This window comes from Monodelphis domestica, chromosome 4, assembly GCF_027887165.1.
Source record: "Monodelphis domestica isolate mMonDom1 chromosome 4, mMonDom1.pri, whole genome shotgun sequence".
NCBI classification, from domain to species: Eukaryota; Metazoa; Chordata; class Mammalia; order Didelphimorphia; family Didelphidae; genus Monodelphis; species Monodelphis domestica.
Genome location: NC_077230.1, coordinates 353,724,977 through 353,786,421, shown reverse-complemented (window position 1 = coordinate 353,786,421; position 61,445 = coordinate 353,724,977). Strand labels below are relative to the sequence as shown.

Genomic DNA, 61,445 nt, shown 5'->3' with positions numbered 1-61,445 from the left:
CATCCATGTAAAACACTTGTACACCTTACTTGCAAGCACGAAGATGTACAAATGCAAAAGGTTACCCCCATACATGAAGAAAATCACATGTAATCCTTACATGTAGACATGAAGAAAGATTGATAAATTCTGGTATTCATGAAGATTCCATCTTACTTCCATGCAAAAGTAATTTTCACTCTGACTTGCACACACACATACATTGTTCATGTGTTCTGGGTTCCTGACTGATTTTACCAGTGGATCCTGATTGGAAGAACACATCTTCAATCAAGACTGGACGATGGCGACTGGCATTTGGACCAGACAAAAGACCATAGAAGAAGAAAGAGTTTCTACAAGCAGCATAAAGGGACATGGAAGGACTTTGGAACTTTGAAATTTTGGAACATTTGACCATGAGGATGTGTAAGAATGTGTTGTACATGTGAATATCACATATATATGCATGCACATTCTACATAGCAAAGAGAGATATCTCATGGATCGGGTAAGTATACAACATGAATAGTTGCATAACAGACACACTGATGAAATTTTCTGTGGGAAATTCAAACAGTTAAAGATATTTTTTTATGAGTTTTGCACAGAGATTTGGAATGATGTACATATGTAAATTTGTATGGATCCTATGTACAAATGTAAGTACTAATAACTAACATGTGAACTATATTAGTTTGTTAATATATTCTAATGACTCACATTAGTGACAGTCTAGTATCTTTGTTTAAGTCTTAAGAAAGTAGAGACATAGAAGTTCTGAAGTATAGAAGTTAGATTGCATCATAATGATAGATTAGCATTTGTTAGTATTAGATTTACTTAGTATATTTATAGACTTTAGGAAATAGGACATTTGCATATTCTTAATGTTAGTGGAATTGTTGAGATGATTTGAATGTTGTTAATTGACTTGTGATGTAAAAAAACTGTTCATGTGAATTCTCTTACCTAAGCCATTTTCCTATAACCCATTCTTAGCTTAGCATCTAGATAGATAGAATGGCTGAGATGAGTTAGGATTTTGTTATTTTGGAGGGTAAGAGAATATTTAAGATAGCAAAGGGTTAGAAAATAGATAGATAGAATTATTAAGAAGGTAAGTATCATTGAAAAATGCATGTTGCATTTTTTGAAGAATAAAAGGGAGGGATTGTGATAGAGGCAAGCCAGAAAGAGAGAACTTCAGGCTTGCAAACCAAGCTGGGGACCTGATCTGCAAAATCAAGGAGAAGTTTCAAAATGGAATGTTCCCAGGAAAAGACAGTTGGAGGAAAGCCAGGCTGAAGGGAGAGTTTCTTGGTGGCTGGCTGAAGGAGAGAAGCCCTGAACTGATCTTGTTAGCTTTTGTCCCAGGCTGAAGGACCCTTGGGGGGGGGGCTTCTGAAATTAGGCTGAGAGACCTTGGTGGCTTTGTGGAGAAGAAAAGAAGAATAACAGTTATCCTCCATCTCTCTGACTGTCCCTCTGTCACAGCTGTGACTGGACTGATTTCCCAAACCCTCAAATTCTCCTTATAGTTCAGGGAAACCCTCATCCCTCTTTCCTCAGTTCTCTTTCCTGTTGTTTCCCAATAAACCCCTTACCTGAGAAAGAAAAACAAAGAGTATCTTCATAGTCCACTCAAGGGGAAGGGAGAGGATGGAAGAAGGCGGGGGGGGGGGGCAAGGGAGTATGTGGGATCTGGGAGTGAAGGGAGGAGGTTAGGAGACACATTGATTTCTCAGCCATCAATAGAGGTTATAGGCAAACCCCAGAGCATTCCCCTGTAGCAGTATCTCTCAGTGTCTCTCAAGTACATCTATCCCCATTGCAAATAGACAGCTCCCAGAGGTGTCCCCTTAGTAGCAGCCCTCTAGTCACAAGCCAGAGTACATCAGTCACTGCAACAAGACATAGTTCACAACAGATTACCATATCTATTTCAGCCTGCACCATTGCACAAGTCAAGCACATCACCCCTCATGTTACTAGTTTGTAAAACAGTGAGATAAGTGGAAAGTGTCCCTTCCAGGGCTCCTACAGGAATATCCCATGACTTAAATTTCTCCTAAGCTTTGCTTTCCCATGAGGTGCCTCTACTCCCCTGTCTTAGGCAAAAAAGACATGAGTAAAGCTCCACGGTCCCAGGAGGGCACTGCTACTTTACCCTCCTGAGGGGAATAAAGCTTTTCAAAGCCAGAAAAAGACAAATTTCTTGTGCATGAGAGCAACATCCTGCTGGTGGTAGCAAGTTAGTTAAGTGGATAGAACACGGAACCCAGAGCCTGGGGAAAATCTCAATTCAAATCTGACCCCAGATACTAGCTGTGTGACTGTGGGAAAGTCATTTAGGCACTCCCTGCCTCAGTTTCCTCAATGGGAAAAATGGGGATAATAATAGCATAGGGTTGTGAAGATTGGTAAAATACTGGCACTAAATATTTGTTTTAGGCATTAGTATATTTGTTCTCATTCTCATTTCTTTCCATCCTCTTCCTTCATATGCTATCATCTTCAAGGGGGTAGGCAGCAACCATGATTGATCACACAAAGACAGCTGCTGTTAAGCCCTCCCACTTTCGTTGATGCACCTGTTGGCTGCCTGAATAACCCTGCAAACACTGGCAATAAATCTATGTCATCCACGAGTATAATTGCTCTTTATGTTGTTAAAAGGAAAGAAAGGGGGAACTAAACATGTAAAGCCAAAGGAACAAACAAATGTAACTGATTCACAAACACCGTGGCATTCCAATGTAGCTGATCTGAGAGCTAAGGCAGATCTATACGCCCTTTGCTAGAATTCATAATGATAGATGAAAAGTGCATCAGAGAAATGCAGAAGAAAGCCTTCACAGGAGGTGCTTGGGGACTGAAGTCACCACAGAGCACCCAGGAGCTTAGAACAGGACACCCTGAGCTTGAATATATGTTTCCTGCTTAGTTTCCAATGGACTGACCATTGAAGGTGACTAGGCAATTCACGATAGCAGTCTTGCAGGAGAAGGTGAGACTTAGGCAGGATGCAGGTGAACTGGAAGGCAGGGTAGAGTTGGACATTCCAAGTAGTATGAATGATGATGATGAGTATAATGGACATTTATATAATACTTCAAGATTTTCAAAGACATTGAATTTGCTATCTCATTTGATCATTACATTAACCGGAGAAAGGAGGTGCTATTACTATTGTCCAGTTTTACTGATGAGGAAATAGGAAGAAAGGAATGAAGGGGCTTGTCCAGGGTCACACAGCTAAGAGGTGTCTGATGGCACACTGAATAAAGTGCTGGTCCTGGAATTAGGAAGACTCCTCTTTCTGAGTTCAAATCTGGCCTCAGTCACTTAGTGTGAACCTGAACAAGTCATTTTAATCCAGTTTGTTCTTCTGTTTTCCCAACTGTAAAATGAGCTGGAAAAGGAAATGACAAACTTCTTTGTATCTTGGCCAAAAAAAAAAAAAAAACAAAACAACTGACCCCAAATGGGGTCCCAAAGTGTTGGATATGTCTAAAAAATGAATAACAAATCAACCGAATTTCCTGAATCCAGGTCCACTCTATCAGCTGCTTAATCATGAATACTATGAATGAAATCACATCACAACAAATATATATGTGTTTATAAACACATATCTGTATCTATAGATAAACATATTTGTAGATACCTACACATAAACACATTTCCCATTATGTAGAGTAGAGAGGAATATTCTGGTTGCAAAATAAAATTCATGAGAGTTGTGAATTTTGAGCAAGATTATTTCACATTCTCTTAGTACTTTCAAATTTTCAAAATGTTTTCTTTATAGCAATTCCCAGAGTTAAATATAACAATTATTATTATCTTCATTTTGCAGAACAGGGAACTGAGACTTAGAGAAAATGAATTATCCAAGGTGTCAGAGCTGGAAAAGTTGAAGCCATAATTCGAATTCAGTTGTCCTAAATCCATATCCAAGACTGTCTTATAATGGTGTCTCTCTCTTCTAGAGAAGTTAATCTTACAGCTGAGTGACAATGACTACTCTAATCTTACCCCTTCCCCACAGGGATGAGACTTGGAGATTCTTCATATATGTCTCAAGGGGCCCAGATCCTTATAGAGGATGAAAAAGGAGACACGAGGAGAGAAGTCAAGGAGAGACTGCCCAAGATCCATGTGTCTTGGAAAGGTCTCTAGGGAGCCAATCTACAGCACAAATACCCGGATATCAGATGGGATTCTGGGCAGAATCAGAGACAATAGCCTGCAAACTGAAAGCTCAACCAGGTCCCAGTGATCTCCCACTCCAGTCCCAGTATTTCTGCAGAGCTTTTGGTGAGTTGGGGGCAATGGGACTTCAGAAGAAGTGAAGGAGTTTCAGGGTGATTAGCTTTATTTTCCTGAAGTCCAAAAAAGCAGGTGGCATGAATTAGAGAAGTCCTTTATCTGGTAATAAAGACTTTGCTGCAGTAAGTACCCAAACTAGAGGGTCACAGACCAATGGTTATGCGTTCCTTTCCTTCTCCTTGACTCAGTTTTCTCACCCCTGTAATTTGGAATTAGGATATATTGATTTTTAAGTTTCCTTCAAATTTAAATTTCTCTTGCAAATCTTAAAATTTTCTGACTTGGAGGAATTTATGAGCCAAATAACTACCAAGAGAATCCATGGAATTCCATATTCAAGAATATGCTGCCTTGGATAAATGAAGAAGGTTTATCTCAGTCACTGCTTCTTGCATGAGGCTAAGAAGCTATGTTTCTTATAGGAAGGTTGGTTGAAAACCAAGGTTTTGTGAGAGAATGGATGGAAGGGTGAGGTTGCTATAATCTATGAAGGCAATATCCATTTTACTAAATTTTGTTCTCATCTCCCCATTTCTCTTTCTTAGTGTCATCTCTGGATTCACCTCTTATCTCTCCTATATCTCCTAGTGAGTGTCTCTACAGACACCCCAAGGCATTGCCCATTACCAAATTAAGAGTCCGACATATAATAAGATTGGGGCACAGCAGCAATGCTCAGTTTTTGACAGTTTGCCTCACTCTGTCTATGAATCAGCCAGCGTGATAAGTTTGATGATAATATTTATATGATAACCAAAGGTATTAGATCTGTCAATAGCAGCTTGGAGAGGTGACAGAATGGATCACTGCTCTTCTTTGATATCCAAGTTGGATTTATGGTAAGGGGCAGCATCCCAAGAAGTTATGACTAAATAGCCTTGGTTGAGTCCTTTTCCTTTTCTGTGCCTTGGTTTCCCAATTTAAAAATCTTTATTTAAAAATTAAAAATTTAAATTAAAAATAATTAAAAATTTAAATTAAAAAATAAAAAAAATCTTTAAAAAATAAATGAAGTGTAATATTTATGAATGTTCTGGTGGTCTTTTAAGCTTTCTTTGCCTGAGGAGTAAGAAGGTAGGTATCAGTTGAGACCTTGTATTAGAGTCCAAATACCTGGTTCAAGTCCCTAATCCTTCACTTAGTTCCTTTGTCATTTTAGGCATATACTTCTCTTGAGTTTCAAGTTTCTGTTCTATATAAATGACATGATACATATACCACTTTCCACAAAGGGATATTGTAAATCTTATGTTGAAAAACAAAATGTTATTGGTGAGATCATATCTTGTATCAAGTCTTAAACAACTGAGTGAGTGATTCTCAGCCGAGCTCTTGCTGTTCCACATTGGGGATGGGTGGGAGAAAGAGACAGCAAGGAGACTGAGATGAAGGAGGAAAGTGGGAGGCAAAAGATCTAGGGTTCATGGTGAGAAGAAATCATTGTGATAATACAGAAAAGGAATATAAAAAAGTTTTCCTACACATCTCTATCTTTAGAGTGAAAGATACTAAGGTTTACAAAGCACCTTATAAATATTATTTTAACCTCAAGACAACCCTAGAATGTAGGCATTACTGTCACCTACTTTATAGAAGAGGAAACATAAGAAAAGGATTGAATGACTTACCCAGGTTCTCCCAGCAATCTGTAACTGAATTTCAAGTCATATTTTCTTGACTCTAGGTCTAATGTTCTACCTATTGAACCACCTTGCTGCTTCTCACTATCAATGAAGGGTCAATTTTATTGTCTGCTGCCTAGGCTCTCCATAACTGAAAGCAAACACTGTGGCTAGAACATTGGAAAAGATGAAATTTAATGGGGAGAAATTTAATGTCTTGCAATTGGGCTCACTGAATCAATTTTACAAGGTAAAATGGGAAGGGTATATCTAAAAACAATTTCATCTGAAAGAAACATATTTGAGTTTTGAAGGATGTCCAGCTAAGTATGTGCCTACACTAGTGTGTGGTAATCAAGATAGCTAATATGATCCTAAGAGAGAAACAAGGAGATGAAGGTGTCTACGTCCACTGCCTGTGTCAAACCACCTATGGAGCACTACGTCCAGTTCTAGGCACTCCACTTTAGAAACGGCATTGATTACTCATAGAGCTTTCAAAGGAGGGCAGCTGTGATGCTGAAAGGTCTTGAGTGCATTTCACATGAGAATGAGTCAGAGTTTTTGGATATGTTTATCTTAGAGAAGAGAAAAATTAGAGGAGAAAAGAGCTATCTAGAAACCACTGAAGAGCTAGGACAGAGAAGAGGGATCAGACTTGTTTTATTTGATCATAAATAGTAGAAACAGCAGCAATATGTTGTCCATGTGAACATGCATACTGGAAATTTTATGCAAGGGAAAGATAAAAGAATAAAATAAAATGAGCTTCCTATTACAATGAATTCACAGGATCATTAAATGAGAGTTAAAAGTTATTTCAAAACCACCAACTGGGGAAAGGAGAAAATCCTTTCTACAAAATCCAATCTGGTTTTGAGATACCTTTTAATTCTCATTTAATGATCCTGTGAATTCATTGTAATAGGTAACAGGTGTATTTTCTTTGAGGTCTATTAGGGTCTGATTGTTAAAGGCCTGTTATGCTGAAGAGGTAGGTGACCTACATTTTCCTGAGATGACAGTAATGATTCACAGGTGTCTATGTACCTAGATGGAACTTGGGCAATCAGAAGGGATTAAGGCTGAAAGGGTTCACCTCTGCCTTAATACCAGGGACACAGATTTTCATCCAAGAAATGATAAAACCCATCCAGCAACAGAGAAACAGAAGTAGCATTTATGAAGTGGGAAGAAGCCTGAAAGAGAACTATGAGAGAGGCAGAATCTCTAGTTAAGAAACAGAAGGTGAGAGTTTTGAAGGAGGGAGGGGAGATGACAGACTGAATGAGAGGTATGAAGTTGTGAAGACATCAGTTGTGAGGATGGAGGTATAGACATTTATGTAGCCTAAAAGTTCTTAACTTGAGGTCTATGTATTTCAAAAATATTTTGATAACTTAATCAGACTTCAGAGAAGGATTCATATTACACAAATATTTAAGAACATCCCTTTAGACTGAATTGTCCCTCACATCGGACATGTTTATCTATTTGAGGTTCAGAACCTGTGACCTTCTCTCGAATACTTACAATCTGGACAATTTTGAACAAGTCACTCAAACTTACTGGCTCAATGTATCCTTAAATCTTTGTTCTTTTTCTTCTACAAGCTTAAACATCTTTGACCAAGGTAGGGCTGACACCTGTGTATTCCTAGACGGGACACACTGACTCTTGTTTATTAAATAACTCTCAGTTTCCTTATTTGTAGGATATGTAGGTTGGGTTAATTATGCCTAAAGTTATAAGCTATTGATCCTATGATCTCTTAGCCTAACTGGTAAATTGGGTATAAATGTTATGGTTTGTAGTAACTTAACAGTTTCTCTCACCATTGCAGGTCTGAGAGTATGCTATTAACTTGATGACTTACCAGGAGAAAATGAAAAAAGAAAAGGAATGACCTATGTTCCTGAAATATTAGTTATGACTGGATAAATATATTGGGAGCCATGGATTACAACTAATCAGAAAGGCAAGTCAATGCATTAGCACAGACACTGCAAAGAACAGACAGTGAAGAGATGAGATGATGTGAGAAATGGTACCTATCAAAATCTGAAGCTGAGGAATTCTGCTCAAGTTAGGAAGCCAAAGTACAGAAAGAATCATGGTATTATTCCTTTTACTTCTAAGTTTTATCCTGATATCTTAGCTCTTTTTCTTCTGAAAGCTTAAATATCCCCACCTAGGTAGGACTGACACCTGTGTATTCCTAGCCAGGAAGCACTGATTTTTGTTTATTAAGTAGCCCTCACTAAATCTGAGTGGTTATGTGGCCTAATAACAGTTTATCTCCCTTCCTTCTGACTGGATTTCCAGGACTGGAGGCAGTTCATCACTGGATCTCCATCCCTTTCTTTTTTGTGTATTTCTCTGTGATACTTGGCAATGGAACCCTCCTCTTTCTCATCAAAGATGACCACAGCCTCCATGAGCCCATGTACTACTTCCTAGCAATGCTGGCAACCACAGATCTTTTGGTGACTCTGAACACAATGCCCACAGTGCTAGGTGTCCTGTGGCTTGATCAGAGGGAGATTCAACTTGAACTCTGCTTCTCCCAGGCCTACTTTGTCCACTCTCTTTCTATAGTAGAGTCAGGGGTCTTGCTAGCCATGGCCTATGACCGTTTCATTGCCATTCGCAACCCACTGAGATACAGGTCTATCCTCACTAACTCCAGAGTGGTGAAAATTGGGGTTGGGGTATTGCTGAGGGGCTGCATGTCTGTGGTACCCCCAATTGTCCCATTACATTTTTTCCCTTACTGTCATTCCCATGTCCTTTCTCATGCCTTTTGCCTCCACCAGGATGTCATCAAATTGGCCTGTGCAGACATTACTTTTAATCGTATCTATCCAATGGTTCTGGTTTCATTTACCTTCTTCCTAGACTTTTTGGTCATTCTTTTCTCCTATATACTAATTTTGAAAACAGTTATGAGCATTGCCTCTGGAGAAGAGCGGAACAAAGCCCTAAACACCTGCATCTCTCACATTTGTTGTGTCTTAGTTTTCTACGTCACAGTGATTGGTCTGTCCCTCATCCACCGCTTTGGGAAACATGCCCCCCATGTGATTCATATCACTATGAGTTATATCCATTTCCTCTTTCCTCCATTTATGAACCCAGTCATCTATAGTGTTAAGACCAAACAGATCAGGAATGGCATCCTCCGCAAGTTCTCTCTACACAGATTCAGAGCTTAGTCTTTGTTCTGTGATACAACTCTTTCCATATGGATTTCAAGGAATTAAATGTTATAAAATCTCAGTTATCGATTCATCTGTGAAATCATATAATCCCTGAAATGACTCTCCTGGCATCATCTCAAACTTAATTTAGGAATCATGAAGTACATTCCCATATTCTGAATGCATGAAATAAAATATGCCATTTGTGGACCTAGGACCCTAATGTCTTCAATCAATTGTTGTCTGCGAGGAAAGAGGGAATAGAGGTCCCAAATGTAAATACTTTGGAAAATGGGGCAATTTGGGTGACAATTAGAAGATAAGACTCTCCCATTCACCCAAATTTTCTTTCTTATACATCTCCACCCCTCTTCAAAACATTTACACAGTACAAAACAACATTTCCTTATATCCACATGAGAAGTGGAATGGACACGGATGATTACAATTAATGGATTTTATGCATAGGTTAAAGGAAGATCATATAATCTCCTTTCCTGGGCAGGGCAGATTTTTATTCCTCTGTGTCTTAAGCCTCAATAACCCATGTACCAATCCAAGACACTGACTCCTTACTTCCACAGCCCAGCAAACCTTAATGTGGGAAGAATATTGACTTCCAGAATATGGGTTGGAGCCTGGATCCTGACCACTATTCTTTGCTTCTTTGTCCAGTTTTATTCTCTTCCCATCTCCCTCAATTCCTAGTATTAATGTCCAAAGTCTACAGTAATAGGAATTCAAATCTATGTAGCACTTAGGAAAGTGGACATATGTATTATGTCTTTCTCATTGTACCAGGAGTTCCAAAGAGGGAGGGCTCTTCTCTTTCTGGGGCAGGACCCTCAGAGCAATGACATTATCACCCATCTCTGTCCAGTCTCTCCAAAGTGCTTGATAGGAGATTTTATATACTGAAGATACACAATTATTCTTTTTTCCTTACCATTTCCAAATTTCTCTGAGTCTATGACCCATCTCACATTAATTTGAAAATTTGGAGGGGATGGATATAGATTCCAACTCTCCTTTAATAAACCCACAATTTTAAAAATCCTCCAAGCTGATACAAGATTTAATTATTGTACTTAGTTGCAACAGCAATTAAAATTCATTTTAAGTCCTTAAAATTAAGAGATTCCAAGTACATTATCTCATTCCAATTATAAATAATGTTTGTTAAATTCCTATTCTGTACATTGTTCTGAGTTTGATGCTAAATTGGAAATAACTAATATCTGAATCTAAGAAACTCAGTCTAGTGAAGGAGAAGAGACATACACATACACATACATAGAGGGTATCGAAACATGAATATATGAAGGCACAGAATAATATGAGAATTCTGTTTAGAAGAGCTCCTGAACACATAGTAAACATGAAATAAATGGTTACTGATGGAATAAAATAATATCAGATAAACTCATTAATTAATTATAAGAATGCTATCCCAGGAGATCAGAGCTATCTCTTAGATTTGATATATTATTTTATTATTTATTATTTTATTATTGATATATTATTTTTAATAACTAATAGTTCACACCTTTATTTTATATTAATATATTAATATTTATAGAAGGCTTTTCTTACATCAAACTTATGAAAATAGTTATTATTTTCATTTTTTCCTATGAAGAAACTGAGGCAGATTAAATAACTTTCCAATGATCACACATACACAGTAATAATTCTCGGTTGGTATCTAAACCCAGGACTTATGGATACAAGTCTAGCATTCTATCTATTATGTTTTGATACATTTCATATAGCTAAACAAAGCATTTGACTATTTCTTGCTATTAGTGTGACAATAAGGAGAACAATTAGGTGGACCTGAGTAATAAAATAACTGGTCCATCAGTAGAGTGGAAAAAGAATAGAATTTCAGATTTAAAAGTGACCTTTTCCAACATCTACTCCAGGGTCTTTAAACCCCCCCTTTTTTTGACCCATGTGATAGCCTGGTGAAGGTTTTATTCCCTTTCACACAATTATGAATTTTTAAAAATGAGTAATTTGAAGAAATGCCAACTATCAATTTGGAATAATAAAGATAAAAATTTTTCCTATCCAAATTCTCAGACCTCCTGAAATCTGCTCCCAAAATCAGGGCTTTACGCGAAGTGGTTTTGTGGCTCTTAGGTTAGGAATCTTGATCTAATGAGGATAATATTTACCTCTCAGGGTTATTGTGTGGGTCAAATGAGATAATTTTAATATACTTCGCACAGTGTCTGATCTGTTATTGGCTGTGACTAACTATAAGATATAAGCTAGTTGTCCTCCAATGTTCTTTTCAACTCATTTTCTATGAAGTTATTAGAGTAGTCTAGGTGAATAGTTCTGTGAGTCTGAAACTACCATCTTCCAGTCCCTATTCAGTGCTTACTAAAAACAACATCTTAGATCCTTCTTTAGGAAATCTTTCTACATTATCATTTCTATATTCTACTTTTCTACATTGGAAGACAGTGATTTTACCCTACTTGGACATGGCCCACCAACAACTTTTATCTCCTGGGACTCCAATTCATAGCTTCTGAATTATTCTTGCATACTGTTGCAGGCTATATTTTTTTGTTTGTTTTTTGTTTTTCAACAAGTATGACCCCATCCTTAACTGGAGTCTCCAGATACTTCACCACATGACCTGTGTCCTGGGGATATACTCAAGCTATTACACAATACCCCCTCCACTGCCAATTAGCAGTTCCTATGGTTCTGCTCCCTTAGCTAGAGATCTCAGGACTGAAGAATTTAGGGGCTTCATACCATCCCATGGTAATCCAGAGGAGGACTATATAAGTAATCTTGCTTTTCCTATCTTTTCAACAGACCATGGAAATCTACATAGGACAAAAAGGTATGTGGATATTGGGCAGGTGCACACAGGCTAGGGAGATGAGGAAGGAAGCAATAATATATGCAGGGATGATGGGTCTTGGGGATAGAAGCAAACACAGCTAGATATAAAGAATGTGGACTAGGTTTGAGGCAAAAAATGAGCCTGAATCTGTTCAGAGATTCCCCACAATCCTAGCTATGAGCTCAATAAGTGCTCATGAATAGTGACTAGGTCATTGTTCAATCTTCTCTCTCCTTGCACTGATGGAAGCTAAAGCCAAAAGATTTCAGACAAAGTGAACAAGTTGAGTTAAAAAAAATATACTCAATAAAAAGGCCACATTATGTTGTCCTATAAGGTTTTTCCTTAACTTTCCTTCCTGTCCCTTCCCTTCTTTTCTGCTCCACTGATCACAGTACCACATTCAGAGATATACAAACTGATTCTCAAGAGCACTTGGTAAGATTTAACATGGCATATAGCAGTGGTAGTAATGCTGGATTAGTGGGGTTAGGCAGTGAGGTGACAAAGGTCAATTGCCCATGTTTCAATATTTAACAGTTAGGTCTATTTCTGAGGCCATGTCATGGTGATAATATCAGAGAGGAATCTAACATTAAAAATCAAAGTAAATCATCAGAAGCATGATAAAAGAAATATTATAAATCAAGAGTGTCCCAAAATTTTTAGTTCTGTTTTAAGCTTTAATAATTTTGGAAGTATAAAAGTTACAAACTTATAAAAAAAGCATTTGAAGGATCAATTGCTGAACTTTTGAAAATACTGTTATTTCCTATTTAAATTCAATATAACCACTTGTGTGTTATATATGAATGATATGAATGAAAATTAATGCTAAGTATTGCTAATTTTCAAACTATAAAAATGTTAATCAGTTGCAGCTCAGTGACCAAAAGGATTGCATTTGTAATTTCAGACTTAATATCATTCAGAGAGCAAAGTTTTGATGCATAGGAGAGATTTCTGTTGTGCCTACATAAGAAAAACATCTAATGAAGCTAAATCAAATAACTAAGGTAGAAGACCTTCTCTACTGCTCCAGTGATCTGAGAAAAGCTCATCCAGACACTGTCACATACAGAATAAGTAATGAGAACATATTCTATCTTGTTGAAATTAATATAGAAAATTTACTTTCAAAATACACAAAGGGAAATAAGTATAATCAATCATCTGAATAATGATTTTGTCAGTTTGTAGTACTTTTATTTTCAAAGTTACAAAAGCTTAAAAGTGCACCAAGACTTTTGGAGAGGAGGAGGAGGAGGAGGAGGAGGAGGAGGAGGAGGAGAGAGAGAGAGAGAGAGAGAGAGAGAGAGAGAGAGAGAGAGAGAGAGAGAGAGAGAGAGAGAGAGAGAGAGATCGTTGCCCTATACCTCTACTATCATTGTGACTTTGCAAACCCAAACCATTCTCCCAAGTCACTACTTTTCTGTACATGATGTAAGCTCCTTCCAAGCAGAGATTGTCTTGTATTTATCTATTTGCATCTCAAGCATTTAGCACAATTTCTGGTACCTGGTAAGTGATTAATATTATTTTTTTCATTCATTCATTTAGAGGTAAGCTACATTTGATAAAGTATATCTGTTATCTATTGACTATATCATCTATCCATTTATTTCTCTTTTGATCTCCACTGTCGTCTAGGTATGTATTATGCCATGTCATATTATGCCATGTCATATCATGCCATATCTGTATCTATCATTTCCTCCTCAAAACTGCAAGTATCCATGACTGCACTGAAGTAATTTTGTTTTCATGCATTTGCCGTGGATAAAAAAATAAATCATCACTTGGTGGCCAGTTGTTTGCTGATGGGACTCACTAAGCTTACTTTGGCCCATATTATAGAATATCCTCAGGGTCAAACTGAAGCTTTTCCAGTGTTACAGGACCTGCCATGACTGTTGTCCTTCTAGCAGAGATATCAAGAGCACAGAGACGTCTCCATGTCCTAAGGAGACACCAGAAGAATATTTTATGGAGGATACACACATACCTGCTAAAACACACATACACACACACACACACACACACACACTTGTAAACATAGTGATCCTATGGTAGAACATAGATACAGGATGAGAATTTTTTTGATTTCAGGATATTCGCAAAGTCATGAAGAAAGAAATCCAAACCTCTGATATTTATACCAGATCGAGTTAATCTTTAGTCATCACTTGACTTGATTCTGAATTATCTCTTCAAGAAAAAAATGGAGCAGAAGGCCGTGAATATAGACCCATGTACAATTTGCAGAATTTTTTTTTTTGGTCACATGTAACTCAAATCTAACTAGAGTCTTCTTTGTATATATTTTGCATAGAGCTATATATGTCCATATTATTTCTCCCATTAGAATGTCAAGTCATTGAGAACAGGGACTATTTTATCTTTGCCTTTGCTTTTGTAATTCTAAGGTAATTTTTTTGAGTAATGACTTTTTTTTTTTGAGTAAAGACTTCTTATCAGTAGGTGCTTATATGTGTACACATGTGTGCTTGTGATGGTTGAAATTAGTTTAAAATGTATGTATATTTGTACACTGTGGTTTTATATATGTATAAATATAAATTTTAATTAATTTCTTTATATTATATCAATATCTAATGTGTTCATATAATTTATAACTTTTAATTTCAATTTTCAAATAGTTCAAGTTATTTGAACTTGAGACTATTGGAGGGATATTGGAGGCATTTTGTAAGCAAAACGAATACTAGAGTAGTGTGTGTAGGAAGAATAGCAGAGGTTTCAAAGTGCACTACTAGTAACTGGAACACAAGGTGGGACATTAGTCTCTGAACTACCCATGATTTCAGTTGTTTATTTATGGATTTGGGATATAATTTACCCACTGTGTTGAGTTGGGTAATTGATTTATGCAATGTGAGAACCAAGGGTTTTCAGTAGACTCTTGGGCATTCCACTATTAGAATTTACCTCTTTCTTTGCTATATTTTACTTACTGTTTTTGACTTCTTGGAAGACCCTTTGATGAGCACTGCTTTCCTCAGATGTATTTTGCTTTGTGCATGTAGCTCTCTATGAAACGTATTCAAGAATTGGTCATTAAGGCTGACTTTTGTTCTTGACTTCTCAAACTAGAGTTCTAAGAGTAAATTTTAATTTAATCTTTCCACTGATCACATAGCCTTGATGGAGCCTGCGTATACCTTCTGAGCACCCTTCAAGTGGCAAAACGCTTAGTCTCTTTCTGTTTCAAAATCTATGACATCAACTACATTATTCAGACCTATCTGAGTAATGTATCCAGCTTTCTATTCATTTCAGTTGATGAAAGAGTGCAATACTTTGAGTTCAATAGATGGTTAATATTTTCAGGCTCAAGTTTTCATTACTAATCTTTTCTCTAGGGTTCCTTTGATGTTTTGTTTCACAGGTATTTGGGACAAGAGAAGGAAGATATTGAAATCTTCCCAAAGTCTTGGAATTCTACTCCTAAGATAGATTATTTACAAAATAATAAAGTCATAGAGCAAATTATAAATTTGATAACAAATTATAAACAATATTAAGTAAATAATAAAACCATAAACAAATTATTCTCATAAAAATTAAGATAAATATTATGTCATTGTAGAAAGAAATTGAACCTGGCGGTTAATCCATTTATCATGCCAGTCATCACTAACATCTCTGAAGAACCCTTCTACTTCATCCTTACGGGCATCCCGGGTTTGGAGGCCATGCATATTTGGGTCTCCATCCCCTTCTGCTGCCTATACATGATCTCCATCTTGGGTAACACCACCATCCTGGCTGTCATTCAGACAGAGTCCTCGCTCCACCAACCCATGTACCTGTTCCTCTCCATGCTGGCACTAACTGACCTGGGCCTCACCCTCACCACTCTGCCCACAGTCATGCAACTCCTCTGGTTCAATGTCCAGGAAATTAGCTTTGAGGCCTGCTTTGCCCAGTTTTTCTTCCTTCATGGTTTCTCCTTTATGGAGTCTTCAGTATTGTTGGCCATGGCTTATGACCGTTTTGTTGCTATCTGCCGCCCACTCCACTATGCCTCTATTCTCACAGAGACTGTCATTGGCAGAATTGGGATAGCCATCGTTATCCGATGTGTTTTGGCTGTCCTGCCCTCACTCTTCCTGCTCAAACGTCTGCCCTTTTGTCACTCTCATCTCCTCTCCCACTCCTACTGCCTTCATCAGGACATGATCCGCTTGGTATGTGCTGACACTCGGATCAATAGTTGGTATGGTTTTGTACTGGTATTGCTCATCATCGTGCTTGACCCTCTCCTCATTCTGGTCTCCTATGGTTTGATCTTGCACAGTGTCCTTGGCACTGCCTCCCACGCTGAGAGAATTAAGGCGCTCAACAACTGCCTATCCCACATTCTAGCTGTACTCATCCTTTACGTGCCCATGGTGGGGTTGTCAATGGTCCACCGCTTTGCCCGGCATGCACCACCACTGGTTCATGTGGTCATGGCCAATGTCTACTTGCTATCACCCCCTGTGATGAACCCCATTATCTACAGTGTGAAAACTAAGCAGATTCGCCAGGGTATCCACCGACTCCTTTTTCAAGGAAAAGTGCACTAGAGATTAGGGAGAGTGAAGTATTGAACTACTTGTGATATATTATGACAGGGTAGAGCAGAAGGTATAGCCAGCGTCAATAGTAGGTAACCTAAGTTCTGGAGTTATGGGGAAAATCCATGACAATAGAAACCACATTGTAGTTGGAAAAATAATTTTGTGAAATGACAGAATAGATAAATATCAGGGACAATCTTTCCTTTCTAACAGAAAACTCTAGCAATATTTCTGAAGAGTATTCAATGACACGGAAAACTCCTAGGATTATGATTTTGATCAGTGTAGAAGCCTCCCTGAGACAGGCCATGGTTATACATTTCATACCACAGCATTATAAATGTAAAGTTAGAAGAGTTTTGAAACGTTGGCAAGCCTAATATCATATTTTTACAGCTGAGGAAACTAAGGTCAGGGAGGTTAAGCAAGTTCTTTGTCTGGGCTCAGCAACTGGTTCATATATGAGATGTCATACAAGAATTTAGCTACTGGGTGTTGAGCAACATGTAGGAACAAATAAGGAAATTCGAATGTATAGGTTCAAGTACAAGTTACTATAGGTCTTAAACTGAGAGAGATCTATTCAATCTGTATTTATGTACATAAATTATTCTTCAAAGGTCCTTTTTGGTTCCAAGCTGTCCTCTTGCATAAAGGGATCTGATAAGTCCCATTTTTCCCAGGACAGATCATCAGGCTTTTACCAATAACATATAGACAGATATCTACTAGTAAAAATAAATGGAAATAAAACCAGAATTTTTTTTTCCTTTTTCTCCTAACTCTTGAAACCTTATTACCATGGAATCAGAGCTTCATTGTAATAGTAATGCTATGATTCATTGCAAAATATTTGAGTTTCTCCTGCCCTCAGTGATAGGAATTTTCTTTGAATGAAGGAAGAGGAACAAGTTGAAATCATATTAGAAATGCTTTATCAGACCTGGGTTTGGCCCATCATAGATATGATGAAACAAGATTACCTCAGTTTTATTTGATCTCAGGAATATTTCTTTGGAATGGGCCAATTAATTGAACAAAATGTCATATCATTCTATAGATAACATAATGAGATTCTTTCTCTGATAATTGGCAAACTTTCTAATTCAATGGATAAAAGAAAATGGAGAAACTTATTAAGGAAGGTGCTAGAATTTACTTTCATAACACCATTATCATTGTTTCCAGTAACAGACATCTACCTGGAACTAATATTTGGAGGTTCTTACCAGCATTCCATGTGGGCATCTGGTGACATCTTAATTTTTACTCTATATTTGACTGAGTAACCCATATCCTTGCTATGAAATTTTATCAAATTTAAATGGTAGTTTCAAACAGTTCTATTTCACACACCAAATTGCATTTTTAAAACTTAGGTCAGGGTACAGGTGAATCTCAAATTAGTATTAGTTTATACATTTGTATTTGTAATATAATACATGACAGTTATGAGTTGTCATCTTTAATATTCATTAAGCTTATTCAAAGTATTCTCTAGAGTTTCCCACTCCTTCAATTCTTATTTAATACATTCCCAAACAAAAAAATTAAATTATTAATTAAAAACACTTTTTCTGAGATTTTTCAAAGAAAAGAATATATGAACACATAATGTCTAACAAATATAAGTCACCAGGGCCTGGAGAGGCATTTCTTGAAGTTATGAAAGTAACTTAATATATCTTTGAGGTGACAGTGAACCTTTCACTGCATTTTAAATTAAGATCTGTTGATCCAGAGTTGAAGGTATTGATATTTATCAGGAACAATATGGGGTCCCTGATGAGGTCCTGAAAACTTTATGGTGGCCTCTCTCTTTGGTAGCTGGGAATAGAAATCCTTAGCCTAGGAAATAAAGCATTTATATATATCATCAGTATCTTAGAGAAAGTGAAAACTTAATTATATAATAAGATGTGAAGGCAGCTTGCTACTACATTGTCTGGCCAAATTTCCTATCAGGCTATATAGCCAGTTGATAAGACGAGTGAGAGATTTTGTAGCATACCAACCATTTGGTAATAATTATCAATTTCAGGTGTATGAATTTTTGTAATAATAAAAGATGCATAATCAATAGTCAAATATTCACTCATCATTTTCTAGCTGGGAAGAAGGCAGGTTGGGGAGTGCTATGAGTAAGAATGAGATATCCCTCCTTCCATAAGTTTTCTGTATAAAGACAAAATATTCAGCCAGGCTCACTTTAAAACACAACATTGTATAAATTTAATTTAACCTTTCATAATATAATAATACATCTAAAACTTTTTAAAATTAAAAAATCAAATTTTCTCATTATTTTGCCCTAAAATAAAAAAATAGTAAAAGTTTCTTGTTCCCACATACACATATTTTTGCAGAAATTGATATTTTCCTTTCTTTGAAAAATCAGATAATAGACTCAGCTGAAGATTTTGGAGAGGGTAACATGTTTTCACAAAACTTGCAAACAATAAGACTTTCCAAAATCACTTGTACTTTTCCAAGAACCAAGTTATAACACAAGGTTGGAATTATACCTGTAAGATTCATAAATAAATAAAAAAAAATCATGTCTCCCCAAACCTCTACCCAGTCATTTAGTCAACAACCATTCATAATCCAAGTCTGAGACTTGGAGGGACATATTTAGTAAAAGTATAGTGGAATAAGGGACTTGAGAGAAGAAGATAGCATAGAGTTGAACTAGTTTAGCTAGTGATCCAGATATTGAAGGAAAGGGTGAAGAGAGTACTCAGGTGATGGCTTAGGGAAAAACTGAAGGTTTGAGGGATTGAAGTTCATAGAGAAGATGAAGAGCAGGATTTGAGCTTTCACAGCATAGGAATGGGTGGAATGATTATAGATTGTTATAAGACTAGTGAATGCCAGAGCACATTGATTTAAAATTTTGTGGGTGATGACATGATCAGAGGTATGACCATTTCTTTTTAGCTGTGGTACTTTGGTAGAGTAGGTAATATGAGTAAGTTAATGAATGGTAGTTTAGGGGGTTTGAGAAAGTACTGTACAATGATTTCTCTTGGTATGAGGGCAAGATTTGGGGAATTAAACTGATTGAGGAAAGGTGAATGTTATGGAGGTAGGTTCACAAGCAACATTATTCATGATAAATAGAATTGGATAAATATCAAAGGAATAGAGGGGACTGAGAGATGGAATTATTGGAAGAACCTCGAGTGACTGTGGGAAGCAAAGAGAATCCAATTTCTTCTACCTGAACCAGTGTTTCTGGAATATGACAGAAAGTGCAACCAATGCTGGAAAAAGTGGCCAGAGAAGCAAAGTCATCAGGAGGTCTCAATGCAAGAAAAGTAAAGGCATCGAAGAGGGGAAAAAAAATTTAAATGAAAACTAGTTTGTTTCATATGGACCACACATCACTGGGAATACACCAAAAGGGGGAGTTAGCTTTCACAGAATGTTAAATGGAGGAAAGAAGAACAGGTTGAGGAGGAATGGGAATAAGGGAGCAGGCAGTGAAGGAACAGAGAATGGGGTTTAAATAATTGGGAGTCAGGGTTCAGAATCACTAAGAGGGTGTGGTAGGGTGGAATCTTGTTAATACTTTGGCCTCAACGTGAAAACCTCTCAGGACATCAAGCAGCTATGTGTAGTTGTAAATCTAGAAAGGGTTTATAACTTGGGGAGGGGAGGAAGAAGGATGGAATGACATTTTCCTGGCAGGTTTCAGTAGAAATCATTTTAGAAGGAGGTAATCTGTGGGAAGACAATATTTTTGATCACCTTAATAGTTAATACAATAAAATCCTTTTCCATTATTGACTCATGGTATAGAGTTCAACATTAATGATGTGAATGCTTTTCTGTAGCACAGGACTTAAGGTCAAGTCATTAAAAAATCCTTTTATGCCACAAACTTTATTCATGCTAAAGTAGGTAGTTCTGTGGGAGAAGACAGAGGAATGGAAATGAATAGTAGAATAAATAATTTCTTTGACCCAGGTGCATTAATACATAAATTCCACAAAATCTCTACTTTAACAGTCTGGGGTAGGGGAGATACATCAATGTAATAGGATATTTTAATACATAAAGAATAGTCAAAACTCATTCACAGTCAAGGAAACTTAAGGAATTAGGATATTCCAGTATGAAATATTAACTGAAATATAAAGAATGGAGGTAGAGAGTATTAATGGTAATAACAATGATAACTTTTACATTTCATTCAACAATTTACTTAGTACTTTTCTCAGAATCTATAAAGTTTTGTGAAAACTAGTCAGATTCGTCAAAAAATAAAACCCAGTACATAGAAAATTAGACAAGTCAAATTCATAGGAATCCAGTGGCAATCTCAGTTCAATCAAAAAATTCATGGAGCATATTCAGAGGTGGCACAAATGAATGGATTTAAAGATGGGAGTCTACTGAATAAAAAAATAGTCATGAATGGCTAAGGGTGTTTTCCCCCTTGGATATAGTACTTCCTTTAGGATTCCTTGTGATTTTATTCATAGTCTTTAGCCCTCCTCTTACTCCTATTTAGTGTCCCAAACTCCAGTTATCTGGCAGTTTACAAGCTCCCTCAGGTGCAGTTGCCCAGCTCCACCCCAGGGAAGCAGGTCTGGAGAACAGGTTCCTCTATAAATATCTAAATACAGTTAGGGACTCCATTCAGACTCTGACACAAGACCAGTATATCCTGAACTAAACTGTCCTAGAGATGTTAAACACTTAAATTCTCTTCTGTGATTTATTGGATCTGCCAGTGGTTTGGGGGTTGAAGAATGAAACTATACAACAGCAAGGTGGCTGAAACGATTGTGTCACAGGAAAAAGAAGATTTAAAAAAAGGCATCAGTTATTGAAGAAGTAAAGACCATTGATAGTAAGAATGAGGGGGATTCATCATACTTTGCCATGGATAGAAGTATGTTAATTGTTAGACCTATTGGTGTTAGACTATTGGTGAGAAGCACAAATCTAGATCAAGCACTTGGAAAAGTACCAACAAAACCTCAGAAATCCCCACTTTTTAAATGTGGCTTTGGATTATGAACCTAGATAATAAGAATTTATAGGAAATCAGTGTATTTCAGACATCCTGCTTTCCCACACCTTTCAGAAGAGATAAGATGAACACAGAGTAGGTTTTTATAGAGCTGAGCCCTCTATAATCTTGGGGCAACACAGTGTTGAGGTGATGCATTCTAAAGAGTCATGAATAAGAGGGGGAAACTTTTAAGATATTATTCAATGACCTAAGTTGGTGAGCCAGTATTCTCATCTCCAAGAACCTGTCGGTGTTAAATTAAAAAGAGAAGGGGGTTTAGTCTGAACTGTCCTGTGAAGAAAAGGGATTAATTTCCAGAAAAAAAAGCAAAAATAAAAGTCCTTGGAAGATAATGACTGAATGGGAGAGAGTGGGATATTCCTTATTTTGAGATTCGAAGAGTTTTATAAATGGAATGTATTCCCCTAAGAAAGAATATCGTCATGAGATAAACTATCTTTCATTTTTTCCTATTCAATTTCTCTTTGAATATTTTTCTCTGTCAGGAACCCTCTATTCTAGGAAGGGAATAGAGAGAAGGAAGAAAAGGAGGAGACAGAACAGAAACTTAAATATGGGTAAAAAAAGAATTTAGTATGAAGAAATCATGGAAAGGAACAAAAGATGGAGAGGAAAGAGAGGAAAGCAGGAAGGGAAGCTATTTTGTTTGTCATGAGTAGGAAGAGAAAGGAGTACTGAATGTAAGATTTTTAGAGACATTTAGGCTTGATAAAGAGGTAAAATAAATAAATTTCCCATTTTAAGTGTACATAGTGACAATCTACTGCAAACTTCTCATTTCATAGATGAGACAATTTAGACCCATGCTTTGCCAGAATCTCAAGAAACAATAAATGTATGAACCCAGGTCTCTGCACAGAGATGAAGAGGGAAAGTATTCCAGGCATGAGAACAGGCAGTGAAAATATCCTGAGTTTGGAAATGGAGTGTCATTCAAGGAGCAACAGAGAAACCAGTGTTATTGGCTTTCAAATGACATGGTGGTGGTGGTGAATGTAAGGTATAAGAAAATTAGAAAGGTAGGGAGGTGCTAGGTTATGAAGGGATTTGAATGCCAAATAGGATTTTATATTTGCTTCTAAAAGTAATAGGAAACCACTGACATTTATTGAGTAGAAGGATAATATAATCATATCTATGGTAGAAGAAAAGCACTTTGACAGCTGAGTGGAAGACAGATTGGTACTGAGAGAGACGTGAAAAAGAGATATCAGTTAGTAAAATATTTTGATATTTTAGGCATGAAGCAATAAGGACCAGCATCAGGGTAGTGGCAGTGTCAGAATACAGAAGGGGACAGACTCAAGATGTTATGAAGATAAAATGGAGATAAGATCTTGGCCACAGATTGGATGTGCAATGTGAAATAGATTGATGACACTTACGTTTGGAGCCTGGTGATTGGGATATGGTGACCTTGAACTCATATCTTCCTGATCTGGAGCTCTATCTACTTAGGCTTCTATATGTTTAATCAATCAGCTCCTATAATTTATTTTTCTATCAAGAAGAATAATTTTATAGTGGGTAAGCCAGATAAAAATGGTTAATAGCTAATATTCAATAGAAGTGTGAGGTAGTTTAAAAAAACACAATAGTCAGCTGCTCTTAATAAGTTCAAATCACCAGGTCCAGATTAAACATTCACCAGAATGAGGAAAGACAGATATGATTTCTAAATTAGCCAGATTGTGAAGAATTGGAAAGAGGTCAGAAGAATAGAGAAAGGAAAATATACTAATTTTCCAAAAAAAAAAAGAGAAAGAGAATTAACTTTATTCTATTTCTGGGCAAAATCCTAAAATGCATCATCAAAGGAATCATTAAGTGAATATACAGAAGAGGGTTATGATCAAAATAAATTAGTATATCTATATGGAGAAAACCCCCCTGCAGACTAAATTTGTGTCTTTTTAAATAGGATTACTAAAAGGTCAAATTGGGGAAAATCTGTATATAAAGTCTGACTGGATTTCAATGAAGCATTTGAAATAATCTCTCATATTTTTCTCCTAGATAGGATGTAGACTACAAAAATATTGTTCTTAAATTGAAGTTTAACTGATGGACTTTTGGGAAACCCTGTATGTCAGCTTTTTATTATTTTACTGAGTGGAAGAAGCAGAAAAATGGGAAATTCTACATAGAGAATGGAATGACACAATTTCTCTTTCATGGAAAGGATACCATTTCATGACATGGTGGGATCTAAGTTGTGACTCTGCAAGTGTGTCACCAAAACGTTGGCAAACACAGAGAGTTAAAGAGGTTGAAGAACTGTGTGTAGTTGGAGTAGCAGGGGCATTGTAAATTTGAATATTGAGGTTCCTGAGAATGATGAAAATGAGTATAGAATGGAGAAAACTGATCCAGAAACTGAATAATTAGTAAATGACAATAATATGCATAGGGAGAAGGTGGCATAAGTGGAGTGTCTCATCTCAAAAGAGGAAAATCCACTGAGATATAGTGAAAAGAAAACTAATTGTCTGAAAGCAGCAGTGGGGAACAAAGAGGAGCTCCCTACCTAACATCCCACATTATCCTAGCAACAAGGGGAGTGTTCAGGGAAGAGGCTGAGTTCTCTTTAAATGAGGTGATAGAAGACATGTTGGTCATAAATATCAAGGCTATAAGTTTATTGACATAAAAACCAAAATTCCAAAGGTCACAATAGAACAGGTCATGAAATAAGTGAACTTCATTAGATTGGGGATGAGGGAGAAGTGTTGGCATATCATTTTACCCAAGGCTGGTAAGACCAGATGACTGATGTTGGGTGGTCAATAGACCAGGAGTTGTTTAGTTGTGGCATGCTCCACCGATGTAGGTCTTTTGCTATGTGTCACCATGAGGTTTCTTCCTTTCATGTAGTTTCCTCTAGGATAAAGGAGATGAATAGTTTCTAGACTTGGGATTGGTGCATCCCTCAGTCTAATTATGATAGATTATAATTTATTAATGAATATCTATAGAATGTACTTCTCTGCTTCTTGTATTAAGGTATCAGCTTTACCCACTTTCATGTTTTTTAATGTCAAATCACTCAAATATTCTAGTGTTGAATAGTTATTAAACTCCTCTCAAAGTTCTAAAGTACTTACTTGCCTAAAATTCCTCAATTTAGAAAAAATGAACACTATAAAAGCATAATTTCTCACTAATGTAAATTGAAAGCCATTTTGTTACAGGTATTCACCAGTCATGTCAGAAGTCACTAACATCACAGAACTGCCATTCTACTTCATTCTTACGGGCATCCCGGGTTTGGAGGCCATGCACATTTGGATCTCCATCCCCTTCTGCTGCTTATACACGATCTCCATTATGGGCAACACCACCATCCTGGCTGTCATTTGGACAGAGTCCTCGCTTCACCAACCCATGTACCTGTTCCTCTCCATGCTGGCACTAACTGACCTGGGCCTCACCCTCACCACTCTGCCCACAGTCATGCAACTCCTCTGGTTCAATGTCCGGGAAATTAGCTTTGAGGGCTGTTTTGCCCAAGTCTTCTTCATTCATACCTTCTCTTTCATGGAATCTTCAGTGTTATTGGCCATGGCTTATGACCGCTTTGTGGCCATCTGCCGCCCACTCCACTATGCCTCTATTCTCACAGAGACTGTCATTGGCAGAATTGGGATAGCCATCGTTATCCGATGTGTTTTGGCCGTCCTGCCCTCTCTCTTCCTGCTCAAACGTCTGCCCTTTTGTCACTCTCATCTCCTCTCCCACTCCTATTGCCTTCATCAGGACATGATCCGCTTGGTATGTGCTGACACTCGGATCAATAGCTGGTATGGTTTTGTACTGGTATTGCTCATCATTGTGCTTGACCCTTTCCTCATTCTTATCTCCTATGGGCTGATACTACATAGTGTCCTTGGCACTGCCTCCCGGGCAGAGCGATTTAGGGCTCTCAACAATTGCCTGTCCCATATCTTAGCAGTGCTTGTCCTTTATGTACCGATGGTGGGAATATCCATGGCCCACCGCTTTGCCCGGCATGCCCCTCCTCTGGTTCATGTGGTCATGGCAAATATCTATTTGCTTTCACCCCCTGTGATGAATCCTATCATTTATACTGTGAAAACCAAGCAGATCCGACAGGGAATCTACCGTCTCCTCTCCCAAGGGAAAGCAAATTAATGATAGGAATAAAGGACTATTAAATCACCAGGGATAAAGATAGGGGTGATCAGAGAAGTTGTAGCCAGTTTGGTCTCAGAATAGGCCAAATCTCTCCCCATTCTATCATCCTCTCAGCTGCCAAAATGATTTTTTTTCCTAAAATGCAAGATTGATCATGTCATTTGCCTACTTGGTTAAGTTCAGTGACTTTCTATTGTTTTAGGATCAATAGTAGAATTTAAAATCCTCCATAACATTCCCCTTTTGTATCTTTCCAGTTCTCTATTCATTCTTTGATCCAGGTACACTGACCTTTTTAGTGTTCCTTGTATACAATATATCTCCTTACTCTGAACCTTTTGGTTGCTCCTCATTCCTACAATGCTCTCCCTCCATATCTCCACATCCTGGCTTTCATGCCTTCCTTCAGGATTTATTTTAAACTGAACCTTCTAATGTAAGTCTTTCTTGTTCCTTATTTGCTAGAGCATCCTTCTGAAATTTGCTTTCCATGTGTGTATATCTCGTATACATAGTTATTTGCATATAGTGTTGCTAGCTCCTTTGAGACAGGGATACTTGTTTTGCCTTCCTTTATTTCCCTACTACTTAACATATGGCCTGGTAATTAGTAAGCATTTAATAAATATTTGTTGAGTGGAGTTGTGAACTGATCTAACCATTCTGGAGGGCAATTTCGAGCTATCCCTAGTGGGCTAAAAATTATTAATTCCCTTTGATCCTGTAATATGCTAATAGGTCTGTATACCAAAAAGATAGTAAAAAGGGGGAAAGGACCTACTTGTACAAAAATATTTATAACAGCTCTTTTTTGTGGTGGCAAAGAATTGGGAATTGAGGAAAGTCCATCAATTTGGAAATGGATGAACAAATTGTGGTATATGATGGTGATTGTGCTATGAGAAATGATAAGCAGGATGACGTCAGGAAAATCTGCAAAGATCTACATGAACTGATAAAGAGTGAAATGAGCAGAACTGGGAGAACATTGTATACAATAATAGCAATATTATAAGGTGATCACCTCTGAAAGACAGTTATTCTTAGCAATACAGTGATCTGTGGAAATTCTGAAGGATTTAGGACAAAGTATACTCTCCACCTCCAAAGAAAGAACTGGTGGAATCAGATGCAGATGACTAGATAAATGTGAAATTATTGTAAGCTATAAATACAAGCCTAACATAATAATTAGAAGATACTATCCTTCACATTAGTTTATTTATGGTTTTATTTTATGGTTTTAGTTTTACATAAATAATATCTTACAATGATTACCAATATAGAAGTATATTTAGCATCACAATAAATGTATAGTCCAGTTCAAATTACTTACCATCTCCAAAAAGGGGGAGGAAAGGGAGAGAGGGAGACAATTTGGATTTTTAATTCCAAAAAATGTACATTGAAAATTATTACATGTATCTGGGATAATAAAGTCTCTCTGAATAAAATAAATATATAAATAAATATTTATTGGCAGAGTGACAGTGACTAGGATCTCATTTCCTTTTCTTGCTCCACTATTTGCATGTTTAGTCTATACTCTGTTCTCAGCTCTTTTTATAACTTGACAGCACTTTCATGATGAGATCTTAAAACTGTGGTTCCTATACCACCAGCGCTGGTCCAGGAAACCCTTGCTGACTAATCATATATTTTCATTATCCACTTAGATTTCTCTTTCCCATGGCTGCCATAACCCTGAGAGCTCTGTCCAACTTACTCATAAGTCTTCTTCCTTGGAAACCCCTCTCTATTGTACTGGCAGAAGTAAGAGAAACAAATAGCTCATTCTTTATATAGTGACTCATGTCCTCTTTTGGCCAATCTAATTGGGAGCAAAGTACTTTCTTAATGATTCTTTATGAAAATGAAGACCATTTCTGTATTCTTCCCTCAATTAAAATAAAAGCTTTTGGTTATGAATTGCAATGAGTAGATATGTACAATCTGTGGGTGCCCATTATATATGATAGATCAAATTGGGCATAGAATAGTTATTTTCAAAATACCCCCAGCTGCATATGAACCATGAGGATTCACAACACAATTACACACAGTTCAGAAGACATATAGGTCACATGAAGTCCATGTTGTACATCATATAGCAGAGCAAATACTTCATATATGCTATTACTTGATTCTTCTCCTTACATCAAGAAGCACCTCTGGAGTACTTAAGGATATAATGAGATAATGAGTCATTGTAGATACTGAATAAATGCCTGTTGATTGACTAGATAAATGTGAAATTATTGTAAGCTATAAATACAAGCCTAACATAATTATTAAAATGATGAAAAATAATAATGCCAATCACAGAAGCTGACATATAAATAGTTCTTTAAGGTTATCAAAATAATTAGAATTAGTTATCTTATTTGATCCTGATTTGCCTCATGAGTAAAAAAAAAAAAAGATGGGCTGGTAAAGTGTCATGGATAAGGACTAATTGATGGGCAGCTCATGTGCTCCTCTGATATCCTTGAGATATCAGAAAAAAATCCCAAGAAGCTCCTAGAACATTGGGTAAAAATTATGAGTGGACATTGACAATAGCCATACAAGAAGGGCTGGTCTGCATGGGATGTAATCATTGGAGGAAGTCAGTAAAATTTTATAGATAGATATTTGTGTATATATACATACATATATATACATATTAATACATACTTATATAATACACTGATTATTAAGATATGGGTAAAGATTATATATAAATATATGCATATATACACAGATATTACTGATGTATATTAAGCTGCCTTATATCTCAGTGCCCTAGGCAACTCTCAAGACAATAATTTGTAGAACAAGTGTTACTCTTCACTGGTAGGAGTTCTTTATACCACTGAAATTATAATTCTAGTTCTCTATCCCACCATATGCTTTTTCATCACTAACACTATTACTATTATCATCATCATTAACATGAGATTACATAAGATGTATATTTAACCATCATCCCTGGAATGTCATATGTCAATTTAGTCACTATGTAAATTTGTCAGGTGTTGTAACTTCTGAATACACAGCTTTTCCTTTCTGGGTGGTATAGCACATGTTCACAGACCCACTGATCTCTGATACCAATTCTGGGTCCAAGGACAACGTAAGATGAATTATTGTATATAGTCTCTAAGTTATGTAGTTCAGCAGAGTAAGGATCTCCATAGTTAGAATTAATAGAAGGAAAAGTGTGGCCACTGGATTTAGGCCCTTTAGCCTCTTTCAGTTGGAGGTTCCTCTAAGTCTGAGTCACTCTTAGAATTTCTTCCTAATTTCCAAGGGGGTACTGAAACAATCATTTTGTCAGATTTTTGAACCATATACTCCCTAAACAGGTGATTTTGATTCATTGGCTACCCTTTTACTGGACATATATTATAAACTAGCACATTGCCATCATTCCACTACTTGACATGGTGTACTCCATAAATCTATTATCCTCTATTTTTTCTAATACAACAAGATATAATAGCAGTACTCTATGTTCTGGATGAGGTAACAGCAGAAATCGACTTAAAAAAGATAAGAAAGGAAATTAAATTTTGCTGAAAGGTACCATAGAGATAATTTCAATTCTTAGAATGTATATATATATATATATATATATATATATATATATACACACACTTAATGGCATAACTTCTAAATAGTTAAAGAAAAAATTAGATGAATTACAAGGAGAAATAGATAATAAAATATATGCACTTTACCCTATCAGTCATAGATAAATCTAACAAAAAAATGGGAAAGAGAAATTAAGTACCTGAATATAATTTCAGGTCAGTGGATTTTTATCTTTCTATATTTGAAATTAATTTACATATATTTAATATTATGGGCAGCTAGATGCTAATGATTAGAGTACTGGGCCTGGAGTCAGGAAGATTTATCTTCCTGAATTCAAATATGGCTTCAGTTGGTTACTTGCTATGTGACTATGGGTAAGTCACTGAACCCTGCTTGCCTCAGTTTCCTCATCTGTAAAATGAGTTGGAGAAGAAAATGGCAAACTATACTAGTATCTGTGGCAAGAAAGCCTCAAATGGGATCATGGAAAGTCAGATATGACAAACAATTAAACGACAAACAAATACATAATGCTGAAATTTTTGGTGAAAGTCTACTAAAAGGCACAATGTTTAGTTTATAGATAGAACAAGTCTCAGCATGAGTAATTTAATATAATTGTTATCCATTTCTTATTATGAAAGCTATAAGATAATGAGAAGCAGGTAGACTTCATGCATAAGGAGGAAAGATTAAATTTGTTAGTTTGGTCTTTGAAGGCAGAACCAAGTACAATAAGTGGAAGTTTAAAAAAATGCTAATTTAACCTGAATACAGAAACATCTTCATAAGGTTATCTAAAAGAAGAGCTGCCTTGATAAATCCTGAGTTCTTTTTCCTTGAAGTATTCCATGCAGAAGCCATTTTCCATATATGGCATAGTGGGGGTTTCTTTTGACGCTGAATTGGAGTGGATCACTGCTAAGTTTCCTTTCAACAAACAAATTCTGTGATTCTTTGATAATCTCCTCTGGTGACTAAGACACTAAATAGAACTATTTTCTCCTCCTGGGCAGGAAATGAGAACCCTAAGGATTACATGCAGACTTATTGCCCTCCATCTTTCCTTGGAGAATAAGAAGGATACAAGTAGAGAGGCAGACTCTTAAGATTTATGCATATGTGTAGGTAGGAACTTAATAAAGACTGAGATATCTCCAGAAGGTTTTGCCAACTATGAGATTCTGCAATTTCATAAGAAGGAAGACAGTCCTGTGCTTCCTGTGTCAAACTACACCACAAATGGTAAGACATTTAATTCACTACTACAATTCTTCTAGTCTCCTTAGACTTAGTATAGTAAATCCTGTCTTTGATACTGACTAGCCTAGATGTGTTCCTTATTTCTCTATTTTTGTTTCCTCATCTGTAAAAATGAAGGTGATTATAACTGAAGAAACTACTCCATGGGGCAGCTATGAGGCTCAATAAGATGTTTATAAAGTATTCTATAAACTCTAACATTATGTACATTCCAGTCATCATTGTTACTGATTTAATTGATGGATCAGGAGGAGAAGAGCCATGTTGGGCATGAGAATGAAACTGGAAAGAATTGAGCCAACTGTGAGAAGATAAAAAGCTGATGAATTCAATTAGGATTTTGGGAAGTAAGGAAATTTTACAGTAACATTTTGAGGATGGGTACCAATTTCTCATGAATAGAACAATATATTTTGTGAACCATTGGGAAATATACACTAGGATAAGAAGGCAGTAGTAGAGTGTAGTGGAAAGAGGATGATTTAGAACAAAAAAGCATTGGATCAAAACCTGGGAACTGCTCTGCATAGGATCTAGAAGAACACAATGAGAGGATTGGCTACTATGTTATGAGTGTCATTGGAAAGAAATGAGGATATTAAGCCTAGGATAAAGAGTATATTTATCCTGGATTTGGTCACTGTTTCTCAGTATCAGAATGGTTGTTATATTAAAGAAAGATTGTACTAGTTATGTTGGACCTCTGAAGACAGAACTAGAAGAAATGAATAGGTGTTTCATCATAGCAGATTTATGCTTCAGAAAATGAAAAAAAATACCACTAAAAATAAGAGATAGTCAATATGATGCCACAAGAGACACTGCGCTTCCCTCTACTAGAGGATTCCCAGCGGATGGAACACATTTCAGAGATTATTATGGAGACATTACAATGTGTTTCCTATTGAGGTACAATTTGAATTGGAACTAAGGGCCATTCCAACTCTAAAATTTTGTCAAACCAATAAGCATCCATTAAGCACATATTATATGCACACATTATATTATATTAAACACTAGGTATACAAAGAAAGACAAAAACAGACCCTACTCTCAAGAATCTCATAATCTAATGAGGAGACAACAAGAAAAATAGATGTATATACAATCATAAAATGAATAATCTCAGAAAAAGGCCCTGGAATGAAGGGGTACTAGAAAAGATTCTTGTGTTTCAGGCATGGGAGATAGCTAGTAAAAATTTACAGAGGCATCTAGGTGGCTCAGTGGATTGAGCACCATGTCTGGAAATGAGAGGAAAGAAGGGCCCAGGTTATGAAGGACTTTAAAAAATATTTTGTGGTGTTGTTATGACCTATTGAAAGTCACTTCCTCTCTTGGTCTTAGTTGGTTGATCTGTAAATTAATACATTGAAGAAAATATCTTCTAAGTTCTATTGCACCTCAGCATTCAAAATATTTTTCTATGAACCTATTAACTCTGATTCCTGGATTATAGTTCTGGTGATCTCAATTGATGGAATTAGAGATTTAGTAAGGGGAATTCAGTGGCAATTGTTCTTTTAGGAATTTTGGTAGATGAGGTATATAGGAGTATAGTGACATATTCCAAGGAGCTCAGGATTTTGTGTGGTGAGGTAGTTGCCTAGAAGTGTAGAACCTTGAGTAAGCATGACTATGAAGGAGATCCCTCAGATATACTATCCTGCCACACATGAAAGATCTAGTTTAGTGTAAAATCCTCTACCCTAAGTCAGACAGAAAGTGGGTTCAGTACCATCTGCCTCCTCTTTCAAAGTTAAAAGAATAATTTTATATAAAATGGAAGAAGAAAAAAATCTTTCTGAGAAAGTGAGGGAGTGCTTACTGTTATGCAGAAAGATTTTGTGAATGAAGCATGAATTCTTTTTAGAAGTTGTCTTTATAAATTCTTCTGTTCGGTTTTCTTATATCCTCCTCAGGTCTTCTTTTGCCATATTTTCATATCTACCAGGTAATTTCTGCACTGAGATCCCAGAACAGTTTTCAGATTTCTGGATCAAAAATTCCAAAAGCAGTCTTCTAAAAAGTATGTACTCAGTAACTGTTGAATGGATGGATACATGAATGGATAGAGATGACTTGTGTGTTGGCACTGTGGGGATTAGAGAAGTTTCAGAATTATGAACAGAATTTCTGCCAGTATGAAGATAGCCAACTGAATCAGCCCTAAAGAAATGAATACTTTCACAACTATTGGCTGGTCCATGGATCTGGCCAAATAGTAGATATTTACTGAGAAATGGCCAAGTCAGAGGCTAATGAATAGGTTTAAATATTTTGGCCTATTATGTGCTTATTTCATAATATATAGTGATACAAAAGTGAATTTCTGAGCATGAAAAGGACCCTATTGAATTGTATGGGTTTCTAAAAAGCTTCACTAAAGTAGGCATTTTTTATAGTTCTTCCTTGACATATCTTAGGTAAGATGTGTCAAGGAAGTAATCCTAGGGAGATGAGAGTATTTTACATCTGACTCTACAAGTGATAAGGAGTCAGTAGAGTTTACTGAAAATAAATTATTTTGGGGGACAGGGAGCAGGGGATGATATATTCATACCAGTACTTTAGGAAAATCATTTTGGGCATGAATGGAAGAATGGAATGGGGAGGGATTTGTGACAGACACACCAATTTCAGGATATTATAGTAGTCCAGGTATGGGGGGGGAGATAAAGGTTTGTTCAAGGGTAGTGACAGAATCAGATGAGAGAAAGAGGAATATCTGAAATATGTTAGAAAGTTAAAATTGATTGGTCTTGGCAACAGATTGGATATGAGGGGTAAAAGAGAATGAGTAGTTAAGAAATACCCTTATGTTTTGAGCCTGGGAGACTGGGAAGAGAGTGGTACCCTTAATGACAACAGTGAAGTTTGAAAGAAGGGAAAGTTACAAAGGAAAGATAATGAATTTGGTTTTCAGAATAACAATAATAGCAACAATAATTTTACTTTATTATAATTTCTAGCATTTATATAGTGCTTTAACACTTTCAAAGCACTATACATGTTATCTCATTTGATCCTTACAACAACCCTCTGAGGTAGGTATCATTACTATCTCCATTTAATGGATGAGTGAATGAAAAATGAGAGAGGTTAAATTAACTTCCCTGTGGCATCTAGACAACAATCCAAAGCAATTTCAATGAAGAAGAGCAAGTAAAAATTTCAAAAGAGGCTGATGGATCCTCATATCCCCTCTTATAATCCCTAGTGCCTTTCCAGTTTGAACTTATGTACCATCTGCTATTGGAATCCATTTGCAATTCTCTTATTAGTTATTAGTTATTAGAATTCTCCCTTCTCAATTCTTCTTAATTTGGATAAAAAATAATTTTGAGCACTTACTCTGTGTCAATATATTAAATAATACAGTGATAAAAATCAAATGTTCTTTGTCCATAAGTAGCTCATATTCCTCTCAAAATATGATAAAATGTATATATATAAACATATATATATATATACACATATCTTTGTAGACACATAGACACATATTTACTTTCCTTATATACACTTCCATAATCCTGTATAATTCAAACTCCAATGGGGTAGTGACTTTCATCGAATCACAGACTTTCAGTTAGTTCAGACACAGTTCAGCCATAAGTAGCCATCTTCCAAAGCTCCAAAAAAGGATGATATTTGCCTCTACAGTAATAGGGAAGTTAGAAGGAGTGAAGAAAGATTTAAGAAAAAAAATCACAAGTTCAGTTTTGGAAATGTTGAGTTTAAGATACCTACTGAACATCAAGGTCAATATGTTTGAAGTAGAGGTGGAAAAATGACCTGTAAGTCAGTAGAGAAGTTAGGGTAGAATAAGTAGATTTAAAAATCATCATCAAAGAAATAATAATCAAATCTATGGGAGTTGATGAGATCACCAAGTAAAGTAGTATACAGGGAGATAATAGCAACATACTCTAGGATTTTACTAAGGATGGAAGCAAAAATCATTGAACTATAGTGTGTATATACTATATTCATAATTTAAAAAAGACATTTGTCTTTCTCTTGCTTATAAAATCTCATTTCCTTTAGAGTCTTTCAAACATCACTGATAGTGGCTCAGACAACTGTATCTTTCCATTCTTTTAGCAAATGAGGATGTAATTCATCCTGGGTAAGAGCCTTGAAATCATAGAAGTCAGCTATATCTTAATTTCCTGTTTCTTTCTTTATATTATGTATCAATTCCATTATAGACTCTTTCATCTCTTTCTTTCTTTCTTTCTTTCTTTCTTTCTTTCTTTCTTTCTTTCTTTCTTTCTTTCTTTCTTTCTTTCTTTCTTTCTTTCTTTCTTTCTTTCTTTCTTTCTTTCTTTCTTTCTTTCTTTCTTTCTTTCTTTCTTTCTTTCTTTCTCTTTCTTTGTTTCTTTGTTTCTTTGTTTCTTTGTTTCTTTCTCTCTTTCTCTATTTCTCTCTTTCTCTCTCTCTCTCTCGTTCTCTCTCTCTCTTTCTCTCTTTCTCTCTCTCTTTCTCTCTTTCTCTCTCTCTCTCTTTTTCTCTTTCTCTCTCTCTTTCTCTCTTTCTCTCTCTCTTTATTTCCTTCCTTCCTTCTGTTTTTATTTCTTTATCTTGTCAGAGCAAACAAGCAAAATCAGCCTAGATCATCTCTACTTATCTCTGGTATAAGTTAATATCTTTCCACCCATTCTAAACAATGATAATTTCCTCTATGATTCTCTTTCCCACATATAGCTTTAAAACCTTTTTTTTTTTGTAAATTGTTCTTAGTTTTCCTCAATAGTTTTATCTTATTCTGATACTAACACTCATAGCACTATTTTTACAAGACTTGTTTTCATCTTCTACTTGCTCTTGCTTCCATCTTCCATACATGTCTTTTAAAAATCTAAGTTTGTTATTGAGCTCCTGGTATAGTCAACTAAGTACTTTCAGGCAATTTTTTCCCTTTGTGAGAGAAATAAAGAATGCTCAGTGGGTCAAGTTATCTTGAGGAAATTGGAAGGAATGGGAAAAAGGGCACAAATAGAAGAGTTAACCTTGGCAAAAGGAAGATTCATTCTATCTTTAGAGACTGAAATAAAAGAGAAGTGTATGTATAGTTTACTACATAAAGCCAAGATTCTTAACCTTTTTTTGACTCTTCCATGGACTCCTTTAGCAGTATGTAGAAGTCTTCTAAGAATAATTTCAAATGAATAAAATAAAATAAATGGTATTACAAAGGAATGTTGAATGAGTTAACAAAATATTTTATAAATAATTTCAATGATTTCTGATGAAGAAATACTGATGTTGAAGTATTTTAAAGTGTGGATTAGGAGATATGAGGGAAATTATAATCATTCCTCTTGTGAACCAGAGTGCTTATATAGGACCATAGATTTAGAGTTGGAAATAATAAACCTGGCATTTGTTAGGGCTCTCTAGGTTTAGTTACTCAAACAGCTGATCATATTGTGCACAAGAATATTTATTTATTTATCAAATGTCTTACCAAATTCATTTTTGTCATGTTTATGGAATTTTCTTTATTTACCACTCTAGTAATATTATCATCCCCCATCCCCCCCCCCCAAAAAAAGAGATTAGTCTTAAATGAGCTTGTTTTGGTGAACTCATTCTGGTTCTTAGTAGTCATTTTTTCCTTGGCTACTCTGTAGCAGGTCTCTCTGACAACTCATTATAGAAATGGGGAAAAATAAAGGAAAGACCTATTTCCTTTAGCCATTGTTACAGAAAAGACTTCTTTTGCACTTGTAGGAGTGCCACCATGTGGCACAATAGCAGCACAGTCCCATTCCTGTTGACTGGATTCCCAGGCCTGGAGAGAGCTCACTGCTGGATCTCCATCCCTTTTTTTATTGTGTATACTTCTGTTATTCTTGGCAATGGCACCCTTCTCTTCCTCATCAAGGATGACCACAGTCTCCACGAGCCCATGTATTACTTTCTAGCTATGCTGGCAGCCACTGACCTTGGAGTAACCTTGACTACAATGCCCACAGTGATGGGGGTCCTATGGTTGAACCACAGAGAGATCAGTCATGGGCTATGCTTCTCCCAAGCCTATTTTATCCACACGCTTTCAGTCATGGAATCTGGAGTCTTGCTTGCTATGGCTTATGACCGTTTTGTTGCCATTTGTAACCCACTGAGATATACTTCCATCCTTACCAATTCTCGAGTGATGAAGATTGGGATTGTTGTCTTCATGAGAGCCTCTCTCTCCATTATACCCCTAATTATGAGACTACATTGGTTTCCTTATTGTCATTCCCATATCCTTTCCCACACTTTCTGTCTTCACCAAGATGTTATCAAATTGGCCTGTGCTGACATCACCTTCAATCGCATATACCCTGTTGTTCTGGTTTCACTAACAGGCTTCCTAGATTCTATTATCATCCTTTTTTCTTACGTGTTGATTTTAAAGACAGTCATGAGTATTGCCTCTGGAGAGGAGAGAGCTAAAGCCCTCAACACCTGTGTTTCCCATGTCTGTTGTGTCCTGGTATTCTATGTCACAGTGATTGGTCTAACCCTCATCCATCGTTTTGGGAAGCATGCACCACCTGTGGTTCACATCACCATGAGCTATGTGTACTTTCTCTTTCCTCCATTAATGAACCCTATTATCTATAGTGTCAAGACCAAGCAGATACAGAATGGCATTCTTCGCATCTTCTCTTTGCACAGACCCATAGCATGAAATTTTCTTAATGGAGTTTGTAATCACAGGAGAGAGGATGGGTTTAATATGATGAAAAACCATGAAATACTTAAAGAGACTCAAGAAAACAAGTTCCCCTCCTTTAAGATTTGCTGTGACTATTAAAATATGGGATCAAACATGTTAGGCATAAATTCAAAGTTCTAATCTAATAAAGTAGTCTTAGGCAGAAAGAAGTCATGACTTAGGCATAAGGATATGGACAAGAAGACTAACATGCAGAAAATTAAATTTATTATTTAATTTATCCCCACTTCACCACTTTACTCTTTTAAAAGATGTGAACAAGGTTACTAAAGCACCCTGCATCTGGATTAATAGGTCAGAAGAGGTAGGCTGCCAAATGTTCTTTTTATGTGTGTAATAAATTCTGATGTTAGCCATTTCCTCCTCCCTCTCACAATTGAGTGACTACGAAGAATAAATTATGTCTCTCTGGAGGCATGCATGGTCATCAACAAAAACAATGACTGGTTAATTCTGGAAAATATGAAAAAAGTAATAAATTAGCGATCTGTGGCACATGGAGAAAGGAAGAGGAACTTGGAGATTTCCCCTTTGGAGAAGAAAACAAATGATTAGAGAACATTAAAGACTCATCACCTTTTTATAATTTAAAAAAAAGAGTATCTTAACTACAAAGTTGAGGAAAATCATGAGGAAGCTGGAGAGAGAGATGCAAATAAAAAATAGTCCCCCGCCCCTCATCTTTGACCAGTATTAAGCAATTGGTGAAGGTAATCTCTGGGCAATTGGAAGGTTTTTTTTTTTTTTAATTTGGTTTGTTTGTTTGTTTGTTTTGAGGAGTGGGGTGTGGAATAGACTGCTTAGAAGAGGACTGTATGATTTTGGAAATTTTTATATATTTTGGTTCTTATGGTTGCTCATTCAAGTATTTCTGTTCATTTTTTAAATAAAAAATTAACATTATTAACTGCATGCTTGTAAGTAACAAGGAAATCTCACTATACTTGGATTATGGATGTTATACATTAGTAATAGGATTTGGGTATCTATCATCCTGATATTTATTCTACATAATACGATAATCACCCTTTGAGAAAGAAATCATAGACTGAGACATTCTATATTTAATTTTCTTTCTCCTTTTAAAAAAATTCATATCTCTTCTACAAAATGGCTAATATGGAAAAATGTTTTGCATGATTGCACATTATAAAATTTACATCAGATTGTTTACCATCTTAGGGAGGGAGTAAAGATCAGAAGAAGAGAGAGAATTTGGAAATCAAAACTTTAAAAAGGAATGTTAAAATTGTTTTTATATGTAATGGGGGAAAATAAAATATTATTTTTAAAAAAAATAAAGAAAAGTTGTTGCATGGCAGAGGAAGTAGAGTATATGATCCCACTTCAATTTATTTAATAAACTGAAGAAGACATTTTTCTCATAAATAATTGATCACTTCTATAGAGTAAAACTCCTAATCTCTTGAGATTAAATAAAAATTGAATTTATTAGCTATATAATATGTTAACAATACAATATACAACAGAAAGACACACATTATTTATGTTTTAGCTGTCAGAAAAATCACATCCAGAGTAACTTCTTACCATCTCTATACCTATATATCTACAGATAATTTCTGACTTCTAGAAAACATTCCCACCATTCAATTCACTTAAGACATCAAATAATCTCTTTCAATAATTCTTTTCATCTTGTTTTAAAAATAGCATTTAAAATTGTCACCAAAATAAGTTTCATTCATCACATTTCTATTTTCTCAGAGACCTTAAAAAAACCCCTTAACTTCAGTTTTAAAAATCAATATTATGTATTTATTCCAAGGCATAATATTGGTAAGGGCTAGGTGATGGGGGTTAAGTGACTTGCCCAGGGTTACCCACCTAGAAAGTATTTGAGGCCAAATTTGAACTCAGGATCTCCAATATTGGGCTGGTTCTTTATCCACTGAGCTATCTAGCTGGCCCCTTATAGATTCTTAAGCCATCACAGTTTGTAGTATTCCCATACTGGTATTTAAGCTTCCTTTATCTCAAAATGTTATTATTAAAAATACAAATATATTAAGTGTAATATTAAGTGTACTCCTTTTTGGTGTATATTTGGCTATTGTTCCTCTCTTTGACATTCTTGAAGCATGCCTATAACTATAATTACTATGTCAAACAATAAGAATATTTTAGTTATTTTTTCTTTTATAATTTCATAATCCAGAACAAGATGAATTTACAACCAATTTTATACACAATGTGCATAATGTGCCAAAAGCCTATTAGTGTCTGTCCTTTCACAGCCTCTCCAAAATTTATTCTTGTCATTTTTATGTGGCTTATTTTATAATTTGCAGGGAGTAATATGAACCATTTGAGTTTAATTATCTTTTATATTACATAGTCACTAATAGTTTTCAATTCCTTTCCCCAAAATTATTGTTTATTAACTTTTTGTCACTTAAATATGGGAGAATGGTTCCTAATGCTTATATATCTCAGATCTCAGACTAATATTAGAGAAATCTGATGAAAATAATCCCCACTTACCTAGTCTCTTTTTATTCTATCATTTTTGTAATTCAGTACCTAAAAAATACAAACAAAATTAACTTTTCCATATTCAAACTTGATAAAAAAGTATTGCAAATGAAGCTGTAGTTCTTTATTATATAAACACTTATTTCATTGTGTATAATCAATTTAAAATGTAATTCCAACTGATCTGTATATTTTTCTCTCAATAACTTTCTTTTCTTCCTATTTTTATAATTCACCAATACCCTACCCACAAAATTGCAAAAAAAAAAAAAAACATGAACTCTTTTGAAAATATGAATAGCCACATTCTTCCTCTTGGCCATGCTTCAATCTTTACCCTGAACCAATTACCTCTTTGCCAAACAGGATGAGTGACATGAGGAGTATAAGCTTTGGAACAAAATCCTTCCTGAGATTGAGAAAGGCTTCACTTTATTCTGGACAGATTGGCATCACCTTCTCTAGATGAAAGGCTTCAGCCTCCCTCTTCTTCTCTCCCTGGTGACCTGGTCCTAATCAGAAAAATAGTTAAATACTACAGATACTTATTAAGCCATGTTCATAGAACCTTATGCAAAGAAATAGGAGACATTCAAAGTTTAGATCTCAGCCTCTATAATCTAATGGTAACTAGAACTCATTCACAAATACTTATAACAAAATTTGACACATGAGTATATTAGAGAGTGTCAAACAGTATATTGTTAAGAAAGGGGGCATACAGTTGGGGAACTACCATCAACATTATGTGATACCAAAGAGGGTGAAAAAGTCAATTAAAATATTATAGCATACCTATCACAAGGCATTTCTCAGAAGAAAGGGTTCCTTGATTCAAAGCAATGATATGGAAAGTTTAAATAAATAAAGATTTTTTAATTCTCACTTTAAGTTGGAGAGGTAACCTTATTTATATTAGCCACCATGTTAGTGTTCTTAGTTGTAGATGGTTAACACAAAACCATAATCTTTCCTAGTACCACCCACTTAGCCTCTTAGACAAAAGTAGAGCTCCAATACCTTGAAAGTGCCTCAGAGCTATAATTATTAGGAACTATTTTGCCCATTTGAATGGTAACAAATGCGACAATCTAGGTGATGAATATTTACAAAAATATAAAGGACCTAGAGTAAGAGAAAAGGAAATAGAATACTTAAATAATCCCATATCAGAAATAGAAATTGAACAAGCCCTCAATGAACTCCCTAAGGAAAAATCCCCAGGGCCAGATAGATTCACAACTGAATTTTTCAAACATTTAAAGAAAAACAAATCCCAATACTATACAAATTATTTGATACAATAAGCAAAGAAGGAGTTTTAACAAAAAAACTTTTTGACACAAATATGGTACTGATTCCAAAGCCAGGTTGACCAAAAACAGAGAAAGAAAACTACAGAACAATCTCTTTATTGAATATAGATGCAAAAATCTTAAATAGAATATTAGCAAAAAGACTCCAAGTGATCTTAAGGATTACTCAGAATGATCAGATGGGATTATATATACTAGGAATGCAAGGAATGTTTAATATTAGGAAAACCATCCATATAATTTACTATATTAACAACCAAACCAACAGAAATCATCACATGGTTATCTTAAGAGATGCAGAAAAAGCCTTTGTCAAAATACAACTCATTCCTATTGAAAACACCAGAAAGTATAGGAATAGGAGGGCCTTTCCTAAAAATAATAAGCAGTATTAATTTAAACCATCAGCAAGTATCTTCTGAAATGAAGATAAATTAGATACTTTCCCAATAACCCACCTAGTAAGTGAAGCAAGGATGCCCATTATCACCTCTATTATTTAACATTATACTAGAAACACCAGCAGTAGCAATTAGAGAAGAAAAAGAAATTGAAGGTATTAAAATAGGCAATGAGGAGACTAAACTATCACTCTTTGCAGATGATATGATGGTCTACTTAAAAAATCCTAGAGAATCAACTAAAAAGCTAGTGGAAATAATCAACAACTTCAGCAAAGTTGCAGGATACAAAATAAACCCACATAAATCATCAGCATTTCTAAACATATCCAACACATCCTGGCAGCAAGAAGTAGAAAGAGAAATTACATTTACCATCACCCTAGACAATATAAAATATTTAAGAATATATTTGCCATGACAAATAAGAATTATATGAACACAATTACAAAGCACTTTCCACACAATTAAATCTAGATGCAAACAATTGGAAAAGCATTAATTGCTAACCAATAGGATGAGCTAATATAATAAAAATTATAATCCTGCCCAAATCAATTTACTTATTCAGTGTCATACCTATAAAACTACCAAGAAACTTTTTCCCCTGAAATAGAAAAATTATAACAAAGTTCATTTGGAAAAACAAAAGATCAAGAATATCAAGGGAAATAATGAAAAAAAATGTGAAGGACGGGGGCCTAGCAGTACCATTTCTTAAACTGTACTATAAAGCAGTGGTTATCAAAACAATATGGCACTGGCTAAGAGACAGAAGGGAGGATCAATGGAATAGACTTGGAGCAAATGGCCTCAGCAAGTGAGTGTATGTAATACACAAGAGAGTGTATGTAATACACAAAGATCCCAGCTTTTGGGACAAAAACCCAATATTTAACAAAAACTACTGTGAAAATTAGAAAACAGTATGGTAGATATTAGGTTTAGATCAACATCTCACACCCAAACCAAGATAAATTCAGAATGGGTGAATGGCTTAAATATAAAGAAGGAAACTATAAGTAAATTAGGGAAAGTATACCTGTGTGCAGTTATGGGATCTATGGGAAAGGAAAGATTTTTAAGACCAAGCAAAAGATAGAGAATACTACAAAATGTAAAATGAATAGTTTTGTTTACATTAAATTAAAAATTGTCTGTACAAAGAAAACCATTGCAACAAAAAATAGAAGGGAAACAACAAATTGGAGAAAAATCTTTATAACAAAAACCTCTGACAAACATCTAATTATTCAAATTCATAAGGAGCTGAATCAATTGTACAAAAAAAAAATCAAGTCATTCCCCAGTTGATAAATGGCCAAGGGACATGAATAGGCAGTTTTCAGATAAAGAAAGCAAAACTATCAATAAGCACATAAAAATGTTCTAAATCACTTATAATTAGAGAAATGCAGAATAAAAGAACTCTGAGGTACCACCCCACAACTAGCAGATTGGCTAATATGATAACAAGAAAAATAATTAATATTGGAGGTGATGTGGCATTGGTGATAGAGTTGTGAATTGATCCAACCATTCTGGAAGGCAATCTGTAACTATGCCCAAAGGGTGATAAAAGACTGCCTGCCCTTTGATCCAGCTATACCACTGTTGGGTTAATATCCCAAGGAGATAATAAGGAAAAAGATTTGAACAAAAATATTTATAGCAGTGCTCTTTGTGGTGGCAGAAAATTGGAAAATGAGGGGATGCCTTCTGATTGGGGAATGGCTGAACAAATTATGGTATCTGTTGGTGATGGAATTCTATTACGCTAAAAGATATAATAAACTGGAGGAATTCCACATAAACTGGAATGATCTCCTGGAAGTGATGCAGAGTGAAAGGAGCAGAACCAGACGAGGATTGTACACAGAGATGGACACATCATGGCAGAATCAAATGTAATGGACTTTACTAGCAGTAATGTAATGATCCAGGACAATTCTGAGGGACTTATGAGAAAGAATGCTATCTATATCCAGAGAAAGAACTGTGGGAGTAGAAACACAGAAGAAAAACAACTGCTTGATTACATTATTCAATGGGTATATGATTAGGTATATAGACTCTAAATGATCACTCCATTGCAAATATTAACAATATGGAAATAAGTCTTGATCAATGATGACATAAAATTCAGTGGAATTGTTCTTTGTCTGCAGGAGGGGTGAGGGAAGAGGGGAGGGAAGGAATATGAATCATGTAACCATGAAAAAATATTCTTAATTAATTAAACTTAATTTTTAAAAAGAACATCCATACTTTAGTTGTTTTACCCAAATATTCAAATGGCCACTTGTTAACTATTGCAATTTTGTATGCTTCAGACGTCTGTATTTCAAGCTATTTGCCCTGCAATACTGGTATTAGAATGGGGATTACAGAGCTCCCTGAATGCCCCAAATTTTTTTAAGACATTATTTTTATTTGGTCAATTTCAAATATTATTCATTGGATACAAAAATCATTTGCTTTTTCTCTCTCCCATCCCCCCACACCTCCCATAGCTGGACAGCTGATGCTCGATTCCACTGGGTATCACATGTGTCCTTGAACGGAACCCATTTCCATGTTGTTGGTATTTGCACTATCTACATCCCCAATTATATCCCCTCAGCCCCTGTAGTCAAGCAGTTGCCTTTCCTCGGTGTTTTTACTCCCACAGTTTTTCCTCTGCATGTGGATAGTGTTTTTTCTGCAGTTTTTTCAGGGACATTGCATTGAAACTAATGGAGAAGTACATTACTTTCGATTGTACCCCAGTGTATAATACTCTGTGTACAATGTTCTCCTGGTTCTGCTCCTTTTGCTCTGCATCACTTCCTGGAGGTTGTTCAAGTTCCCATGGAATTCCTCCACTTTATTATTCCTTTCAGCACAATAGTATTCCATCACCAACATATACCACAATTTGTTCAGCCATTCCCCAATTGAAGGGCATCCCCTCATTTTCCAATTTTTTGTCACTATAAAGAGTGCAGCTATGAATATTCTTGTACAAGTCTTTTTCCTTGTTATCTCTTGGGGTACAAACCCAGCAGTGCTATGGCTGGGTCAAAAGGTAGGCATTCTTTTAGTGTCCTTTGGGCATAGTTCCAAATTGCCCTCCAGAATGGTTCGATCAATTCACAATTCCACCAGCAATGAATTAATGTCCCCACTTTGCCACATCCCCTCCAGCATTCATTACTTTCCATAGCTGTCATATTAGCCAATCTGCTAGGGGTGAGATGATACCTCAGAGTTGTTTTGATTTGCATCTCTCTGATTATCAGAGATTTAGAACACTTTTTCATGTGCTTATTAATAGTTTTGATTTCTTTATCTGAAAACTGCCTATTCATGTCCCTTGCCCATTTATCAATTGGAGAATGACTTGATTTTTTTGTACAATTGATTTAGCTCTTTGTAAATCTGAGGAATTAAACTTTTGTCAGAGTTTTTGTTATGAAGATTGTTTCCCAATTTGTTGCTTCCCTTCTGATTTTAGTTACATTGGTTTTGTTTGTACAAAACCTTTTTAATTTGATGTAGTCAAAATTATTTATTTTATATTTTAAATATTTGAATTTTAAAATATTTCCCTTCCCAAAGGTCTGACATGTATAGTATTCTGTGTTCACATAATTTACTCATTGTTTCCTTCTTTACATTCAAGTCATTCACCCATTCTGAGTTTATCTTGGTGTAGGATGTGAGGTGTTGATCCAAACCTAATCTCTCCCACACTGTCTTCCAATTTTCCCAGCAGTTTTTATCAAATACTGGATTTTTGTCCCAAAAGCTGGGGTCTTTGGGTTTGTCAGACTGTCTTGCTGCAGTCACTTACCGCAAGTCTATTCCACTGATCCTCCTTTCTGTCTCTTAGCCAGTACAAATTGTTTTGATGACCACTGCTTTATAATAGAGTTTGAGATCTAGGACTGCGAGGGCACCTTCCTTTGCATTTTTTTTCATTATTTCCCTGCATATCCTTGATCTTTTGTTCTTTCAAATGTACTTTATTGTGATTTTTTTCTAATTCAGTAAAAAAGTTTTTTGGAAGTTCAATGGGTATGGCACTAAATAGATAAGTGTGGGCCCCACATCTTTAGAGGAATCCCAGTTCAAAAAAAGTACCTGAGAAATTCCTTGATTCTGAACCTCAGTAATGTTAGTGGTGGAAGAAAGTCACTCATGGTGCAACTAAAGTCATATTAAAGTCACATTTGTTTAATTATTGAATAAACAAAAGATTTTTAGTCTTCTGTTTTAGATGCATTTACATTATTTTTATAAGTGTTTTTGCTTGAAAGTATACCTTCTATTTGCACCTCAAATATCACTAGGACCTCCAAGATAGGCAACTCTCCCACCTTTAGGATCAGGATGTCATAAACAATGTTTACTTGTGCTTCTATTCTAGACACCAAGATACCTCATGCTGGAATGTCACCTAATCCCCCTTGATTGTCTCCCTCCCCACTTTCCTTTCTAAGTAATGTAGTCTCTGTTCCCTTAAGGTATAAAAATCCTAGATCCCTTTTCTTCAGGGAGGCAGACTTCACCTCCCTGCCATTCACTCAATAAATTCCTCTATTTTAAAAGATTCATCAGAACCTGTTAATTCTTTAAGTGGGCATCCTCCTGAATCAGATAATAACAAGTTCTCCCACAATGATATGTCTTTGATATTAGTGTTAATGTATAAAATTAGCATACTTTCTACTGAAGGTGACATCTTCAAGTATAATTTTGAAGTGTTTTTGGAAAGAGAAATCTCTATGAGTCTAGCACCTTGTACATATGTAGTTAGAGACCTCTTTTTCCCTATTTCTTAAAGCTGCAATATTTCTTTTTTCTGTTTTATGGGTGTGAGAATTGGCTAAGTTTTACCGTAATATTTGTTCCCTGGTGTGCATGAATCCATTTTGTAAGATTGATATCAAATGAATATATACCAGTCCTTCAGTTGGTTTCCATAAGTAGTATATTGTACATTTCCTTTTAGTAATATGAGTCTGCCTTGGTCACTTTTAAGGCACATGTTTAGTCATGCTGACAAAATACTAATTTGGAATAATTTTACAGTGAAGGCATTTTAGGTTGGCTAGCACCAATTTTTTTTTACAGTCAATACTTTACTATAGCTTAACTATTTTAGGTGAACTTGTCACTTTAAGAATAAATTGTTTGATATAAAGACAAAAAATTAAAATAAAAAGGCCATCAGGGGTGCTGGAGTCAAGGAGGTTGATCCAGCAGAAAGTGGAGACAACCTGGGGCCGATGATGTCAGTGTTGACAACACCACAAACAGTGTCATTAGAAGAAGTTCTAGCTTGCCTAGTATAGGAAGGTAATGAAGGTAAAGGGGAGGTGATGCCCAGTTACTACAAGGGCAAATTTCACAATGACTGTGAATGCACCAGGATGAAGGAAGATCTGGGGACATTCCTATTGTTTTTGGACCCTGTGATCAAGGAAGGAAAAGCTCCTCCACAATGTTTGAAGGAAGGAAACTACAAAGCTTTGAAATACTGATTTTTTTTAATGCAAAAATTCATTGTTGAATGACAGATCAAGATCTTAGAGGAAGAAAAGAATATTAATGCTTTTCTGTTAGAACCAAGATGAAAACAACAGAGGTTCATCTGTATGGTGAATGAGGCCAAGATAAAACACCCCTCTATATTTTTGCTTTATACATTTGTTTGAATAATTTTGTGATTGTATTTTAAGGAGGGGAAAAAAGATGAATCCTACTTTTTGAACTCTGATCTAAACTGATCTCTGTTAATTTTTTACACAAAAGGTTTAATTAAATAGATGTAAATTATGCATGTAATAAAATTTTGGAATAGTCCTAAATTTAAACAAAACCATCAGGGTCAGGTTGGGAGAGGAATATCAAGCATCTATATCTGATCCAGATCCCAGACACAGGAATGTACAATAATTCTTCTTAATAAATAGGTATTAATTCAATAGTTGGTTGTCTCTCAAACCGAGGATGACGATTGTCTTTGTGCGTTTTTGTGCACAGACACCTGTGCATGAAGATTTAAGTGGAAAAGTCGATGCACAGAGACAGTCCCAATCTCTCGGCATGCCTGGGTCCAGTGGCACGAAAAGTCGTTACACCTGGAGACTTCCTCAGCTGCATTGGATGGCCGTGTTGTCTTTTGTGCTCCATCACGCCCTAAGCACTCCACAGTGCCTTGCTGCATCGCCATCTCAGCTGTTGAACCTTCTTGTTGGTTTCTTCTGCCTGTTCCGCCAAAGCAGTCTTCACATGCTAGGTGAGCAAAGACCTAGTTCACCAGGAGTTGACATCGACCCGATGGCTACCCTCACAAGGTTTAGCCCGCCTGTCGAAGCCATTGCCTGGGGTGTGGCCACTGCTGCATGCTAGCAGCTACTAGGAGCCACAAGTGAGAGCTGGATGTCAGGTGAGGGTCAGTGGCTGGAGAGCTGCCCTAGAAGGGCACGACAAGCCCTCCATACCAGAGATATTACCCCTCCCTGAGCACACCATACACCCCATTAATTCAATATGAAAAATAAATTCTCACAGCTTAGCTTGGAGGCTAACCTAAGGGAGCAAACAAATGTCCTTCCCCAGTATAGTACTTAGTGATCTCTTGTGGTCAGATATATAGAACTCTAGCCTTTTTTATTCTCCAAAGTCTCTCTACTTAGAGACTCCTGGGAGGGACTTATTGGCTCAAGTTGTTCTATGTTGAGAGGAAGAGAGAAGTATGTTTATCTAAGAGCTCAACATATGGGAGAGGTAGAAAGGACTCATGGGAGTTCAGATCCTTCCATAAACACCCTGGAAAGAATCTAGTATCTTAGATTTAAGCATATTAATAGTCTACTGGCCAGATTCCAGTTATCTCTAATCTCAGAACATGCTCTACTGAACTAGGGAAACATGTTTGCAAATATTTGACAAAAAAGGAAAATTATTTAGGATTTAATGCTCTCTAGGCACCTCCCCACTGTTTTTTGAGGAAGGTGGAGAGCAACCAGGTGGGTAATTATTATTTTTATTTTTACTACTAAGACTATTGATACTACTTCTCCTAGTTATTTAGGGTTTGTTTGTTTTTAAAGTAGAGGACAGAGAAGAGATAGTGTAGTGTAATGGAAAGAGTAAAGGATGTAGAATCAAGAGGACCTGAATTCAAATGCTAACTGTTGTACTGTGTGACCCTTGTGTAAATCACTTTACTACTGGGAGCCAATTTTCTTATTCATAAAAGGAGGTTAAACAAGAAAATTGTATCTATTTCCCCTTCCAACTCCAAATTTATGATCTTATAACACAGAGTTCATTCCCCCGGTCATATCTCAGATCTCATCATCAGCTACAACTGGCTACCCCAAAGATTTTGTACTCTAAAATTTTCTGTTCTTCAATCTCTTTCACTGGGATGTTTTTCTCTTAAATTTGTCTTCTTTCTCACTAAGCTTCAATTCTTCTACCTTTTCTTATTTTCTTAATTCTTCACCACTATTCTGATCTCACTTTGTTTTCCCTTTTACTGTCATGACTATTTTAAACATATTTTAAACATATAGACATCTATTTTTCTTTCTCTTGACTACATTTCTTATTGCCTCATATCTTCTCAAATACCATTTATGATTTCAGCCCCCATTTAGATACCTTCTCTATTCCTTTAAAACTGCTGAACGAATTATGTCTCCTAGAAGTTAACATCATCTAATGCCATCTGGGCCATTAAGGCCTTGCACATGGAGGTTTCAGTAAATGGTAGTTCAATGAATAAATTATCAGGTGGATTTAAGAGGGTGTCAGATGACTGTGACCTCAGGGTTCCCTGGAAATTAAGAAAAGATATCATCTGAAGAATGAGTAGATTTCAGGATAGACTTGTAGGATTTAAGAGGGAAAAACTTTGTTCAGTCCAATCTCATTAATCAGATGACAAAACTGAGACCAAGATAGGGTAATTGAATTGCTAAAGATATGAAAATTTCACCACCCTTCTCTCATATCCCTCCCCTGACTTCTTCAGTTCAGTCCTCTTAGGGTGTCTCCTCCCTGGGGTTGGTCTGATAATGCTCAATGTTGCAGCAGGGGACACCAGATAGGCCTGTAGCTATGGCTGACTCATTCCCCTGGTAAGGATCCCTCTGTGTTTTAGGAATACAGTTTGGGTTCACACATCAATCAGTTGCTATTTTAATTCATAAACGGGCCAGCAGCTCATTTTGTGTATCATTAGGCTATTGAGGGAGGGGGCTGAACCAATTGTTCAGCATGTCAGGCAAGTTTACTTGGCCAGGCATATTCAAAGAATATTACCCTAAAGGGTTTTGTTTGCTCCTTTGCTCCATGATTCCATTCCATATATCATCCTTACTTGTGAATATGTCAGATCCTACCATTAGATTGCAAAAGGCTTGAGGTCAAAACACATGTTGTTTTTCACCTTGTTATTTTCGGCACTCAATATTTTTGTGCTTGGGCTATATGCTTCATAAAAATTGGCTACATTGAACTCTACACCATAACATTTGTTAATTACCTGTTATATGTGGAACACCATGTTCTAATATGTATATATATATATACATTATATATATTTATATTCTATGTACTAATGTATTACATTCTATATTCTACTATATTACAATATATATTGTCATATATTCTGTTATGTCATTTAGAATATTCTAATACCTTGTATATGTTCTATTACATACACATATGTATATACACATACATATATGTATATGTTGTGATATTAATTGGGTATCCCAAAATCTTTAGTGCCATGTTAAGCTAATAAAACGTATAATATAATATAAAGCTAATAAGCTTAAAACTGCATTAAGACTTTTGAGATACCTTGTATTATATCCTTTGATATTCCTAACAACTCATTACTATTAATAATGATATTTATTGATGAATGCAAAATATATGCTATTATTATACTATTTTACACATGAGAAAAAAAGGCTGATAAAAAGCAAGTGAGTTGCCTAGGAACACATAACTAATAAGGCCTGAGGGAAGATTTGAATTAAATTCTTCTGGGCTTCATGATAAGAGTAGGAGATCTCCATGCAAAGAAAAGTCTTTGGGAAATATGGCAGAATAGAGTGAGAAGGATAAATTATGAAAGATTTCATGAAGAAGTTGGCATTTGGGCTCTACTTCAAGATGGGTAGGATATTAATAGAGAGATTGTGTAGGGAAATGTATTCTAGGCATTAAAGGAAATTGTGACCAAAAGCATGAAGATAGGAAAATGAAGGACCTATTGAAGAGTGGTGGTGAATAAGTCAATTTGGAGAGAGAATAGAATGTGTGAAATGAAATAGTGAAAGATAATAGTGGAAAGGGATAGTAGTGCTACTTAATAATGGGCATTAAATAATGCCAGACAGGTAGATTAAACTTGGCAGCACATAATGTATTCAAATATTGTGATAGATGGATAAATGCAAGCCATGTGACCAACTTTGGAAAGAGGATTCTTCAGAATTCTTATCCTTTCTGCTACTTCATTTGAAAAGAAGGAACAGAAAGACCCAGAATACTAAAGAAGAAATGAGAGGTGAAAAGGGGGAGAACAGAGAATTTAAAATTAAAATTAGAAAAGAATGATCAAGAAAAGGGATTATGAAGGGAACAAAGGTGAATTTGCTGGGGGAGGGTGATGAAGAGAAAGCAGGCTGGACAAAGATTCTGAGTTATTCAAATAAAAGTCTATAATATCTTTAATAATATCTCCTTTTATGTAGTTTATAATCTTGTTCATCCATACTCCTGATCTTGAGGTTCATGACTAAAATTTCTGAACCACTCTACCCTTTTTTCCTCTTTCTCATACTAAGGAATGACAATATCAGTTACTGTATACTGTACCTAACCCCACCCCCCCTTCTCTCTCTCTCTGTCTTTCTCTCTCTCTCTCTCTCCCTCCCTCCCTCCCTCCCTCCTCTGTTTCTGCCCAGGGTATACAGGGTATACCCTACTTGAAAAGGTCTGAGAATCCTCTTCCAGGGACTGGACCTGAACAATTATGTAATGTGTGACTTTGATGTCTCACCTCCATGCTTTGAATTGGTGAGTTTTCTTGTACTGGGATACAGTAGTAAACATTGTTTCATCATCTATATAACAGAGATGATAATGTCATCTATTTTCCAAGATTGTAAGGAAAAGTTATTTGTAAAGCACTCACTTTGTAAACTTTAGACTACTATATATATCCTAGTTGTTACTGTTATTATTACTATTTGTATGAGCCATACCATGATGAGACTTGGGTCAGCTAGAAGGGTCAAAGTTGAAAAGAAATTAGTTTTCTCTTTCTTAAAGGGAAATTTTCATCCTATATAGTTTTTTGCCTAGGGAAATGTGACTTGATCAGCCAGAGGGAGTCAGATCAGCTATACAGAGAAAGGAAAGGAGCATCAGCCAAAACATTATGAGAAAAAGGGGAGACATCCAAGTAGGAAATGAAAGACAGAAGACTAGAATGAGAAAAGGTTTTCTTGATAATTGATATTCTGCTCTACACACTGTGAAGCATTCAGTGCTCTCTGCCTGAGACAGCTCCAACTCTTTATCAGTATTAGAGAATCACAAGTCAAAATATGTAGAGCTCACTCTCAAAGAGATTATGGAGAGACAGGGGCTCTTTTTGTATAGCAGAGGGGCTGAGGACAAAGATAATGTTTAAGAACAGGTTAGACTAAGTGAGCTTCCTAGACCAAAGTGAATGAGGAGGAAGATATGCAGAGTATAGGTTAAAAGGGCAAGCTTAAGCCAGCACTCAAATGGCACAAAAAGATACATGGTATTCAAAGAGATTCAGGAGTCCTGAATTCTAATTTGAGCTCCAACCATTACTAACTAATAACAGTCAAAAGATCTATTTATTTCTTTAGTCTATATTTCAAAAGTCTTACTCTTCGATTAAAGATATCCATTATTATTGTATTTTCCCATGGTCAGACCAAATCCAGGGGACTATGTTCAGTTCTGGATACTCTATTTTAGCTAGACGTGGAAAAATTGAATAATATTTGGGGAATCTATTTGGGGATATTTAGCCTATTAACGGGAAGAATTAGGTGACATCATTTTTATGTATGTGAAGGACTGTCACTATAGAGATTAGAATTATTATTCTTTTCCCCAGAGCAAAGGACTAGAACAGTTGGTAGATGTTATAAAGAGGCAACTGTAGGCTTGATTCAATTTAAAAACAAACAAACAAAACAAAAATCCACCTACCAAGTGGAGTTTTTGTACAATGGAATGGACTGCCTCAAGAAACAGTGGTTTCCTATCAATAGATGTCTTATATTATAGAAGGGACTTTATTAAAGTATTATTTGGCCCCAGATATCCTTTTCCAATCTGAGATTCTGTGTTTATGTAATTTTTTCTCCACTGGTAAATACCTAATCTCTCTGAGGTTCAGTTTCTTCATGTGCATAATAGAGATAATAAATAATACCTCACATATCTTACACATAATTGAAATTGCTTTGCAGACTTCACACTGCTTCATTAATGGGAGTCTTTGATATGTGTGTTATTGTTATTTAATTCAGCAAGCTTTGATGCAGACATGGCCAGATACCAAGAAACTGAATTGGAGTGGAGAACCACCAATGATTTTCTAAAGCAGGATTCCATTATCTGTATTAGGTAGAAAATCTGCATTTAAGAAATTTCTCTTTGCCTGTTTGATCTGAGCTCAATCAAACACAAACCAGCTTCAATTTGTATCTTTTGGGTATAGTCATATGAAGTGAATAGTTATTGAAATCTTACTGGCCCCCATACTCTTCCAGTGATCTTGATTAACTGACTACTTGTAGCAAGACTTCTGAATTTATCTATAACTGCCTGGCATATTTAGGAGATTTTAATTCTGTAGGTTAATATAAGCTTGTAAATGTGTTAGGATTAAAACATTACTGACTGGCTAGGTAATCCAGGAAGCATTGTGAAAGGTAAGTCTTTGCCCTCAAGGAGTTTATGTTCTATTGAGGTGATACAACAAGAACACAAAGTAAATAAATGTATATGGATCAAGAAGCCTGTACATGGTCAGTCTGTCAGGCAGTGTTAGTAGTCTTGTTCAAAGAACATTTCCCTAGACATTTATCAATTGCTTCCCTGTTAGTAGGTTAGGTACCAGATAGTTAGATGTTGAATTGGATAGAGTGATGGATCTAGAATCAATAAATTGAAATCTAACTTCATCCATTTACTACTGTGGCCCTCCCTGGGGCTAGTCACTAAACTTCCTTCTATTTACCTCAGTTTTTTTTTAATCTGTCAAATGAGAATAATAATATCACTTACCTCCCCCAGAATTTCTTTTAAAACTTCTATCTTTAAAAACTTCTATCATAGTAATCAATAATATGTACTGGATATAAAGCAGAAGAGTGGTAAGGACTAGGCAATGGGGGTTAAGTGACTTGCCCAAGTAGTCACAGCCAGGAAATGTCTGAAGTAAAATTTGAGCCCAGGACTTCTCATCTCTAGCCCTGAACCTTAATCCACTGAGCTCCCTAGATTCCCCCACTTCACAGAATTGTTGTTAGGATCAAAGGAGGTAATGCTGATTGTAAAGTGCTTTGCAGAGTTTGAAGTACTATATAACTGCTAGCAATTTTCTTTGGTGTTGACAATATTATGATTATGATGCTTGTTCTTGGTCATGGTTGTCATTATTAAATGCAGGGATTATGAGTCAGATTTCAAGGGGTTGAGAAGTGAGAAGTAATGAAGTCAGTCATTTAAATAGTATTCATTAAATACCTACTGTGTGCTAAGTTCTATACTGAGTACTGGGGATATAAAGAATGGCAAAAACTAGCCCCTTCTCTCAAGGGGATTAGGATAATGAGAAATAATATACAAACAACTGTGAGCAAACAAGATATATATATATATATATCCATATATATATATTCACATATATATGTATGTACATATGCAGCATACATTAGGGGTAATTTAATTGGGAAGGCATTAACATTAAGGATCATTCAGAAGAGCTTATTTCAGAAAGTGGGAATTTAGCTGATACTTGAAGGAAAGCAGGAGATAGAAATGAAACCTAAAGAGTTCTAGGTCTGTGGAACAGTTAGAAAAAATCCAGGGAATTGGGTGATGGAGTGTTTTGTGTGAGGAAAAGCAAGGTGTAGAGTGTCACTGGGTCATAGAATATGCTGGGGATGAGGAAAGAATGAAAATACAAAGTTTAAAAGGACTAGAAAAGTAGAATGGGACAAATGGAGGGAAGAGGACAAGAAACTGGTTTTCTCTCAGGATTTGGATTTACCTGGCCTATTCAATTTTTAGATAGATTTGAGTTTTGGAGGATATGGTATGCAATATTTGGCTTATCTTACTTTCTCTAAATTCTCTAAAATTCTATGGGCCAAATAAAACAAGTCTAACTCCTTATTGGTGTGACAGTTCATGGAAAAATTGGACTAAATATTTGCTTAGATCCTTTCTATCTTTGACATCCAGTTTTCTGGGATCTTCAGTTTTTTAGGTCCCTGTTTTCTTCCAGATGCTTTCCTGCTTATTAATGTCCTTTCAGAAATAAGATATATAAAAATGGATAATACTTTAGATGGATTCTAACAAGAGTAATGAATGATTCCATTTCCCAGTTCTTAACACTCAGCTTCTTTCTGTATCTGAAAGGGCTCATTTTCTCTTATTTGTTCATTAATGTATATATGCAAATAATGTGTATATATGGAGGTAGGATGTTAAATACCAAAGTGTTTGTAAATGAAAACATATTTATTGAGGATTAAGTATCTTTACCTACATGATTAGCATTCAGAAGAGGCAGATAAATGTATACTCTCAACCTCACCTTTCCATAGTTCAGGAGTTCTTAACCTTTTTTATGTCATAGAGCCCTTCATTAGTTTGATGAATCCTAGGGATCTCTTTCCAAAATAATGTTGGGCTTTTAAAAATTCATAATAGAAAGAAATGGTAAATTGTAGTTGGAGATTTGGGAAAAGTTATATTCATTTCCCCCAAGATCATAGAGTCCCTCAGATCTATCTAAAGATCTCTTAGGAGATCCATAGGCAAGAAGTATTTATTAAGTGTTCTAGGCACTGTGTTAAATGCTGAATGTACAAAGAAAAGCAAAATATAATGCCTGAGCTCCTCAGGGAGCTCAATATGGTCATTTGAATAGCTTGACCCATATGATTAAAGAGAAATCACAGCAGACTGAAAGAAAATTATTACTGTCAAAGGATTACCTATGGGCAAGAGGTTTATTGCATGCCTTGAGAAGGGAGGGGGACAGAACAAAGAATAGATATCAATCTATGGGGTTTAGTTTAGGAGTTCCTCTATTCCTCTTAGAGACTTTGTATGAATGAGGTCAGGATTTATGGCATCAACAGTACAGAAGACCTCATAGACTAAGAAGAGTTTAAGCTATGATTTAGTCTAGGAAAGATTCAGGAGGCAAATTGGTCCAGAGGAAGAGGAATGGCCTCCATCTTTTGAAGACTATGGAAAACTGCAGGAAGGATAAATGCCCTATAGAAGAGAAGGAAATGGGTTATAAGAAGTCACAATGGAAAGCAAGGGAATATGGGAAAACTTTAGGAAGCAGGAGGTAAAGGCAGAAAAATGATTGATGACAAGACATCCGAAATAACTGCCAGGTTCTGAGAGGAGAGGAGAGACACAGGAAATATTGCCTACAGGGCAGAATGTCAAAATATAGCCATGGGGAAAAGAAGCTATCAGGGGTATCTGGGATTATAAAATAGAAAGTGAGAGCTGGGGGAAAAAAATCTACCCTGTATACAGAACCAGGGGAATCTGTAAGAGGAACAATGATGTGAAGTAATGTCCACCCTCCTTCCAAACCCTTAAATCTTCCTATAGCCCTCTCCAGGGCAGTTCTGAAAATAGTTGATACTTATTGAAATGCACTCAGACACACATACACACAAACATATACACACAAAACACACACATCTTTGCTTGACAATTAATAATGTAATTTCTTTGGACTCTTATAGTAATTTATTTCCTTTGTTGTGTAAATAAATCTATTCATGCTCTAAAACTTAAGTCTAATTATTTGCCCAGAAAATTGATAAATTCATCCTGGGTTGCAGTGAGTTGAGGGAAAGGATGACATGTGTGTCAATCACTGAAATTCCAAGATTATTCACAGGGTTGGGGAGGGGCAATAAATCTGTCTGATGAGAGCTAAATTATATAGAGTGTGTCCAGATCTTTTGGATTAGGAATACATTGATATAAGGTTTTCTAGAATAATACTCCCACTTTAGATGTTCATATATCTATCCCATTGAAAATGTAGTTTTATAAATTGATTTGAAAAATCCTAATACAGTTCAAGAAATACTAGTATGCTAAGTGTAAGGGTTTTATGAGGATCAAATGAGAATGGATACAATTGCTTTGCAAACATTAAAGTGCTATATAAATGTCAGCCATAGTGGTTCTTGTTGTGAGTCTACAGACACCAAGCCTCCAATGTGGAGGTATCATTCTCATAGCCTTCTACTGTGTTCTCGCTGAGCTCAAGCAGTGTTTACAGAGTAAGATATGGATATGCTGGTAAATTTAATAATAGGGCTTTCCATGCTTCTTTGTACTAAAAATATACTCATCATTTCTCAAAGCTTAGTAATATTCCATTATAATGAACTACAATTTGTCCAACTATTCCCCAATCAATGAGTATCTAGGCTGTTTTCAATAATTTGCAATCACAAAAGGTGATTCTATTACATATTTTGGAGTGCAGGGTAGTTTTCTTATTATTAATGTACAGATTGGGTGTACAGATCTATTAGTGGAATTTCTGGGACAAAAGGAATAGGTATTTTAATCCCTTTATTTGTTTAATTCCACTTTTCTTATGGCAGGAATACTACTTCTTCCTCAAGCACTGCTCTAGAGTTGTTGTTGTTTTTTTTAATTTCTCTGTGCTTTTCATTTCACCATGTCCCTTTAGTTTTGTCCTTCCAAATAACTGCTCCAATTGGTTAAATAATTATCCAAAAGAATGATCAACAGCAGAGGACTCAGCATAGATCACTATATATTCCATTGAAGATCTCCTTCTTCTAAAGAGGGAAAGAAAGAAGGGAAGAGAAGTGATTAGGAGAGGAAAACTCATTGCCTAAGGAATGTAACAATAACAATGAAGTAGGAAGGAGATTTTAGTTATTATGATAATTTTTGAAATGAATTAGATTTCTGGTAATAATTTTAACTTTAATTCAATTCAAATATTTGGAAACTGAGAAGAGATCTCTTGCAAAAATTAGTCTAGGATATATATTTTTTTATTTTAATTTTATTTTTTCTTGTATTCACCTAGTTTATTCTTTGATTTAATTGATTAACTTAATGCAGAGTCCAGACAAGTTTCATTCATACATAAATGAGGAAACTGAGTCCAGGAAAAAAAAGGCTTTCTTTTTACCCCCAAAGGACACATAGTGACACTCAAGCCTAGAGTTTAGATCTTTTGGCTCACATTCAGTATTCTGCATAGTATGCTATTAGGTCAGGCCACACAGCAAAAACCTTTCTTGGGCCAGGAAAAGATGGGCAGTTAGACGATGATGTTGTCATTGATAACACTGATATTGTTGTTAATGATGATGATGATGACAAAGATGCTGCTGCTGCTGACAACTACGATGATGATGATGATGATGATGTTGATGACTTGAATGTTGATGATGTCGATGTTGATGTTGTTATTGATGATAATTTTGTTATTGATGATGTTGTAGATGACGAGGATGATGACATTGATGTTGTTGGTGTTGGTATTGATGATGATGTTGATGATGATTGAATTTGGAGTTAGAGGTTTTCCTTTGTGAAAATGAATTTAACTCTCCCTGATTGTGAAGATTAAATTAACTCCCCTACTTAGTTTTTAGATTTAATTACCAAAAGTGTACACATCCCACTTTAGAATCTTTAAGTGGGAGAGGTCTGTGACCCATGTGTGGGATAGTGGGTGACGAATCAGAATCGACTGCCCACTGGGCAGTCCTAAGCAAAATTATAGACTATAATTTGTTCGTGTAAAAAGTAGAGGAAGAAACAGGAAGTGACACAAAGAAGCCTCTTTAGAAGGAGCGTTACTTCCTATGAGAAGAGTTTTCTCATTCTTTGGAGTTCTGAGTTTGAGTTGGAAGCTGATGAAGAATCTGCTTACTAGACCTGAAACCTTGGACTTGGTGAGACTGTTCTTAAATCTCTCCCTTTGGATTGCCACGTGGTGAGTAAAAAGAACTGACTCCTTTCCTGGATTTTCTGAAGGGACTAGCCTCAGGAGAGACCTACCCTCTTGAGAGAAGCTCCCTGCATCCCCAAAGTCCTCAGCTCAAAAGCCAAGACCCTTGCAGCTAAGGACTAATTAGCCCTGCCTGGGTTGAGCCAGGGGCCAGAGCAAAATACTTAGTGCAAAGGTTAGGTATCTTACCCTATTCTCTCTCTGATTTCTTACTTCACTTTTTCTATATTTTATAAATAAATTGTTAAAATAAATCTTTGTAATTACTTAAATTCCTGGTGACCTTATTCTTAAATAATCCAGTCCAACCTCTAATATAAAACCCCTAACATTTTCTATCCATAAAACCTTCCATCTGAATCTCTCTGACACTTCCCACTGTAATGATTAAAATTTTCTTGGAGACTGTCTCTAACCTCTTTCACCTTTTCATTTCGCTGGTCTTCTCCCAACCTCCCCCATGCTCAATATATATTTACCCCATTTTATCTCTTCCCCCAATTCTCTTAGTATTATTCTTTTTTACCCCAGTTTTTAATATATTTTTGGCATATCATCCTATACAGTTTGTTACTGTACCCTCTAAGTATCCTTCTTCTAGCTACCCTGATGATAATAACAATTTTAAGTGTTACCAATATTATCTTTACTTATAGGAACACAAATTATTTGAACTTATTGGGTCCCTCAAAAATTTTTCTCCCTTTTTAATTACTTTTTGGTGATTCTCTTGAGTTCTGTGTTTGGACACCAAATTCTCTGTTTAATTCAGGTCTTTTCTTTAGGAATTGTTGGAAGTCTTCTATTGTAGTAAATGACCCTCCATTCCCCTGCAAGAAAAAAAGTCAATTTTGCTAAGTAGTTGATTTTTGGTTGTAGACCCAGTTCTCTTGCTTTCCAGATAACATTCCATGCTTTTGGACCTTCACTATGGATGCAACCACATCCTGTGTTGTCCTAACTTTGGTTCCATGATATGTGAATGGTTTCTTCTTAGCAGTTTGTGATATCTTTTCCCTGTTCTGGTAGTTCTTGAATTTGGCTATAACATTCCTGGGCATTGTCAATTGGGGATTAAATGTAGGAGGTGATCCATGGATTCTTCTAATCTCCACTTTTCCTTCTTGTTCAAAAATATTGGGGCAGTTTTCTTGGATAATTTCCTATAGAATGATGTCCAGAATTTTTCTTTTGTCAGGATTTTTCAGTAGTCCAATAATTGTTAAATTGTCTCTTCTGGACCTATTTTCCAGATCTGTAGTTTTATCAATTAGGTTTTTCATATTTTCCTCAATTTTTTTTCATTCTTTTGATTCTGTTTTATAGAATCTTGCTGCCTTGTCATGTCATTTGTTTCTAGTTGTTGGATTCTAATTTTTGAAGACTGAATTTTATCTATGGACTTTTGGTTATTTTTCTCTTTTTGATCTGTTTTTCTTTGTAGGTCATCTTTCAATTTTCTTTGCCTCATTTTCAAGCTGGTCAATTCTGACCTGCAAGACAATATTTTCTTGTTTTAGTTCATGTGCCTCTCTTTCCAGATGACTCATTTTGCTTTTTAAGTTCTTTTCCCAATTGTCTTTAGCCTTTTATAATTGTTTTTTTTTAAATTGTGGTTTGAGTTCTTCCAAAGCCCATGTCCAATTTGCTGGAGTTTCTGTGTTTTGCTTGGTGTTCCTTGGTCTTCCTCTGTTCCATTTGCTCTTTGTTCATTACCTGTATAGAACCTGTTGATTGTAATTTATTTTTTTCTTTTTCTGTTTTTTACTCACATTTTTTTTTCTTCTTTGCTCCCTGTCATTGGCTTTAATCTTGCTCCTCTGATTATTTGCTGAATGTGTGGGTTTGGGCTATTCTGTCCTGAAGGGGCTTCTCTTCTCTGCTGATTGACTAGATCATACTGATGGAGTATTAAAGAGCCCTGAGGTCATATCTTCCCCAGCTGGCAGCAGAAGATGAACAACTAGGAAATTCTTAAAGCAATGGTAACCCTTCAATTTAATATGTGAGTTGATATGGGAAAACTAATGAGGAATTTAAGGAAAGGGAGAATGAGGTAAAGAGGTAAAGATACAAGTAGTGCAGCTTGCGGTTACCTCCACACCAGCACCACAGCAGATATACTTGGGGCAGTCTGGATGTTGTCCTTTCAACTAGAAGATGGCCAAGAGGGCATAACTACTTATATGTTTTTATTGGAGCATTAATTGGATTTGTGTGTCAAAATTTGCATTTAGTTGTCAGTCTCACTCTCTTTTGTAAAAATGGAGATTTTGAACCCTAGACTTCAATCCCCTGAAGTCCTTGGTATTTCCCAGAATTCCCTATAATCTCATCTGAGTCTCCACCTGGGTGAAATCACAATTAATTTTTAACTGGCAGTAATGCCTCCCACGCACTCTCCTCTCTTCTCTTCCTGCCTTTGCAAATGATGTAGTAAGTAAGCTAAGCTCGGGAATTTCTAAATTGGCTAATCAGCCATGGGCACATGGTTTTCTTATTTTGTATCTTCTTTATTCC

The 61,445-nt window shown here is 35.9% G+C and overlaps 4 protein-coding genes across 4 annotated transcripts; all 4 read left to right on the top strand.

Annotated features, from left to right (window-relative positions):
- Window positions 1-8,179: 8,179 nt before the first annotated feature.
- LOC100022225 (olfactory receptor 51B5-like) lies at window positions 8,180-9,259 on the top strand. The gene has a single exon (XM_001374107.4). It carries the CDS (start codon window positions 8,213-8,215, stop codon window positions 9,149-9,151), a length of 939 nt encoding a protein of 312 aa, XP_001374144.2. The 5' UTR covers window positions 8,180-8,212; the 3' UTR covers window positions 9,152-9,259.
- A 6,390-nt stretch (window positions 9,260-15,649) lies between these two features.
- On the top strand, window positions 15,650-18,105 carry LOC100022175 (olfactory receptor 51Q1-like). The gene has a single exon (XM_007491140.2). The coding sequence runs from the start codon at window positions 15,650-15,652 to the stop codon at window positions 16,595-16,597; it is 948 nt and encodes a 315-aa protein (XP_007491202.2). The 3' UTR covers window positions 16,598-18,105.
- Window positions 18,106-24,842: 6,737 nt separating this feature from the next.
- LOC103105760 (olfactory receptor 51Q1-like) lies at window positions 24,843-25,790 on the top strand. Its single transcript, XM_007491175.2, has one exon. It carries the CDS (start codon window positions 24,843-24,845, stop codon window positions 25,788-25,790), a length of 948 nt encoding a protein of 315 aa, XP_007491237.2.
- A 10,363-nt stretch (window positions 25,791-36,153) lies between these two features.
- On the top strand, window positions 36,154-37,364 carry LOC100022151 (olfactory receptor 51B6-like). Its single transcript, XM_001374054.2, has one exon. The coding sequence runs from the start codon at window positions 36,382-36,384 to the stop codon at window positions 37,318-37,320; it is 939 nt and encodes a 312-aa protein (XP_001374091.1). The 5' UTR covers window positions 36,154-36,381; the 3' UTR covers window positions 37,321-37,364.
- The last annotated feature ends 24,081 nt before the right edge of the window (window positions 37,365-61,445 follow it).

Coding starts and splice junctions, on each gene's coding strand:
- LOC103105760 (XM_007491175.2), top strand. CDS start 24,843: ATGTCAGAAGTCACTAACATCACAGAACTGCCATTCTACTTCATTCTT.
- LOC100022175 (XM_007491140.2), top strand. CDS start 15,650: ATGCCAGTCATCACTAACATCTCTGAAGAACCCTTCTACTTCATCCTT.
- LOC100022225 (XM_001374107.4), top strand. CDS start 8,213: ATGTGGCCTAATAACAGTTTATCTCCCTTCCTTCTGACTGGATTTCCA.
- LOC100022151 (XM_001374054.2), top strand. CDS start 36,382: ATGTGGCACAATAGCAGCACAGTCCCATTCCTGTTGACTGGATTCCCA.